A 72,089-nucleotide genomic window follows, 5' to 3' on the forward strand; every position below is an offset into this window, starting at 1 on the left:
AAAATACTAATGTCAAATGATTTGTAAAAGAGAATTAAACAGAAAATATTTCCCCAAGACTACACTGCCACAGTCACTTTTTTTCGTGCATGCAGAATATCTTTGTGTGTGTGTGTGTGTGTGAGTGAGTGAGTGAGGGAGAGAGTGTGTGTGTGTATGTGTGTATATAATTTTGACAATTATTATTTTGCAATTATTGTGAAATATGTAAAACCAATGCACTCCACTCGGCTTGTAGTAAGATGGTATCTCTGTGCCGTTATGATTAACTGTAGGCTTTATTAAAAGTGCTGTAAGACCGTCATAAATAACCATCAAAGGCCCTGATGTCAGCGCAGCTCCGTGAAACATGAACTGGGTCTCGTCAAAGGCCCCGAACAAAACCAGACTGATGTAAATGCAATGGGCTTTATTGTCTGAGATCACAGAGAAAGCAAGAGAACAAGGCAACGAAAGCCGCAGGAGGGATGGACACAAGTTGACATTAGTCTTTGTTAAAAAATATGTTTTCAGACACAAAAAAGTAATTTTGTCTGTGATATATTTAAGGATCCTGTGACATTCAGACATTATATCTCGCTCGCTAAAGAAACACAAGTACTGTCTACAAATGAACACACCCTGCCAGACTTGCAACAAAATCATTGTAGAAAATCTTTTTGAGCATCTCTCCTAAAAGGACCAACTGCGTGTGCTACGGTGCCGCTTGCAGAACACAACTGAGTGGTCTAGTGCCAGGACTTGCCATGCTTGTCATCAGTGGAGGTTCCTGTGTGCTGTGGCCTAGGTTGCTTACAGTACTCTGGCTGTTTCACATGACGGATGTGAAGCCTCTTTACAGAACATACCTCTGAGATAACCTTGGGGCTGCCTTCTCTGCCTTTTATACGCCGTTTCCTGTGAGGTTAAATGAAACAATACTACTGCATTTTGCATAAGTGGCTTGGAGGAAAAAGAATCCTAAAGAAACACTGTGATCATTTGCTGGCACACTTGGATTGTGTTTCCCTTTCGTGTGAACGCCTGTAAGTCTCTAAAGATGTCTGCTATGGACGCGTTGAATTGCAAATGTGAAATGATCTACCCTGCTGGCTCCTTCGTGTTGTCCAGGGGGATGTGCCCATGGGTGGAGTGCCCTGCTCTCTTACCCACACAGGCCTTGGGTCCACTCACCATGGACAGGACGGGCCCCCGCACAGCGCCTGTATGGGGGGAGAGAGAGAGACAGAGAGAGAGAGGAAAGAGGGCGTCTGGAGACTGGGAATGATATACCTGCACAGATCTCCTTGGCCCGGGGAGGGTCAGGTCATGTCACATCTCTGGAGCTTGCAGCCTAAAAATATCAGGCCTAGAGATAAGAGTCATTTGGAGGTGGTGGGAGCCCAGTGTCTTTTATACAACTGTTTAGGAGTCCTGGGGTGACCAAATTATAGAGCAAACTGCATCACCTGATGGACATATATTTATAGCCTGTTCTCTTGTCCTTATATTTATGCACTCTCATTCGACTGGTAATGATGTTTGCTGTAGATAAAGTGTCATCCTTGCTCATAAATCAATGTGGGCACTTCTTGAGCTGGGTTGCAATGAGTTTCAAATTTAGTTGTGGTGCATTTACTTTAGGTTGGTCAAGATGCACAATACACACCCTGTTAATCTGATTATGTTTAAAAGAGCAGAGTGCCAGCGCGACAGCACTGGCAGACAGCAACCTCTGCGGCCCATGGCCAGTCGACTCAATGCAGTCCGCAGGCCAAGGCGCACACGTTGCATGCCAATTTGTCTGCTCCCCTTGGTCGAGTTTTAAACCACCGGCAAGCAAAAGAGGACGGTTCGAGTTGCTTTTCAGGTAAAAGTTCATTTACGTTCACGGAAATAGAAGAGGAGGAGGAAGAAACCTAGAAAGCCTCCTTTGAACTCACGTACCCTAATTTGGCGATCACTGATTTAGGACAATTGCTTTTTAAAATGCGTTGCTTTGTCTGCTCTTCGTATAGGCTACTTCCACTTATCAGCTGCCTGCTTGTAACCTCAACATGTGGTTGGTTAACACTGGACACTTAAAGTGGAATGCAGTCAAAGCATTTAGCTACGCAGTGACCTTATTGGCAAAAACTCTGTTGTGCCTTCCTGTCAAATTAAATAAAACGTTAATTTTAAGAGGTACGTGGGCAGTCTATAACATTACACTTTGTTAGGAGTTAGAAGACCACAACAATTTGTGTAAAGACATGCTCATAATATAAACCACGTAAACCAGTGCAGCAAACTTCCTTCATCGTCGGTTTTCTTAGCCTACATGCTGGCAGAAGAGGGTTATTTGTGTGCAAGTTAGGTTAGGCTTTTTTTATAATTAGATGATGTCATGTGAGGATGTTATGGAAACGGTGTAGCCTACTGTAAATTAAGTTAAACTTTAAAAATGTTTAAACCTCGTATAATTTCATATCACGTCACATAAAATTCAATGTTCTTGTTGCGCGGATTGCACCGTGAACTTTGGATCACACTCAACAGGTCGACACAGCAAAAATAAACAAGAGTCTGGCTATAGTGTGACGTTCAAACCAGACAAGTGGATGCATTTTGCTGGATTTGAACGGATGAGAATCATGCTTGATGTATTTGGTGACAGCACAAACCGCTGCTTGCTTAAATTGTTGATTAAGACGAATTACCAAACACACAAACTCTGTCGCCTAAAATAATTTGTTAATATCACAAACTCCAAACTGCAGACCCTCTGTGGCCATTCAGATAAATCATTTGTTGACTAAGCTATATACCCGAAAGCACAGTCATAAACATTTCCCCTAAATTACCATGTCAACAATCCGCTTTGAAGTGAAACTATACCTTAGTATAGACGATCTTAAAATTGTGTTGACCAGATGAACTGTCAATACCCACCAAAGACTAAACTGAATGTTATTTTTGTGTTATTTGTGTCTATATTATTAGACATACAATGGAGCTGATGTCTGGTTTCAGTTCGCTTTTACATACGCATCTTGCAGCGGTGATGCAAGCGTGTCAATTAGCTCATGAATGGACTCGATTAGATCATCTTATCTCCCGGAACACCGCGAGCACCTGTGTGCGCGCGGTCACATCATGCTCATCAGCGTGAGCTCTGTGTGCAGAAGATCTGATGATGGTATGGGTAGCCTACCTACCCACTAAAATCATGTCATTTTAACAGCTTAACATCAAATCAATGCAAGGAAAACAATGCATTCGTGACCTGCAAGTGGTGGAAAGGTGCCCTTCTGAAAGCCGTGGGGGAAAACAGCTAAAAAAACATAACGCATCAAAAAGCAACGAACATTTAAAATTCTTTTATATTATTTTTCCTATCGATTAATAGGCTATATGAAAATGGTATCGTGTGAAACTGTACCCCGTTGATTAGGCTAATCTACCTGCGTATTATAAGGTTAATTGTTATTTATAGACTGATTATTATATTATGATTATTGCATATCCCAGCATCGCTGAGAAAAAGAAAAAAAGTTCCCTGGTTGTTTAATAATATCTGAATTTAAGTTTCATCTACAGTGGCTCCAGAGGGTCTTTTGCGAATGTTTCCTTATAAGCCTATCAATGTGGGATTATCAAAGTGGTCCATTTCATTTCAATAGACCGAAGCAGTGATAGAGGCTTGGGCCACTCGCATACATTATACTGTGTTGTAAGATTAAAGCCCAACTAACTTTTTAAGTGAGTAGTGACTATTAGCAGTTTGTAGATTGAACGATTATTTGTTCAATTTAGATAAAGGACGAATTGCCCCAAATTAGCCGCTGCAGAATTTGCATATAGCCTAATGTGTAGGCCTGTCATTTGTTTTCCCAAACTCCACTCCATGTTTCTTCCTTTCTCTTGGCCTACATATTTTCATTAGGCTTAATAGCAAGGCAGGTCTGTCGACCACTTGTTGCCCTTTTTTTTTGTCCGTTAGCTTTTTTCCGGTCGATTTTTAAAAAAAGTATTAGCGTCTTGATTTGGGAGAGGTGATGGGGTCAGCAATCGGATTAATAATACATTCGTTTCAATCATACATTCACTTCTGGCGGTTTATCAGTTGTCTATATTAAACCTAATTCATATAAATCACAGCGGCATTAAAAGCCACCATGTTGCTTCCTTAATAATTCGAAGCAAATCTCTTCGAGAGAAAGTGATGTAGGCATCCTGTACTGCAGCCAGCAGAGTCCTCTCGGTTGAGCACTGCCGAAAACCCCCGGAGGTTAGCACGGGGGAAGGTGGAGTTTGCCCGGGTCATGTGAAGTGTCACTGGACAAAAACAAACCCACCTGCTGCAACACAGCGCACCGCACGGAAAGGCTTCCAGATCAAAAGCGCCCCAAGCACTCCGGGTGGACAGGCAATTGCTTTGTCCCTATAGTTGTGAGCTACACGCCTCACCTTCCGCTTCAACCTAAATGAGATCATTAATTTGCGTATTCATTTAGCCTGTTGATGAAAAGGTATCTTAATATTTTGTTTGCTTTGTTTACAGATTTCAGCTTCTATTATCCTAGCCTGCTTGATGGGTCCTCAGGCTCAAATGTTTCCACAGACTTTATCAGTATTGGCTGAGTTGTGTATGTTATAGGCTAGGCGAAACGCACCCTATCCCCATGCCCAGTGTAATGTAAAACCTGTTACACTGAAAGTTTAAAGTCAACATTAAATCATTGCTACTCCGTTTTTAAGTAACCGAGGTTGATGGTCTAGGCCACTCATTAGAAAGGACAATTCTACAAAATCTACAATTGTCTTAAAAACAGAGGTCTTGTGAACACAAATGAAACAGCAATAGGCTCATGTTGAAACAACGTCAGCTATGTATAAATGTTTTCAAGTACACACACACACACACACACACACACACACACACACACACACACACACACACACACACACGCACTGCGTATTGTGCCTATATGACCTGCAGAAAAATAGATAAGCACAGGAAAACGGAGCAAGGTCTCCTTTATTCCCTGGGGTAATTTAGCGCCCCCACCTGTTACCTGCGGAAGGTGTCCTATAGACTGGCTTCTAGCCTATTTATCTTTGGAACCTTGGAAATTGCCATAGTGTGTCTGTTTAATCGATGTTTGAAACAAGTGCATGGTTACTTCAGCAGTGGCATAGTTTGGACTATGTCTTCCTATCGAGGACCATCGATTTAGGCCTCATTTAAGTTAATATTGGACATCAGATCAACACGAAATGTGCATTCTGTACTGATTCAGATATTTTCAAATATCTTATTATTTTTCTGCATTGTTTTTGTATTTAGGTGTTTGTTTTTTTTACTACAAATAACTAGTTATTACATTTGTCAAGTAGACTATTTCTTTCCAACCCGGCTTATCTAGGCGCATAGGTGTTTATTGTGTATGTTTGCTAAGTTTGTGGGTATTTTCTGCCCTGTTCACACAAACAGTACAAGTAGACTGTATTGGGTGTCGAAAGAGTTTGGAGTAGGCTAGTGAACAAATTCCAGTGTTCAGCTGCCCTTTTCGTGTATGCGGTTGCCATTAACGGATTCTTTGGAGCGCATAAAAATGGGTGCTTGGCGGAGACATGTTTTAGACTTTGGAGCTGCCTGTATGAATTGTTATTTTTTCACCAATCAGTCGCAATTTGAGCAAGTGGATGGGACAGGGCACCGGTAGCCCCGCTGACTCGGGTCAATGAGACAAAGTGGGCTGGGAGAAGAGCAAATTACATGCGTTCGCAAACAGAGTGGAAGATGAAATGCAATCTTTTAATGAGAATAAAGAAATGTAAAGAAACATTAACAGGGTGTGCGTGAATGGACAAATCCAGAATGAAAGAAAGATGGTGAGAAGGAGGTGGAGGGAGAAAGGGAGAGGGAGGGAGAGAGGGAAGGAGGAAGGGAGAGGGGGCTGGTAGCTAGCGGAGGCGCTGGGTATACATGTGACAAGGGGAAATATGAGGGACTTTGACAGGTCTTAAACGGTCTGGCGCCAAGGCCTCAGTCTACTGGCTAAATATAGCAGGAGAGATGATGCAGAGAGATGGGACGAGATGATGAAAAGATGAAAAGAAGGAGCAACGATGTTAAAGCAGAAAAAAAGAACAATAGCCATTTAATGACCAATGCGCCTTACAGCGTCCTCTTATTCCATATCATATGTGCAAAGTATTGACAAGTCTCCAAACTATCTTCATAGCAACATATTCATTTCCTCGCCGTCCAAAAAATGTAATACAATTAGAGAAGTTATCCTCAGCAGAAATTTCAAGGACGCAAGGTCTAACAGCAGTGTATGGGGCATATTGCGTGACATGGGTTTATGTGGAGTTGCGTCTTAGTAGTCTACTCTATAAAAGCTGCATACATACAAGACTACTTCCATGTAAGCAACACCGAAGAGATGCAGTAGGCTACGCGGAATGTCTCGGTGCACCAGCCACTTGTTAAATGCACTCGCATTAGAGATGTGTTGCGTGTCGTCTTTGTAGAGCCTGCGCTGAACAGTAGCAGTGCCTGGAAAAAAACTTTCCAGCACCAATGACTTTGAAGTCATCTGTGATAATACCACAACACTTGATTACATTCTTGTCGGTTTCAGTGTGTACAACGAGGAAGCAAAGAAAAAATAAATTAAGCGTAATTGCAGGAACTGTGTTGATGTGATTAGTTCCTTAAGTATAAACACAGAAAACCATTACCAGTCTCATCTGTTGTTCATCTATTTCCATTCAAAACGCTCATGTCAAACTTAAAGCCCCAAAATCAGCATAGCCTACTGTTTAACATTTATTTCTCAGTTCGTTTTTGATCCGGTTCATATAAATTATTAACGGTTAATAAAAAGCTTCTACGCATTATTATTTCCTTAGCAAGTTCACAATACTCAGCAAACAATAACTGCTATGAATTGAAAGCAAAATAGTGTTTAAAGACATTGATGCATTGGTGTTCATTACAGACAGAGCCTGGAATTAACTTTGGTAATTTAGGTAGGCCTATTATCATAACGTCCTGTTCTTGAACTTTTCTTATTAGACTTATAGGCTACAATACAATACCACACTCTTTAAAATGTTGATAGACCATCATTGTAGTAGACATGGTTATTTGTAAAAAATACCTGAGGGAAGTGGACACGGGTCTATAGGACTAAAGTATGTGTTACAGTTTGTGAAAGAGGAGCGCTGTGTCCTATGATTAGTTCACTAACCACGATCAACAAAAACACCTTGCAGCTATACATCCGATCTGAGTTGTACCTGTTTGACCAACTGAATCCACAATCATTGCTCATTATTAATAATTCTGAAAGCAAACTTCAACTTTTTGTTAATAGTTCACAAATCAACTTTATAAAATATTATTTATCAAATGTTTGTTGTGATGGTGTAACTGCATGAAGCTGGGATGGGCTATCCTTCTAAGATAGGCCCATTTTCAGACAATGTATCGGAGGTTTGCACAGCTGTACTCCTGATTTATGGTCTACTGTGTAGTTTGTATTTTTTTCACTGCACCCCTTTTAGCAACAAGTGTGTAAACCCACTTCTGAGTTTGACTGGCTAGCTGATATTTTAAACATACCTGAACACTTGAAAAAGCACAATTCATGTGGTCCTTATTTAGTGTTGGGACATTTTCAAATAGAAATCTGATTCTAGGTCTTGACTTCCAAATAGCTTTTTTCCCATTTGCAAGGTAAACAGTTTTGCAGCTCAATACATCTATCATTTTCATTATCAAGAGGAGCGCCTTTTTATTTCTCCTTCTCGAACGCCTCCCAGCCATCACTGGAATAGATATTGCATCGTAATTAGCGTTCAGGCAGTTTCACTGGTTTTGAAGAAGTCAGTTGTTCTTTGCAAACAGACGAAATGGCATAAGCCGATCATAAATCCACCATCAAAACACTAAAATGTTATGACGGTGAACTATGGGCATATTAAGGGTTAATAAAAATGTTGTTGTTTTTTACTGTGCGTTGTTTGTTTTTTTCTTATATCATGCAAAACAACATTTCTTATGTCATGCAAAACAAAATGTCTTTTCTGCCACGGGACCGAATTGTTATTGTTGAATTTTGAATAGCCGTCAATATGCCATCTTCAAAAAGACGACTAAAATGAATCGGGCAAACTAATTGGGTCTATTCATCAATTTTTTGCCGGTTTTAAAAGCTAAGCATAGAGTCGGCTCAAGTGAATTTGTAGCCTAAAGTCTCAACTATAAGCCGAAGGTTTTGCGTGAAAGGGTTAGGGATTGGAGTGCACTGTTGGAGGATTGCAGGGTAAATATGAAGTGACAAGAGACGGTTCTTATTGTGGTACGGCAGCCGACTGGCGCCAAGCGGCTCTTTAACAAACTGGATCCAAGTTAATCAAGGGTCCACCGAAGGGTTTCTTAAAGGCACACACTACAGTCTCAACTCGCTCTAGGAACCACACCAGGTTAGGATGGTGAAAACTTCACAATGTGGTTTGACACACGCACGCAATTCACCTCACCCCCCAGTAAGGTGCAGCTATGCATATTACGCCAATTTTTGTATGCCTTTTAATCATCAATTTCACCGTTTGTCTCGGGACAAACAATCACATAGTGACGTGGAAAAAAGATGCTATCTTGAATAAACAATAGCCTAACTACTCATACATGAATTTAGTGTATGCTAGTTTAGTTTCGGAAACGGTAACCTATATAGCCTATATAGGCTACCCTGTACTGGTGTAGATTTTGTTCTCTAGAATGCCAGTTTGATCACACATTAAATGTGTTAGGCACGGACTCTACAACATACATCGCCGAAAAAAATCACATGGACATTAAGTTGACATAGAATATGGATTCGCACTCACCCTGTCTCCTCGCTTGATTTTAGGCTTAAGAATCTTTCAACCCGTTTTTCCTCTTGCTTGAATGCGGCATCTGTGTCTGCGCTTTTTCGAATGGCCCGGGGCTGCCGTTAAAGTGGCAATGTCCGGTTTATTTGCTGCTGTCGTTCCCATGTAGTCTCTCGCAAAGCTGCAGCGAGTCGCGGAAATGGTCATTGTTGGGATAAATGTTCAATATCGTCCTATGGCAATCTTACGCCCTTCACGCTCCCCTTCCGCAAAATCAGCCATTCATAAGTTAATAAATCTCCAACAGTGCGATCTTAGCCAACCAGACAGCCTATTGGCGAATGCAAATTATTATTGGTTGTTGGGAGGTCAAAACTCATACAAAAATATCGTGCTTTAAATAGATCACTAAAGCTTTCCCTGCTTGTTTTGATTATGTATTTTCTTTCGTTGCAGTTGCATTTGTAGGCTATGCTCTATGTTTATTTTGTTGAGTCCGAGGTTTGTAGGCTATTTTTTTAAAAATATATATGACTGTAATAACAACGGCAAAATATAATAAGAATTAATCGCAATTTGACAGTGTTTCAGTGCGTAGCTTTTGTGCCCCTGGACAAGGTGAGCAGGACCTCATCGTAATTATAAAGCGCAAGCCGATCGGAGTGCTGTCTCCACCGGCTAAGAATTGAGGGCTGACCCGGTGCTTGGCTTGGAGATGGGGGTGGGATTTCCCGATCTTTTCTGTCATTGGTTAATATTTTATTCTGTTGACATGTTTTCTTACTGCTAATGCTTCCGACACCTTCTTGTCCACCCCCTCTTCTCGAGCCTGGCCGGAGCTGTCAAAACCACGCCTATAGAGGCCCACAATTGGTCCAGGAAGCGTAAAATCAGCAATCAAGGGGGCTTGGTTCATTAGTGCTGAGATCGGAGCAGGAAGGACATGTGAGATACTCACAGTTCTACAGTGGACAGAGTAAGACCTAACCATTTCAACTCCGCGTCTGGCTGGAATGATCGCGCTTGGATGGACATCCGCATCGAAAGAGTAATCTTATTTTTCTGAAAGCGACTGTTGGAGAACAGCGGAGCACAAACCTTCATCCAAAGTGTCGTTGCGCTCACTTGGACTGATATTATTACAGGACTTCGTGGAATCATTCGCTCCGGGAGTTAAAGTGGTAGTTCCCCATCCAAGCTTGCCTTTTGCTCTCCGCGATACCTCCAGCGACCGTGTTGAGATCATTCTTTGCAGTGGTTTATTTTTTCTGAGGTTATTCCGTATATCCACTGGTTCAAAAGTAGATTTCTCTGGATACGCGCGGGTTTTGTGGAACCTAAATACCAAGCTCTATCAAAATTTCACTTCGATTTTTGGATGCACCGATGAGAGATCCAGTTTTCACAGGGACTGCCATGGCTTATCACCCCTTCCACGCTCATCGGGCAACTGACTTCCCCATGTCAGCTTTCCTAGCGGCTGCTCAACCCTCATTCTTCCCCGCGCTGACGCTGCCTCCCGGGGCTCTCACCAAGCCCATTCCGGATCATACCCTTGCCGGAGCCGCAGAGGCAGGTCTTCATCCGGCTCTGAGTCACCACCACCAGGCAGCTCATCTGCGTAGCCTGAAGAGCCTGGAGCCGGAGGAAGAAGTCGAGGACGACCCAAAAGTGACATTGGAGGCCAAGGATCTGTGGGACCAGTTCCATAAACTAGGAACCGAAATGGTTATTACGAAATCTGGCAGGTGAGGAAGCGTCTGAATTACTGACATTGCGCCCCAGCCATTGTGCTGTTTGTCACGATCATGCCTTTAGCTTTATTTTTTGTTAACCTACATTTAAATAATCTGTAAAGTGACATTTGACTGCTATAATTCTACATTGATTTCTGAGAGCTCATTTGATAGGACTGATGTTTTTTATAACATTTGTCATTTGTCACTTCACGTTAAATTCATAATTATAGGTCAACAAAAGTAAATAATAGCAACAATCATTGTATATCTATTATAGACTAGGCTACTGCAAATTCTCACGCTATTTTATAATTTAACCATCCATTTTGTTCAAGGAAAGCAATTCTGACCTATGTGTAGCCTATGTATGATTGTTTGTTAGAGTAGACTACATGCTGAAAATATCACTGATATAGCCTGATCACAATAGAACTTAAGAACTTCCCCCCTTACAATATCGCCGTTTGCATCCAAAAATAAAATTGCGATGGCAAAGCCGAACAAACTAAACCAGAGTTCAAACTGCATTCTGTAATGGCAGTTGAGCTTCTGGATTTTGTAAACAGGCTGTCACTTACGAAGAATTGTGATTTAGGGCATGGTGCCCCAACATAAATTTACCTCACAATTGAACACTAGTCTGAACACCAGTTTTTGAAGATGTCCTTGTCTGACTAAAGCTTTAGCCTACTCATGATTTGCCATGTATTCCACAACTATACCTGACAAATACACTGCTAGTGCGAGTTTTTTTCTTTCAAATAATGTAACACAGACAATAGGATATGATATGAAAATGCGGAGAGCCGATGCAATAATTTTCTAAAACTGAATGTGTGGTAGCTTATATATCTGTGTGCGTGTGTGTGTGTGTGTGTGTGTGTGTGTGTTTGGGGTAGACCTACATAGCCTACTCTGCATTTGTGAATAGAGTTTTGTTCATACATTAATATCGCATGTTTGGATTTTACAGGAGGATGTTCCCACCTTTTAAAGTCCGAATAAATGGTCTTGATAAAAAGGCCAAATATATATTACTAATGGATATAGTCGCTGCCGACGACTGCCGCTACAAATTCCATAATTCTCGCTGGATGGTTGCGGGAAAGGCCGACCCGGAGATGCCCAAGCGAATGTACATCCACCCGGACAGTCCAGCCACCGGAGAGCAGTGGATGGCCAAGCCTGTTGCTTTTCATAAACTCAAGCTGACCAACAATATATCGGACAAGCATGGATTTGTAAGTAATAGCTTACTATCCGCTGTAAGTCTTTTTTTCATATATGTCTAGCTTGCTGTTTTGTGGATGAAGTTGTTGAATTTAAAATATTAAGGTCCTCGAAATAGTGTTTCATTTAAAAGTATACTTTTAAATTAGAAACATGTTAGCTTTAACTTAACATAACATATATTATAAGACTTTTGGATTGGTGTGCATTTGATGCATTAACTTTAATATGGTGGCCAATTCAAAAGCAAGGTCTAGTCTATTGCTTTAGTCAGTAAATTAACAGGCACGCAGCTATTACGTGCTTCTGTTGCTGTTGATAAACTGGAAATCAGCTTAACGTTAATATTTTGAATTCAAGAGCTTGGCTTATTTATGCAATACTGGCAATTGTTTTCATGCTGTGTTTTGATAAACGTTTAATGCACGCTGTGCGTGTTTATTTATACATGTTAGATATATATCTCATGCATTTTTGTGACTAGTTTTGTAGAGCTAAATCAGGTTACAGACAAAAATCAGGTCAGACAGAGCGGACTCGGTACACGGCTGCGATAGACAGAGCCTCCTGTTGGCTAGTCTAGTTTGATATCTTCATTTGGGCATAGGAAGCCTTGGCAGTGAAAAGCAGCCTGTGTTCGTACACTAGGCCTCTACGTATTTCACCGCCAGCCCCCTCAAGCCCACTCTGGCTTTACGTAGCATAAACACACAGAGAGTGAGTGCAATATTCAATTATACATGTGCGGGTATGTTTTTAAAGATTGAGCCCAAACTACAGTGGGCTTCTCGAGGCAACAGAACAAACTGACTAAACAAATAGCAAATCTGCATGCCATGCAGACACAACTATTTGCATTCTGATGCGGTCAAGTGGGCTTGTTTATTAGACAATGGCCGGGTACAGTGTATTAGAAATACGTGCTCTGCTTCACCTGGTACTTTTTTATTTGACTGCACTATATTTTAGCCCTGCATTATAATCGCTTTGAAATAATTAAGTAGACTACATCAACTGTGACATCCGGGATTTTGTTGCCCAGGTCATGTGACCTTTTCTATTAGGTACAGTTTCTGCAGTCACTAACAGTAATCTATTACGTTAGCCTATTTGGGTAAAATAAATAAGTGAATACGTAAACACATAAGTACATTAAGGCCTGCTGCGGCTGATATTATTTAGGAGAGAAAGGTCACAGCCTTTATGCGTTCATTTGACCAAGGGATATTGTTACATGGGTACGAGAGTATTTTATTATAACAGGCATTCTTTTCTCCCACAGACTATTTTGAATTCAATGCATAAATACCAGCCAAGGTTTCATATTGTGAGAGCCAACGACATTCTGAAGCTGCCCTACAGTACTTTCAGAACATACGTGTTCCCCGAAACAGAATTCATTGCTGTCACTGCCTATCAGAATGACAAGGTATGATGTGTTGATGTGATTTTTCTTTGGTCCTTTTGTGTCTCATGTTCAATTTATATTTTATGCGGGGTTTATAAGAGTTATTCAATAGGAAGTTCCGTTTGCGTCCAAACTTTTTCTGCGTCCATACTGCAAAAACTAGGTGGATTAGGTTGTCACCTCACTGACAGTTTGTGCCCGTCCTTTGGTAGGATATTTCAAGATGGGATTAAGAACATTAATAATGTTCTCACACCCATGTTGGTTATAGGCCTACGCGCATTGCTGTTGATCCAGATTCGCATTCGCGTTCCTTCATGGTGGTGAAACCATTTGGAAAAAAATATTAGTGATAGCTGACACTTTACTTAGTTTCGCAGATGTATCCGTAAGACGTAGTAAAAGATTTAGTGACTATATTTATTTTTGTTCCACTCTAATTCCTTTCCCTATGGCCGACCTCCCCTCGCTGCCGATTTTAATTGGCATCCGTGTCCGAGGGGCCTGGTGGGCTTGTTGGTATCGTAAAGTTTATGGCAAAGAGTCACAATCGATTAGCAGGCACTTAGACTCGCTAGTATGTGTCCGGGAGCTACACACTCCGTATAGCAGTGCGATCAAAGCAGGGCACAAGGCAAAGAGATCCACGGCCCTCTGATTGGCTCATTCATGAATTCCTCAAGAGGTCCATAGAAGGCAAGGAGGAAAACGGACCTCTTCTATGCACAGCCGAAACGTACAGGGCCTGATGGTAGACTATCTACCTAGACTTTGCATGGATGACCTGGAGGGGAAAGAAACAAGGCAAATATCGCAAGAGCAAGGTTTTACAAACGACTATATACTATAATATCATATCATATCATATATTAGTATATACGGGTACCTCACTCTCCATGGAGTTAAGATACATCTATGGAAAAATGAAACAACTTAATTGTAAGACAGGACGTACCCCCCTCTCACGGGGGTCGTGGAGGCAACTCTCGATCATTACACACGCATCAATAATGCAAGCCTTCCGTGCCATCATTGTAATGAAGGAGACAGCGTGTTTAACTGAAAGTAAATGATTAGAAGAGCACGTCACACCCACTGATAAACTAATACTTTGAAAATTGTCCCCATCATATCCGTGGTAATGGCAGTGTCGATTGTATTGTAACGGCAACATCAATGGGGATATAATGGGCAAATTAATCATTATTATCACTCTAACTTTCTCTCTAATTTCTTTTCTGTCTCAGATAACACAACTGAAGATTGATAATAATCCTTTTGCCAAAGGATTTAGAGACACGGGAAATGGAAGAAGAGAAAAGAGGTAAGTTGGTGGTCATGACACAATTTTTTTTATTTTTTTTTGAAAATCACATGCCTGGTTCAATGGTTCAAGTAGTTTTTTCGTGTTTTCCAAGATTGTTGATAATTAACCAATCCTGCATTTTTTTAGAAAACAGTTAACGCTTCCATCACTACGTATATACGAGGATCAATGCAAAGCAGACCGAGATGGCGGTGATTCCGATGCGTCCTCCAGTGAGCCTACCGGAGGCAGAGACGGTGGTCATTCCCCAATCAGACCGGCGTCTAGTCCCTTGAGGTTCAGCCGAAGCAGTCGGGGTAAATAGCATTCTGCATTAATGCGTAATTACGAATAATCCTTAATTGGGCATGGGCGCTTCTCTGTCACTGGTTCATTTCATAGGAACTAGTGCAGGCCCTGAGGTCAGCGTAGTCCTATACAACTACATAGTGAGAGTGAATACCAGAAACTATTACAATAATATTTAAAATGTATAAATACCAATGCATATTTTTAAAGAGGTTGTGTATCTATTCACCATGACGAAAAGTAGGCTAACCCAAGGTATTCAGGTCAAATTTTGAAACAAGTAGCCCACACACACACACACACACACACACACACACACACACACGCTCAAGCATACTATGAATTTGGTAATTAGGAAATATACCTATAAAACTATAATGTACCTTATAGTAATACATCGAGTGCCGACATAATCTCTATTGTCTTTGCCCAGTTTCCAGAAATGGTTTGATGTCAGGTGTGAAAAATAATTACAAGAATACTGCAAATGTTACATTGGGGTGTCGTGGACAGCTTGATCTAAACCCACACATCATCTCCATCTTAAATAAATGCAATTCGATAATAACCACATTTAATATAAGTGTAGACAGTTCTAAAGCACACCCATAATACTCTTCAGAAGTGATGCTTTCTAAATAGAGCTATTACACTCCTACATCTAGGAAGGAAATGGTTTGACAAGGCATGTTAACACTAAATCATGACTCCAGTTTTAAAATAATTTAGTTATGCTACTTAATATGTTTCTCAGTTTTCCAAACCACGATTTTATGAGTTTTGAAACATGCAACATTACACACCGTTACACTCCGTGTTTACAGGTGAGGTAATATATTTCATTGTGTGATTTGTGAAAAACTAGATCTACGTTGGGTAGGCCAGCCTAACGTTGCCAGTCCTGTAGCCCCAGACAAAACTCTGTCCATTAAATTCAAAATGTTTTGTTTTGCTGTTTGTTGACAGATGAGAAAACTTGCTCTGACAGTGAGCAGGAACTTGACCAACCTGATGAGCGTGGTGCACCATCAACCAGCCCTGGACCTGAGCCCCGATCGCCATTTAGTCCGAGATGTGATGACCGGGTCAAAGACAGGCCCAGTGCGGAGAAGAAAGACGATTATCAAGACAGCAAAAAACCAAGCGATTCGATCTTCAGTATCCGAAACTTGGAGAAAGACAAGACTGAGAACAGACACAGGAAGGAAACAGACACTTCTAAAAAAGACGTGGATAATGCCGGCTTGAGCGGGAAAGAGGGCTTTTCCCCGTTGATGGTTCAGACGGAGAGCCCCTCTCACTTTGGCGCCAGCCATTTACAAAGCCTAGCCCTTTCAGGCCTTCATAGTCAACAGTTCTTTAACCCACTGAACACCGGACAACCTTTACTTTTCCACCCAGGACAGTTTGCTATGGCCCCTGGCGCTTTTTCAGCCATGGGCATGGGGCATCTATTGGCCTCGGTTTCCGGAGCAAGTGGCTTGGAAAACGGAAGTCTTTCAGGCCAAAGCACTGGGAATACGCCGAGCACCTTTTCACCATTTCACCTGTCGCAACACATGCTCGCCTCTCAGGTAAGCACGTATCAACATCTGGTTGTTGCTTTTAACAGCTTAGATTTTTGTCACACCTTTTTGCCATGTTTTTAGCACACGCGTAATCTTTTTAAGGTCCAAAAAGTGTACTTTAAAAAGAACTTAGGCCTATGTAAAACGTCGTAATAAGAAAGTAACTGTAGTTGTGGGCATTGACTACATTTGATACCACATTTTATAGCCTGTAATTAACTGAAGGCAACACTTGAGGTCTTATAACTGTCCCAGCCATTCTTTTGTACACAGGCCTACGTTTGATCATATGGTCTTGTTTAATTGCACTGTTGGTAAACATTTGGGTTTTAAGGTTGTTTGATGTCATTATGGTATGATTTATAAGTTGACTGACTTAGTTTAGTCGTTAACATAATTTCTTCCTAAGACGGTCTGTCTTTGTAGTCTTTTTTGAATACACATGGTTGAATTATATTTAGGGGGGGGGGGTAGAAATCCATTTTTAATACATGAGAAATGTATTTTTCTAAAAAAATACATCTTTCAGAAGATTTGAAAAGGCTTCATAAAGCCAAACCGTTATGGCTGTTTTAAAGAGAATGAGAGAGGGATCGTGCACCATACCCTGCTGTGCAAACAGCTTGGAATCTGCCCTTTCACTCTTACTGTAAAGCAAGTGCAGGGGAACATGCTTTGCGTGTTGCTGCGTGTTCTGTTTGCTAAATGTTTTCTCTGAATCTTTCTGATTGCAGGGTATTCCGATGCCAACCTTTGGGGGCCTATTCCCATACCCGTACACATACATGGCTGCAGCGGCGGCTGCGGCCTCTGCTCTCCCCACGAGCAGCACGGCCTCCTCACTCTCGAGGAATCCCTTCCTTACCAGCGCCTCCCGGCCTCGCCTGCGATTCAGCCCTTATCAGCTCCCTGTGTCCATTCCTCAGAGCACAAACCTGCTGACCACCGGATTGCCCAGTGGCCTGAACCCATCGTCTGAATCGTCTAAATCCGGCAGCAGGGAAGCGAGCCCTGCACCTGAGCATAACCACAAAGCTGCAGCTAGTCAGAGGAACGGATCGCCCAAATCATCCATGAAGGAATCTATCAATGAACTCCAGAATATTCAGAGACTGGTCAGTGGCCTGGAAAGTCAGAGGGAGGCATCTCCGACTCGGGATTCTCCCAAGTGACCTAGCGAGATCCCTGCAACTTTCCATTACATCACCTGACATTATTGGGGAGGTTAGATATGGTTATTTCTAGGTGAACATGCCCCTACCTATAAGGACGGATTGACACAATGTTCTGTGCCCATAAAATAAAGTAAAAAATCACATTACAGTCATATGTACAACCAAAAGAATATATCAGTCCAGAATAGGAGAAAACTTGATGTTCTAGTGGTGAAAACTTGACCAGGTTTAGGGAATGCTGCGAAGACAATCTACAACTAATAATATATTTCATGTAGAGCATGTTGATAAGGCCTCGGCATCATTCGAAGGAGGTCGACAATTTACGAGGAGATGGACAGAGTACAAGTCACTAGTACTTGTGGAGAAAGATATGCTTTCGTTTGTGTAAGAGCATGTCGGCGATGTCTACTGGACCTCAAATTATTGCTTTTGGCAGAGGAGTAGCGGTTCAACATCAAGAAGGACCATGGACTCAAAACAAAACAAGCTATGTCCAAATAATGAAATATATTTCAAAAGGGATGGGAAGGACACTGCAAGACAAGAAAATTAGTTTCACCCGTTTTCAATATACTAGCTGACGGACAATTGTATCTTAACTATTTATGTAATTAAAAATAATTCTGTACATAAGCTATAAGGATCCACGAATATGCAAATTGGTATTAATTTATTCAAAGCTGTACATTGGCGTGTATATAATATTTAGAATTTAACTCGTTACATTTTTTTTTTCATTTTACATTGAACGTATATGTAAATGAAAGCTATTTAGCGCTTGTTGGTTTGAAACAGAAACAATGTTTCTATCTGTGACTCGTTGCTGTTTAATCTGCCTGTGACACGTGAAGGAAAACGTGTGCCATCATTGCATAGTAGCAATTGCTGAAATAAAAAAATAAAAAACTGAAACACACTTATCACTGGGGAATGAGTTCCCCAACTTTGATACCGGATTGTTGTTAAGGTAGAAAACCTCAGGTTCATTCACTCCAACACAGAGGAGACTATTACATTCCTCTTCAAGAACTGGGTATATACGCATATATCCCCTTCGCTGATTGTCCGGGAATTTTTTTTTTATTCTCTCACAATTTCAATAATAAAAAAACAATGTGTTGAAAGTAGCCTATTGATCATTTATTGTTTGTACTTGTCGCTAATCAGTTAGTTAACTTAGATTGACACATACACTATTAGGCTTATGTTTTTCATTCTTTCATTCTCTTTCATTTAGAATTATTGCTGAGACATATTTATGCACAACCCTGAGACCCAAGGCCTATACTGTAAATAGGCTACAACAGGCCATTGTTCATCAAGTGTCTTTTTATTGGAAGACAAAGGTTTCAAACTCCCAATGTGATGTCAACAATATATTCTCAAAAGTGGTGTCGCGTTCTCTAAATCATTACCACCCTGTGAAGGCGATTTTCACGGTCAGCCTCATGCAAACTAATGTACACTGCACAGTGAAAAACTGAGCTCTTCTGAAATTGGTTGAGGAATGTTTTCCACTCTTTAGGTGTATAGCGCCCTCTGTTGTTCCTTCCCATGTGCGATTTCTCATACAACAGTGTTTAGATTATATATAAAACATGTTTAACTAAAGTAGGTTACAGTTTGTGAAATTATTTTCTTATTTTCTCTAAATTTCTTTATTTTTTTGTTAGAAACAGCATACTAGATTCTGAATAGGCTGTCAGACATTAGACGTAGGCTATTTAGCAGCAGGCTGCTTGTGAATTTATGCGAGTTCTATTATTATTTCTGAATTATAATAACCAGTATTAGGCGACGCTTGATATTAAATGGCACAATTTAATATCATTCATAAACATTGTTGTGTGTTCTATAGGAAATTCTAAACTCAAGAAGTCTACTGTGAAAAAACACATCAGTGTTATGATGAGAATCAGATTTATTTTTGTCTTTTCCGGTCTAAATTCTTCTGCTATTGTGCAGTATTGTGTGGTATTTATAGTAAGAGAATAGTAATGTAAGTGTATTTATAGGCATTCTCCACACGGAAACGAACCCCCCTTTTCATAACACACAGCCTTTTCAATGACCCACTTCCTCTGCTCTTCCGTTGACCTTTGAGACTTCAGAATTTCAACCACGGAGATGCAGATCTCTTTGAATTGAGGAAATATGATATGAGGGGGCATCTTTACATCTCATTATAAACAGAGTTTTGGGATGGGCCAGGGATTGAAATGTAGGCCAATTGCGCTTCCATAGGTACAAATCATTATGGTCCTAGTCATTATGATAACAGCTTATGTGTAATACAAGATTTTGTTTGTCGCTCGCAGTTGTTTTAGGGCAACCATTGTGGGGGTGCCTCGATCAACAGCCAAATGATGTTGATAAATCCCATGTAAATCATGATAACGTTTATATGCAAAATATTGTATGTGTTAACCGCTCTGCAAATTCAAGTGTGTGTGCGCGCGCGCCTGTGTGTGTGTGTGTGTGTGTGTGTGTGCGCGCGCGCGCGCAAGTACATAGCCTACGTGCGTGCGTGCGTGCATGTGTGTGTGTGGTGTGTGTGTGTGGCGTGTGTGTGTGTGTGTAACAGAAAGGGACACATAGGGATAGAAAGAGAGACCTTCACAAGGAACAGGCCCATATCATGGTGAAAGGGTTAAGCGCCTCGGCAGGGAAGTTGGGAAGGATGGGAGCTTGGACGCCTAACCACTTTGGCAGCAGACAGTCCTTTGTCCGGCAACCGGCGCCTGTCGCCTGCCTGCCGGCCACACAGCCTCCCCACACCCGCTCACAAAGGCTGAGGCACATCCCGAGAGCTGCAGCTCCTAATTAGAGATTCTCTCCCGTTTCTTTTCTTCTCTTTTCATTCTCTCGCCATAATCACAAGCTTCCATTTTATTAAGGGACCATTGTTACACTCTGTTATCTCCAATTAACAGAGCGAGCTGCTCGACCTTGCACCGTTTGTCCAAAGGAATCAGTCATTGACAAATCAATAGACTGCAATGACTGTTAATTATTGGTGATGGTAGTGGATAAAAAGGCCAAGTCTGTTTACGTTTTTCGTCGATGATCAGAATGTGCAGTTATTTTTCTATTGTTGCTTAAACATTAACCAGTGTCAAACACAATGTCCCTCGCATGTATTTTCTGGTGTGTGGCAGTCGAAGGGGAGCAGTTTTATACATTTGTCAGTCGTGAATAAAAAGACTTTCATAACTTTAATAATAACTGTCTGCTAAGGCATAAAGTCTGTATTAGGCTACTACAATTAGACAAAGTGTTGTATATTGATAAATAAAACCATGAACCATCAACAACCACATACACACACTTACATCCACAGAGGGAAAAACAACTATTTTACAAAACAACTTTATTCTAAAAGCTAAAGCTTTTTTGCTGTCATTTTTCTATTGTAACTGAGATTTTGCCTGGCAAACAAACACTATTTAAGAATATTCCATAGCAACACTTCACTGTTACCCATCCCAGACCAGTAGGATACGTCCTACTGTAATTCAGTGTGTTACTATATGGCCTTGACTGCACCGCTTTTGAACTCCCAGTCTGTGTATGCATGCAGGCTATTTGCACAGTGCTTTTCTGAACATATGCAACTAGTGAAAAAGAACAGCTGCACTGCCCTCTTTGGGAACATATGAACAGTGCTCCAGAAACATAATTCAGGAGGAATCTTAAAGTCAGTGGTATTCATATATAAATATTTTTTGTTAAATGAGTGTTGTAATAACATATAGGATGTAATAACATTCTATATAGCATCTAATAACATCTAATAGCATCTTTAACAAATTTGTTTCTTTATTCCAGTTGATTAGTTCAGTACTTTATAAACCTGGTGGCATAGAGCCGTTTTTTAGACAAATGTATTTTGGCATATATGTCTCCAGTGTGGGCATATCAGTCTCCTTATTGATGTGGATACAAACACTATCTGATGCTAAGACAAAGGTGGTGCACCTGTGTCTGTGCATGGACAGTAACACGACGCAAAGACCAGCCAACTCCACTGGTGAATGCTCTCCTCTCACAGACAACCACACAAAGCATGTCCTTGTCTGTAAGCAGGGGAGATGTCCCACAGCACGTTGCAATGCAGGAGCATCCAAAATATCCAACAATATTTCCTTAAAAAAGCTCAGATGTGGAAGGTGGAACAGGCCATATGTCTGAGTCTTACTGTAGGTCTCAGCTCACCTGCAGACGTCTGTTCCAGAAAAAGTAATTCCACTTTTGCTCCCAGGAAGGTATTTTACTGTCGGCATATATCAGGCTGGATTATGGTGCTTTAATTGTCAGTGTCCTGAGTCCAGAATCTCTTGATCTAATACCTTCAGGAATGTCTGCTCTGAGAGTCATTGCCACCTCCTGGACACAGGAACAGCTGTAGTCATCATGAGGACACACAGATGAATGCTGTCAGAAGATTCAGTCAAATCAGGTCCCCCGTCACGCTGTTAGGATAGACAAGGATTGATTATTCACTTTTGACATTTGCAGGGTTCACTGGAAACCTGTCACTGTGCTTTTCAACCTGTATCACTGCCTGAAATGCCAACCTGGGAGTGCTGCCAAAATAGACTAAGGTGGGAACGCAGCTTCACTTTGTATTGTCACCAAATGGTAAAGTACTTCTAGTCATAGTAATCTTGAGGTCAAATGCGGAATGACCTTTTTAAGTAATGTTTCTGCTATCTGTAACAGCAAGGAAAAATATTTTTGCAGTACAAATAATGACCACTAGATGTCGCAGTGAGTCTCTTTTCTTACACAACTCTAATACTTTTGTATATTATTGGAATACTTATTTTTGGAAATCTTTTGATTCATGAATATCATAAACATCAAATAATTGCAGTCTTGGGAAAATACATAGCTTCCAAGATTCTTAACATAACTCATCATTTGGTAAGACATGTAATACAAATTCTAGTTTAATTTAATTAAAAAATTACTCTAAAGTGGACTAGAACTAATATTTTACTAAATAAACATGATCATGATGTATAAAGCAAATGCCCTCTGAATGGTTATAAGAAAATATCACTTGTGTGGTCAGGCATAAAGGACCATCTCAAGGCGTATAATGAAAAGCTGTTGACATTAAATTGTTGTATGCCCTTGTTATATTTTCTATTTTGTTGTGAGAATGCAGTGGTTGTGCCAGTTAGTTTGAGTTATGGAACTCTTAGCTATTTTTGACAGACTCACATTTCGAGAAGAAGCAAGTCGGAGTATTCTCCACACCCTCGGCCTCAGCCTGACAGTTCTGCGATGGGCCACACAATTCATCAGCGCAGATCAAAGGTGATGCTCGGAGTGCGAATGCCACTCTTCAGACAGCCCCACAATCAACAAAGAAAAGCAAAAAAAAAAAAAAAAAACACCCCCTTGGTCCCCACGTTTTCAACACAAGCTGTTCACTGCGCCGCATACGAAAATACTGTCAAATAAATCTGGCTAAATCAAACAAAGTCATGATAAAAATGAGGTTTTCGTGACAAGTCATTTGGGGAAGCTTCAGCAACACATCTTCAGAAGGCAAAATGAGTCAGTGTCACGTGATGTGGACCATTTGTGTGTTTTGTTCTTTTCCTCTTTCAATCAGTCTGAGAGAGTAGCATTCTTACGCACATCTTTGGTGTTTCCTCACGTACGGAACACAATATAAAGTCATACAGAGGTACATTAAAGTAAAACGAGACTCTTTAAGAAGGTACCAGCTCAGTAAGAGGACAGGGGAAAAGATGGAGTGCCGTGTCTGACCCTTGAGAAATTGTTTGACCCCTCCTCACCCTGCCCACCTCCTCAGCCTCCTCCACCACAGCCTGGCCTGACACAGCTGATCCCCGGGTCAGCGAGATGAACGCTGGAGATTACCAAAGACTAACAATCTCTGTCATGATGGACGAAGCGTTGTAGGGCCAGGGTGGGTTGGAGACTAAACTCACCGAGTCTTCTGAAAACACACTGGCCATCACACATCCTCACGCCTGGAGCCGAGTCTGACACGAAAGAGTCTGAGACACACAAACACACACACACACACACACACACACAGGAATATGCACATTGGCACACACTCGCACAGTAACATATGGAGAGATACGAAGAAGCAAAGAGAGTGTCTTGCTGCTCAAGCTTCTACATAACCCAACGTCATGCAACAAAGCAAAGGCATCTAGAAGCAAATTTTTCTATATGAAGATCCTTGTCAACTCCAAAGTTATCAGTCATTTAAAATAAAGCAGCTCACAGAAATGCACCCCTATATCCGTGAATACTTCACACAGAATGCAAACACCAAACACAATGTTTAAATGATGACTTTTATGTAAATAAATGTAAATGATACATTTGCTTTCGGCATCTAAAAATGTTGAGATTCCCCTCAGTATTTATGACGATTCTCTTTGCTTAGAGATCCCCTTCCAACATTCTCTGTCATTTCCAATCAGGCCCGGATCTAGGCTGCTCAGATTGGGGGGGCAAATAAAAATTTGGGGTGGGCACAATGAATACCCCCCCCCCCCCCCACACACACACACAACATTTACACTAAGCAACAAAACCGCTCAGTTTCACCTACAAATGCCTTACTTTTCACCTTAAAAACCCTTATTTAATAGCAAACATGACATATTACATAGAACTGTTAATCATAGAACTGATTTTAATACAGATATCTAGGCTATATTTAACATTTATTTTCTATGTGGCCTTTCATGTATTGAACATTTTAAGCACAGTTCAGCTTTAAGAAACTCAAATAGTCTACATGCATGCTTAGCATTTTGTGATCATTAAGGCTACTTTGACAAACTCTTAGTCAGCTGATTTTAATATTTACAGATATCTAGGCGATATTTGTAACATTTATTTTGTATTTGGCCTGTCATGTATTGAACAATTTAAACACACTGTGAAACCTGAAGCCCAAAGTTGGAGACATGCATTGACTATTATGACATAGACATTGCTGCAAATGTAAAACCGGATTACTCTGGAATGGCTAACTGTACAGGGGAATGCTTTACACCTTTGTATTCGGTCTGCTGTTTCTTCTGATATATGGTTTGTCATGTGTTCGGGAAAAATTCGTGAAGTATTCCACCGAGATGAATGGGTAGGGAGATGGGCGCAGAATGTAACATGAATAAATTAAAGTTACTTTTCTCGCGAACCGTTTACCACAACAACTTGCGGCTAACATAGTTTAAAAGCTGAGAAAAAAACTCTTGTGTGATGTGATACATGTAATATCTGTGTGAAGAGTAGGCTATCGGGAGTAGGCTAGTTCAGCAAAGAATGGGTGAATTTGGACACACTTTCTTTCTTGCCGTGCACTGTCACACAATTAATTTGCGTTGTGAATGCTAAGCTTAATTTGACAGGCCATAGGCTAAATAAAAATCGCTAGTCGGATGCAAAGCAGAATATAGAAAGAAAGGGGCACCAAGGCCCCAGTGGCCTGTGAACCTCTGATTTTCAAAGGGACATAACGGCCAACGCAAGGGGCAACCGTAAAATTCCCACCCTGCTTATAACACAGTTAAGGAATGACCAATGTTAACAAACTAACTGGCTAGATCACCTTAGAAAGCTTGCACATTAGCTAAAAAACAAACCTTATTCAAAACAAGAATAATTCAAACACTAACACTACAGTTAAAGGTCTTTATTTAAACCAGCAACAATAATCTATATTACATCTAGTAGCCTATAACCTTTATGGAAATATAGCTAAGCCCTCTCTACTAAAGTATGAAACAGCAAGTGATGCACACAGTGTGGAGGGGAACGCTGCTGCTCCGGTATATATACCATCCAACCAGCAAATCAGCATCCTCGAAATTCAGACAGGACGAATTAGACAAGTGTGATTGGCAGATTCAATAGCTGTCAATTAAAATTGACCAATTAGGTGGGGCAGAAGAAATATTTGGGGGGGCATTGCCCCTCCCAGCCCTATTCTAGATCCGGCCATGTTTCCAATTCATTGTAAATAACATGAGATTTAACATGAGTCAATTGCAGTAATATCTTCAATCCTGAGTGAGCAAGAAACATTGGGATTTTAGGGGACGTCTGCAATCTGAAACAAATGGTGTTTGAAAACGTTTCCAAGAAAAGGTAGAAAACATTCACAGTATGGGATTCTGCAGAAAGTTATTTGATATTAAACGTTATTTGATAATAGTTTGAATACAGTCCTATACTCTCACAAGCCAAATGAGTTTAGGTCCATCGCCACAGAATTACCAATTTGCCAAATTGCCAAGGGCCATTAGTTTTAGCCGAGTGAATAGATGCTTAATTGATTTTTTTCCCTTGCACAGCATTGTTTGATGTAATTAAGTACTTTACTAATTTAATTGCTATAGGTAAAAATAGACATCTGAGACCTGTCATATTTTACACACACGTTAAGGAGCTTTTAACACAGACAGACAGAAAGAAACTGCTTAGAATACAAGTTTTGTAAATGTTTTGAAATAAACTACATATTTATAATTGCATCAATAATATCAAAATATCGGAAGAATAAACAATGTCAAACATCAATCTTAATGTCAGCATTATAGGGAACAGTATACATTTTGCTATCATCTTAAAGAAGAAAAACATTTGTGTTTCATTGGTAACGACATGACTGAATAAGGACATTTGCGTTTCATAAAGGTATGAACTGAATAAGGACAGAGTACCCTCACACTGACCTCTTTTTATATTATTTATTCAAGACTGATGTTTCAGCAAACAGCCTTTATCAACGTAATCAACATGCACTGGTTTTAAACAGCCCTATACCTGTTGCATTCTAAATATGGATACTTGATTTATAGAAAAGATTGTCAAACTATTTATGAACTATTGTTACTTTTGTTGAAACTATCAGTAACCTAAACAAACATGTGAGATTATAGTTTACTTGAGGATCTTAGAACTGTTATATAAATCACAAGTTATAACTGATGCCTACAAAAACAGAGATTAATCATAATGAACCAAAGAAAGCATAGAAAACACCTCTGTAGAGTCTGGAGAATTATACAAATTTACAGACATTTTTGTGAAATATGACAGCTGTTGTTATAGAGATATCACATTAAAGTTCTAAAAGTAAATAATATCGTCCAACATTTAACCATTAACAGTCTTTTATGATGTTTTTTTAAATTCAAAACCCACATTTTTTTTTGATGAAGGCTTTTACGCCAAAGGATAATGGTTTCTTTGTATGACTGTACAGTGAAAAACAGAGGAAAAAAAGATGAGGCCCCTCTCAAAACCAACCTACCCATTTGAGCACGAGCCAAAAAGTTTATGATGCCTTTTAAACCAGACTGGCAAGGCTTGCCTCCACTTAAAGGTTTAAGGTTTTTCTAAATGATAAGCAATTCACCCTTTTCCCCTCTTCCCAAAGCGGACATGAGTGGAATATAATGTCTAAGGATTTAAAAAGAGACAAAAAACCCTCCTGGGAGGTCTGGGGCCCAAACCATGCAAAACGTGCGGACCACATTTATGAGCTTCTGATGTGCGGCTCAACTGTGTCCCATGTCGTATGTCACATGTTGGGGGATCAGGGTGCCATGGCGGAGACATTTGCAAGTGCCGCCATTTGGACTGACCGCCCTCTGAACCACAAGGCACATGATGGCTAATAGCCTGCGCTAAGACACTAAATATGTCTAAAACAGCAATTAACTCGACACTGACGATAAATACTACCACTGAACGGCAAGCGAACAATGGAGTGTATGGTCACCACTAAATCGAGGGTTATGATCCCGCGGTTTCAGTTCTCTGAGAAAAATAGTCACACACTGCCAGTGGATGGAGCAGAGTCACACACAACTTCGAAATGGGTCAGCGAGGTTTTCAATTGAGTCAGACGATTAGATGTCTGACACTCATATACTAGAACCAATCTTTATCCTTTCAGTCACTATTTCAGTGACAAAGTCTCCCATTGAAAATGTACATATCAATGGCTCTGGACTAGTCTGACTGATGTGTGTGAACCGATCCTTTCCCATCATAAACTGCTAGCCAAAACCACATTTAGATGAGCTGGGTGTATCTGTGTGAAACTCAAGGTATGGATGATTTCTTGTCATCACCATGGATGCTACAGACAACTTGTCTAGATATGGCATGGATTAAGTGGTTGTCAGACTTTTTATGCCATCCCAGTATCATGATTTACAACAGAGATAAGTTCAAAAGTGAATCAAATTGTGAATCCAATATATGGGGTGGCTCATCAGTTATTTTATAGGATAATGGCAGGGTTGCCATCAATTCCTTGCCATAGATGATGACTAATGTTCAATGATGTCGTAGTGGCTGCCAATATCACCTCTGATAAGATAGCACAGCAAATGCTTTTTGACCATACTTCATCTATGTTTAATGTAATACACTATACTCAGCATAACCAAACCAAGGTACGTGGGATCCAGCCATCAAGCAATTTGGCTGCCTGAGTTGAAGTATCATTTACTTTTGTGACCATTTTTGTTTTAAACGTTCTCCGAGATAAACAAAAGAAAAGAGAGATGGTGGCAAAAAGTTATGCTTTTTGCAAAGTTGTTATATAAGGGCAGGGCCAAACCACACATGGCTGAACTGACTCAACCCCTCAGCTTAGGGCTTTGAGCCTCTCTGCAGGCAAGAGCCACTCTGCTCTCTGGTGAATTATAATTGGGCTGCCTAAATATGTACAAAAGCTAGCCTGTGGGATGGACTGGGTGTGTTAGTTTTACGCTTGCAAAATTTGAAGCTAGCTCCTCTCATCGAAGAAATATTTGTGAAAAACAAATGTGTAGTGTACATGATGGTACATTTTTTTACATTGTGTCTTGAGGAGCAAGATGTATGAGTATGAGTATTGATTGCTAATTGCTAATTTATAGTGTTTCTGTAAGTACATTACTTTACTTTGACTGTAAAGGTACATATGATAAGAAATATAAAGGCTTCATCAGCTGTGGGACTAGAGAGATAAAACACTTAATTTGATTATTGGTGTAATAGCCATGATTTCATGCATGATTAGTGGGCCATCAAATGTCACTTATTTGTCTCCATAACCTCCATAGATACCAGCTGGATAAATGTAATTACTAACTCAAACAACAGCTGGCATTTTGTGCAACCATGCCTATCACACATGATTATGATTTTAAAGTCAGTTTATTGAAATAATTTGTTATGAGTTTCTGTTATTCTTCCAGGGAAAATATTGAATTCCTGTTTAATAACAAACAAAAAGCAAGCATTTCATTATGCTTCAAAGAAAAACACCAATTTACCAGTTCAAATGTAAGGTCGCTCCAAACATGCCTATAGAAGTTGGCACCGTGTACTCCTAAAAGGCAATGTCATTATCAGACATCAGCTGTGTGCGTCAGGCAGAGGGTGATGGGAAATGAGCAGGAAAGCAGCCTTCATTTGGAGCACTGTTGTTGTTGCTGTTGGTGGTAGTGTTGCTCAATAACAGATGCCTCCCTCAACTGATGGCTATTGTTGCACGAATGTGTTTATTCAGGTTCCTGGGTTGCACAAAGAGAGAGAGAGTGGGAGAGACGTGAGATATGGTGAGTAGTGTTCTTTCTCTCTCTCTCTCTCTCTCTCTCTGTCTCTCTTGAGCAGATCTGTCTCTCTCTCTCTCCTCTCTCTCTTTCTTGCGTGTAGTCACTCCCCTGCTTACATCAGAGCCATGGCTGCTGTTCGTCCGACGCCACTCAGGGTGTCACCTCTCCCCTCTTCTCCTCTTCTCCCATGCATGGGAACACAGACCACAGAGTTGCATGCAGGACTGCTGGCAGTCGCTACCCATAATGCACCAGTCCAGAGGCACAAGGGGTGTGTGTGTACGTGGGTGGAGGTGCTGCTGCAGTGTGCTTTAGCATTACAAGCTGCAGCTATGGTGTGAATTGCCGTTTCGTTCGTGCTTCGGTACACCTACTCTAACTGTAGGACGCACACACGACAGAGCGTCTGTGACACAGGGGGCAAGAGGCTTTCTGAGGACGTCAGGAGGGAATGCTGGGATATGAATCAGATAGACTCAGGGCTGGATGTGAGAAAAGCCAGCAGCACAAGTTCAGAGAACACACAGCCCTCTGCCATGCAGCCTTCAAATGAGCATAGTCTCTGAGGCATGTTTTTACTGAGAAGGGAAAAGAAAGAAGCAAGGGAGAGAGAGGGAGAAAGACAGAAGGAGAGTGAGAGAGAGAAAGAGAGAGAGAGAGAGAGACCATGACACCCATCCTTCTCTCTTTGTTGTTTATCAGCCAAGAGCACCCCTTGTCCACCGACCAATTATACAGGCAAAATGTTTTTTCAGGGAAAGAAAAACCCTCTCTCCTTGGTGTAAATCACCAGTGAATGATTTAGCTGAGGCGATGACCTAAGGTCAAGCACCACCAGTTTATCTATCGCTGGTCAGTTTGTACCACTTTCAGGAAAGTTATCCCTTAAAATTGGGCAAGAGCATAGAAACACAGCATGCTCTGAACTTGACTTTGAGATTGCATTGTTACATTTAATTAAATAATTTTTATTTTTAAAAATGAAAAAAAAAAAAAAAATCCCTTCAAAAGTTTTTTTTAGTTCAATCTGTTCTATTCAGTGTTAGGAAGAAAAACAAGTTGATCAAGATCTTATAATCCTATACAATACAGGTTGCTTACATTGGTTTTTACCTTCTACACAGGTTGTACAACATTTTCTGTTTTTTAAGCAGGTAATAGTAGCACTATAATTCCACCAAAATTAACTAATCATTATTAGTTCACAATCATTATTATTTGGTGAAACAATGTACATTGAGACCATAATAATAGGTCATGTTAATTAGTGTATAGGCCTATAAATAGTGCAATACCTTGTACATGAGAAATTTTTTTATCAGATTGGTTTGCTCTCATTTTTTATCTACATGCTTCATAAACAAACGTCTGGTAAATACGGAATGAGCTGTGCGGTGAAGTTCATCTTAATACATTGATTGTTTCTTCACCATGTGTCGCATTTATCCTGAAGACCGTTATGCTGCAGTGTAAATAAGCTACTGCATATTAAATACTCTAAAACGTCAAGTATCACATCTTTGACAACTTCTAAAGTTTCCGTCCGTTTGAGTGAAATGGTCAGTAAGATCATATATATCCCCAGCGCTATCATATCACACTAGAATCTGCCTGAACTGTCCGAACATCTACAATATTTTCAAATTCATTGGTGAGGCCAAGGAATAGCCTAATATGCAAAAGCCGAATTAATTCACCAATCATATATTTATTTTCTGTTTAAATTTCCACTGACCTTTCACATTTGATGTCAAAATATATACAGATGGATACTACAGCTAATTAACGAACGAAATGTGTGCGTAAATGCCAAAAAGGTAAATACGTTGTCGTGTTATTATATGTTTAATGAAAGCTCAGCGTGTCCTAGCTCTATTGGGCAACACCCATGCCTGCTAGAGTCACAGCAAGTGAACCCTGCTCCTGTTCCTAATTTCAGTACCACGTGATGGTGGGAGTGAGTGAAGTTTAAATTCCCTTTCAGAAACCCAGCTCAATTCAGCCCCTATAAAAAAATCATCCCTTTTATAGCAGCATCTTCTATACCACTGTAAGGTATAACGTATCTGCTTGTGAATCCCTAAGAGAGGTGCCTGTATTTTAGGAAGTGCAGAGGCCGAGAGAGCGGGTATCACCACGTCAATAAAGCTGAGGTAAGGCCGACTATTTTAATCATGTGTGATTACCCAAGCATGCAAAGGATAGAGGATAGAGGCTCCGCTCAACGATATAAATACGATTAACACATCGAGTTGTTTAAGTTTATATGTGTGGGCGAGACGTGTATAGAGAGAGTCGATTCGTTATTTTCATACATTCATGGCCTTGTGCGTAAACTGGTGAGGATAGCCTACCTTGGGGTAAATCCTTTCACGTCATTGGCAACCAAGCCGAGGAGAGCAAGAATGCCTATGAAATGGTAGACTTATTACTTGCAACAAAATGAGTATAAAAGCTGTAGGCTATGAAATGTGTACAGCTTTCAGTGAATGTACAGTTAACTTCAGTGAAACTGCTACCAATTTTCATCTCTCACTTATTGGTTTGTCCAGATAGTCTATAGCGTGAGTTTGACGATACCACCGACAGCATATTTTACTGTTTGGTAATAGTAGTACTACTAACTCCCTTAAGTCTATTTCGACTGATTAATTTCAGATAAATAACCTGTTGTTAGATAGACAGTTTTATAGGCCTCGCTTAGTCACGAGACCTGCCGCTTTATTTTTTGGCGCCAATGATTATTTTTGGTAATGGACAGCAACATTCCGAGCATTCAATAAGTAATTCAAATAGATAATAATAATAATAATAATAATAATAATAATAATGTCTACTAAATTCGTTTAGTGTTTCAAAGGATATCCTACATCAAATGCCAAACTACATGAGAAGTAGCCTAGTCTAGTCTTCTATGTAGTTACATAAAAACACAAAACACTCTTAACTCATAACTAATACATACAACATAGAGATTCAAAAGTATAAATAAAGTGTGTTTGTTATGTCAACTTCTCGTGGGACAAGTTTATATTGATTCTGATATTCTTAAATCTGCCGACATATGCTGAAAGTGTCAACAGTTCGAACCCAAAACCTGTCTGTCACCCTTAAAATCGGTAATATCACAAACACGCTGTCGTGATGCACTGGGTAGGCCACTACTGTCAGGCCAGTTAATGCTCCGAGGCCTGTTGTAATGGATGGCCTTCCATCACACCCCGGAGTATCCCGATTAGGTGCCAGAAAACATGTAACAAATATGATTGAGAAATGGCTGCAAAAACACCTTGGATGACAAACGGTTACTAAAAAGACGTTTAGGCTGTTACCGTTCATTTGGTCATGTCACCAGCAGATATAAGTCAAAGCCCCACCGGCCCTCCAAATTCTTCAGGTGATTTATAGGTCTTTCAGCCTCACGCTTCGACCCATTTACTGCAAAACCACAACCATATTTCAGGGAAAATTTAGAGGAGTTTAAACACAATTCCGCTTGACCCCTCAAAAACAACCACATGCTATACACACAAGGAAGACTCATATGGCCATGCAACTGACGGAAATAAGAAATGGGGGAATTGTCACATTATTCCATAGGACTCAACGCAGATGGTGAAGACGACACCATTTTCATAAGAGGTAAATACAATGATGAAACATGAGTTGAGAAATCAAAACGTAAAAATGGAAATATATCAAATATTGTATAATTGTTCACATCTTAGAGAGAACTGGAACAATTCCATATCTAATCTACTCAGAAACACAAAATAGCCTACATTAATTTACTGACAAGCACTTTCTGATACACTGCGGGTTCGAGATGTAGCTTCTGCCACGAGGTATTTGGCCGAGGGAGCACATGGGATCGAATGTGTGTCATACGTTGCGCTACTATTAATATTAGCTCCCCATACGAGATGAGAATCTCTTGTTGGTATTGGGGCTGGTAGAAGGTCGTCTGTGCATCGAACTGTGTAGGTGTTTTGCTCGAGAGCAACGTCAGCAAGAAGATGAGAAAGGAAAGGAAGGAGGGCGCTTGGTGGAATGAGCCAAGTAATGCGTACTGGTGTTTGAACAAATCAAGGGGTTGAACAGATTCTCTCTTTTTTGCGTTTCTTAGAAAACATTACGCTGTGTGTTTCCTCGGCTCACACTGAGGAGGACCCAGCAGAGTATTGTTCTCCCTCGTCATCAGATCTACGCCAGGGTTAACACGACAGTTCATGCGTAAAGGAGTTCATGCGTAACCGGAGATCGCCGAAGTACCGTTATAGTGCACAGATAAACAAATCTATCATCAGAAGATGCAGAGCAAACCAACAGCGCCCTAGCGACGTACGACGCACTGGAACGTAACTTCCTGCCCTAACCTGGGTAAGGATAGAATATTGTCGTTGGGAAAGATATGGAGGATTTCCGCACATAATATTTCATGAGGTAACTTTAAAACTATACTCTTCGCCTTGAATGGAATTGGACTGCTTTTTAGGTCTAAACGAGGTCACGCGTATTCGGTGCGTAAGATAACAAGCTGTGTGTTAATGCGATTAAGGGGAAAGTTTATCTTATCACTCTCAATTTAATTAACGTATTAGTAGAAGCCTAGGTCAGAGCTATATTCACTTTAACATCAGCCATCCTGTTAACAACTAGTGTTTGACGTAGAATATTCTTTAGGTTGCTAAAAGTGATGTATCGATATAGAGTTTCTGTGTATACGTCCAGCGTGCTTTCAACAAACCACTTTGAAAGGTCACGGTCAATGAGCTAATGCAGTTGGTTTGAACCTCTGTATTTTTTTCGTTGCTGTCTGAATTATGTTGTTTAAAACTGTCATTTCTTTTCTATGCATAAACACAACACGCTGTTTAGCCTTATTAAATGCCAAATGTATATTCAATTCAAACATAGTTCAATGGATTCAATCTGGCAATGTTATTTATTTTCATGTGTATTTTTTATGTCTATTTCACCTTTATTTAAAACATTATGTTGCATTTTTAGCTATTTGAAGAACCAAAGAAATATAGAATCATTCTATGGTAAATAACCTAAAAAATAGTCTACTAATGTTATACAATTTTGAAAGTTGAGATTGTTTTTTCGAACTTCATAGCCTTATTGAGGTTGCAATATGAAGTAGTAGCAATATTCGTTGATAATGAGATAATATGAACAGCCATACTGTTTTTTTCTAATCTAAAGATGTAAGACAGGTCTCTGGCAAATGCACATAGAGTTCATTAATGAAATAGTCATATTCCAAAAACTAAGCATTTCCCAAATAGGCCTAATTAATAATGCAGGCCCATTCCACCGATTCAAAACATACCATCTGTTCTTAGAGACTGAATAGCAAGAGACGCAGGTAGCTTTTTAAGACATAATCGGGTGTAAGGGGTATAATACTAGACTAAAATTCCCTAAAGTATTTTGATGTGTACAAGACTAGCATGTAATGCGGATTAATGAACCAGGGAAAGCACCATTTAGGGATTCATTTGTTGCTGTTTTGTAAAGGAAATGAAACATGGCTAGTCCAGTGTTTGTGTCTTAATGTAATACATTATTCCTGAAAGTCATCGTAGAGTAGGGGATTTAGACTAGCTTAGAGAGAGCGGATGGCCTTGTGCAGTTCTAAAGGCACACAGTAATGGCCGCAGCGAAGACCTAATAGCAAAGTTTCCTTTACTCACTTCAGAGGTGAAGCCTGACATTCAGTCTGGTTGGACATCCGGGGCCTCCGTTTCTGCAACAGCATCACATGCATAACCAGACGCCACACAAAATGGCCGATCAGGGTGAAATTTATGATAGCTGTCTCAATAACATGCATCATACCTGCACATTTTAGCCAGCGAAAGCCCAAATGGGAGAAGAGAGGAGAGGACTGAAATGTATCCATTGTCCCTGTCAATTACTAGCCAGCCGTGTGCTCCAGCTTCCTGAAAGTAAACACACTATAGGCTGTGTGTCTTCCATGTTGAGTTTCAGGGCCATGCCCACTGTTATCTTTACCCAAATCATTATTTAATCATCTTCGAGAACTCTGTCTCTGTATGGTCATCTTTTGGCATCTGAGGACATAGGCATAGACTATAGTACCCCCCCCACCCCAAGAGCAGTGTGCAAAGACTAGTGTCTGCCATGCATAGTTTAGCGGATTATATGTCCAGAGTGACATAGATATAAACACAGCACTCGCTCACTGTGCTTAGTTAAACAGAGTAAGTGAAAGGCACATTTTCGACTGGAGAAGCCCATGGCTGATCTGCAACAGCCTCACTGTAGCTGTCAGCTCTTATCTTTATTAGGCTTTTGCAAATGTCTGCGTGAGTTTACATGGAATGCCGCGCGCCGCCTTTTATCTCAAGAGTGTGCACTCACGTTGTTTACGCGCCACGAGATTAGGACATAACTGGGCACATGCTGGAAAATACAGTCAGCTCTAGTTATACGTGGGAGTCCACCACAGTGTTGTTTTGTGGGTGTCTGAGGCAGCACAACATGCAGACCGAGGTCTCTCTGGCCTTGGCCTCCCGCACCTTTTTCATGCGATGAGAAAGAGAGAGAGAGTGAGACAGAGAGAGAGAGAGAGAGAGAGAGAGAAGGGAAGGGAGAGGGCTAGAACAAGAGAGGCAAGGAGAACCGTGAGAGAGGGGCTTCAGTGGTGACCTCGCTTAATGGAAGCCCCACTGTTTAGCCTTGTTACATAAAACCGGGGTGCAGTAATGTTGGTAGTCTAAATATTTAATGAAACAATTCGTTCAAACAAATGGATGGGAATCCCTTGAATTTGGAGGTCATGGTATGTTTACGATCCATGAGCTTTACTTCAAAAAATGTTTACCTCATGTAATAATTCTTATCTGTCTGAGAAATATGAGAAAGGGTAACAATTATAAAACCTAAAGTGGCCCTCACTTCTGCATAACCATCACCATCAAGACAGGCAACTGATATAAACTTCCAAGACTTTTTAAAAACAGCCTATATTTTGTAAAAAAAGAAGACGCAATTTGGCAGTGGTAAAGATTTAGCCTCGGTTTTGTCTGTATAGCAAAAACTTGGCGAAATTTTGTACTATGCAGGGTTGTAAACAATATTATAGGTCACATTAAATGTGCTTGTTGGCAACTCATTATTTGTATATTTATGGATTTTATGTGCAGAGAGTGGTTGCCTCAGTCCTCCACACCTAGAGGAATTTAAATATAAATCTCAATTCAATAGTCCCCTCTGTCATATCAGCCGTATTTCGCTTCCAACATATGTGCACCACATGGGACATCTTTTAATCGAGAAAACATGCAAATACACACATTTATCATGACATCCTCATAGGCCAAAGTCTTTCCTGTTTGGTAACATCCCTCTAATGCTATTGTTAGGGAAAGTCTCTGGTATTTGTAAACAATTTATAAAAGCTAGTATATAACACCAAAAGAAAAACGGCTAATGACACTGAGATTTTATTTAAAAAATGATCACATTATGCTATGTCCAAAAATGTATTTTTAAAACAACAAATACACAGCATGATAAAGGATAACGACAGGCATGTTTTAGCATATTTTTTGGAAATACTTGTGCTGTGATTTCTTGGAAGTACTAGAGTATCGATTTGAATAATATTGATTAATATTTTGCAAAGCTTTCAACATTGTATAGCATATGTGAAGTAGGAGAAATTCACAAAGATCAGTTCACATTTTCTTATTTATTATATCTTATGGATGATTTTAAATAAGTATCGAATAATTGTTTGACTTTTAATAATCATACACAACCATAGTCATTCTTAATTTTCTGAAATGCTCTCCTGATACGAACCAGAACAAAATTCTCTTTAGAGAGCTGTCCTCTTTGAGAGATACTCATACTATGTGTTTTCAGGACTCAGTGTTATTTTGAAATGAATAGCATGATGCTAATCTGACCCTATTTGCTATGCTTGTACTTAACAATTAATAGAATGATGTGATTTGTTATTATTAACTTTTTTCCCAAGTAATATTTCAGAGCACCTGTATGTTTCAGTCATACTCTGGAGACAATGTTAAATTCCTTGTGCCTTTGGTTGGGGACTGCCCTCATAATATACACACATAATTCTTCTGTTGTATATAGATTTTTTTAAATAGATGATAATGTTCCTTCTTTTCAACACATTGGGTGAACAGCTATAGACATTATAAAATAACTGATTTTAAGAGCTTAAATAGATTTGCTGATAAGATTATTGAAATAATTCAATCCCTTGCAACACATGATTTAGAAGACGTACAAGAGTTAACAGTAGACCACTATGGCAGTGAATCAGTACAATAAGTCTGTGCTGTTTTTTTTAACAATTAAATTCTTCATTTGCATATTTTGATTGTCAGATCTGCTCAGATTTGACGTAGGTAGATGTGTGTGAGCTCGTAATGTCTGTGTGTAATGTCTCTATGTAATGCTCCTGTGTGTAATGTCTCTAATGCTCCTGTGTGTAATGTCTCTATGTAATGCTCCTGTGTGTAATGTCTCTATGTAATGCTCCTGTAGGTAATGTCTCTATGTAATGCTCCTGTGTGTAATGTCTCTATGTAATGCTCCTGTGTGTAATGTCTTTATGTAATGCTCCTATAGACCCTTTTAACAATGAAAACAAAAACAATGCTTGAACATTCTATTTGGTTCCCAATCTACTTTCTCTGCATTAAGATAACATATGGAATATTTAAACGGAAGCCTTGTGGGGCCAACTATGATGCTGATAATGGAACTCTCTTGAAAGGGTCTATAGGTCATGTCTCTATGTAATGCTCATGCTGAATGCTGTAATGTTTGCAGAGATGCTCCAGGAGAAGGCCTCAGCTGTGACGGATGAGGCTGTGAATGCAGCTCAGCCAAGTGGGCTTTCGGAGCTCACCACTGACTCCTCACACATGGGTCTGCCTACAACTCCCAGCATCCCCAGCAACAGTGAGCCTGATCAGGTAACAAACACAGCATGTGTCCCAAGGCTGCTAGAAGCCTTAAATAATACATTATGAAAATGTTACCTTGCACTATAGCAGTGTAATTCATAGATGAAACAGTATGTAAAATGGGCATTATAGTATTGTATTATGTTGCTTTGTCCTACATAGATTTAAGATTCAATAAATAAAATGTTTGGGTATCCTTGTAATGCCTTGTTTTACCTTATATTTAAAGCGTTATACTTTTATGTTATAACATTTATTTTTGACCTATGAATATTCAGTTGTGACAGTTATGAAGACATACGTCAAATATAGTATGTTATTAACATGTTATAAAGCGTTATGAGCACATTTATAAAATGTATTTGTAAGCACCAGCTTTAAGTAAACTGCTATTGACATATTGTCAGAACCAACGCCATTGCTCAGCGAAATAAACAAAACTTTGAGTTCCCTCTTAGAATTGTTGGCACTAGTTTCCAGTCTGGATGATATGATGAAATAACAAATGCAATTCATCTATGTCTGTCATCTGCTTCTGTCTTAGCCAGGGAAAAGTACTGAAAAAAAATGGCTGAAACAGATGACTAAAACCTACTATGCTGTTCAAAAATTCACAACTTTTTGTTTTTCTGTCACTGTGCTACCAGAGCATAGAGAACATCAAGGTGGTCCTCCATGAAAGAGAACTGTGGAAACGGTTCCACGAGGCAGGAACCGAGATGATCATAACTAAAGCTGGGAGGTGAGTCAGGCCAAAGTGTGTCTTGTGTGGCAGAGCGTGTGCTTTCCGGCAGCGCCTCATGTGAAACTCACACCATCGCAAGCAGTAGCACAGAATTTCCAGCCATGGCCATTTGTGTCGAATATATCCATCACCACCAGTAGTTTCTCTCAGCAAGCCCATCAGCGGTAGCACTGACAGCAATTATAATATCTGCTTTAGACTTATTGCTACATTGTTAGTAATATGCCTGATGTAGTCTGTCCTCCTGCGCACTGACGAGTGGGGTTTGAATTCCTGCCGCGATGAATATTTAATTGGAAACACAAACGGCTGCCCGGTGTGTGAGATTTAATGCGGCCCGCAGATTAGGACCGGGACCCCTGGACATTAAACAGAAGATGAGTCAGTCCATTCTGCCAGCCTGGGCTCACCCGTTCTCTAAGCTCTCCCTCCCTGCGCACAATGTAAAAAGGTCACTGCCATTTTTCTTCTAACGCCGCAGCGCCGTGAGAGATGGGTTCTTCTCCCTGTCGGACTGATAAAGTGCGTCGAGGCATCTCTCGTGCCTTTGAAGCGCCAACGGAAAGCGCTCTGCTGCACAGCTGCACAGGGAAAAGGGGAGATTGCGCTTAGCTGCTTCTAAGCAGTAGAACAGGCCACTTCCTCGGCATACGTTAGCCATGTTTCAGACCGCTGTGCCATGTTTCCGTTTTTTTAAGTTGCTCATGTCAATCTGAACTGTGGAACGCCCCCCTCCCCCCTTAAAAAAAGATCTCTTTCCAAAGTATTTTGCATGACATAAGTATGGATATTAATATGCGGTCCATCCAGCTATCAATTTGTCAAAAACTCAGCGGGTTGCCATCATGGCCGCTCCTATGAAAATGGAAGATGATGTATTCGTCAGAGCTCAGCTCCATGGAGTCAGGTTTCCATGCTGACTGCACCATGTCTGCACCGTGTATATAACGTGGGCCTTATTGGCGGCCGTTCGTTATTCTCTTCCCAGCGGCAAGCAGAAGTGGGACTGTTTTTGGAGTTTAAGGATTTACCAGAGCAGAAAACATGCACGATCAACAGTAACTGGAACAGTAAATAATAAAATAGAGATTTATTTTTTTATGAGAATAAAAACAAAATTGGTAATTGATAATATTTCCTTGTAAATTTGTTTTTATATATGCAAGCTTGCTTGTAAAAACCAATGTCTGGTTTGTAAAATCACGTGTAGAAAAAAAAAACGTAAGAATAATATGGAAAAGCAAGTTGATAGAACATGTCCTTGGGCGGTGAGTTACCATGTAAGGTTCTGTGTTTTTCGGCGCAGGCTGACTGTAGAGGGGAAAAATGGGTCACGCTGTGTAGAACAGAAATGTGTCAGTCACAGGTTCAGAGAGAGTGCACGCCGTACCTCTAGGGTGGCACGTTGGAATGGAGGGTGCTGGGGGAGGGTGTGTGGTGGTGGGGGTGAGTGGAGTGGACTGTGTGTGTGTGTGTGTGTATGTATGTGTGTTATGATGGAGGCTGACTGCCTTGTTTACGATATATATGGGAGGCTGTGGGGACTCCCTCCGTTGCCCTGCTGCCTCCTCTCTGGTCCTCTGATCCTGGTGCTTCTTCTTCTTTTTGTCCGTGGCCGGGGCAGGCAGGCGGGCGGGCGGTGAGGCCTGGCCTCAGCGGTGGCGTTCGTGACGAGTGCAGCATGGCGCCTGGCATTGGCGGCGTCTCCCAGGCTCCTGGAGCTCCATCATCCGGCCGCGGCCGTTTGATCTGCCCGGCGCTGGGCTGGGGGGGCTCCGCTCCGCTCGGACAGGATGAATCACAGGGGCGATGGGGGGAGAACTAAGAGAAACAGCTGGTGCTGTGTGTGTGTGTACTCCAACAGTGATATGACGTTCCTATTTCTCATTCTCCAGTCTATCCCCTCTGTTTGCTGATGTGAACGAAAACTGACACACACCGCCACCCGTGGATTCATTGATTTATACTAAGAAAAAAGTCCTTGAGTGAAGAGAGTAAAAAATAAATAATAAAACAAGATAGCAGCACAGCCACATACTTTCTAAATATGATATTTCAATCTGAAAAATGGTATCTCTCTATAGGTCTTTATTGTAAACCAAATAGAAGTGGCTTGACTGTGCAGGGAAGAAAAGTCTTCCAGGCTGCTGCTTTGGCTGCTTCCTGAGCGAGCTACCTACGAGTGGAAGCGTCAGGATGGCGGAGCCACTAAGAGACCCTATTAGACATGCCATGTGATCTAGTAGGGATAGCACTAAGTGCAGTGGCGGACTTCGCATGGAAAATAGGCATTCCTTCGTGCCTCTTCCTCTGTGTAGTTGTCATCGTCATTATTTTTTATTTATTTAAACAAAGCTCTGCGGTAGATAGATAGGTCTTTATTGTCCCAAGGGAAAATATTTTTTTCACATATTAGGACATGCTCCATTGCAAAAAGATAAGGTAGGCACAACATCACATCACATACAACACGTTCCCGATGTGCACAAGAACATACACGTCACATGATGTATATAATATACAGATAGTCACAACACAGCCCGTAACATTAGATTAGATGCAACTTTATTGTCATTTAGCAGAGTACAGGTACAGAGCCAATGAAATGCAGTTGACATCCAACCAGAAGCATTAAATACCAAGTGCAGGTAGAGTAATGTTGTGTATAAAATATAGATTAATAATGTACAGTGTATAGTTGGATAAACATACTGAACATAAGAGACACAGGTGATACTGGGTCTCTACATCAATTTGATGAGTGCAGCAATGGCAGAGGGGACAAAAACTCTTTTAAAAAGAGTTAGTGTCTCAAAGTCTGTTTGGGCCTCCACTAAAGCGAGAATGTTAAATAAGAATTCTGAAGAGCATGTGGGACATTTTGGTCGTATCCAACAGTGATATAATAGCTCAAGTGTTTTGTATTTCAACGAACCAGCTTGGCCTTCATTTAATGAGCTTAGAATGTAACAGTAATGCAGCTCCAGCATTCATCATGTAGACATTGTTCCATTTTAAACGGGAAGATTCATCATCAGATTTATACATACTTGAGCAAGTTACCCATATCATTCTGAAATAATCTTTTTTGAAAAGTAAATAAATGTGTATGATACAACTTTTTTCTGCAGAAGTACAACCCCAAATCAGAAAAAGTTGGGACATTGTGTAAAATTCAAATAAAAACAGAATGTAATAATCTGCAAATTTCGTAAACTCATATTTAGTTGCCAAAAGGACACAGACAACATATCAAATGTTTAAAATGACATATTTGACTATTTCATGGAAAATGTATGTTCATTTTGAATTTGATACCAACACGTTTCAAAAAAAGTTGGGATGGGGGTAACAAAATGCTGAAAAAGTTGTGCAATGAAAACAAAATGAGGAATGTTTCACAACTAATAAAAAGGGGTATGAAAAAAAAAGCATCCCAGAGAGGCAGTCTCTTAGAAGTATAGGGGTATTCATCACTCTGTAAACCTGTGTGGACAAATGATGAAACAGTGTCATTTTAATGCTTCTTCACATGAAATTGTGAAGTATTTGGGGAGTTGATCATCTACAGTACATATTGATGGCACTGCATTTTTTCCTATTTCTGTAAAGAAAATCATTGTATGCAAGGATTAAAGTTCTCCGTCATAGGACGGATTTCCGTCAATTTGATTTTAGAAATGTCATATTTGAGATCGATGCAGATCCGATGAGAAAATAAATAGGAGGGGGGGGAGGGGACTATCACCTTTGCTTTTCCAAAGAACACGTATGGAGGACTATAACGGTCTAAAAGTTGGATTATAGTGAGATGGATTACATTAGAGACAGCTGATTAGGTTGGCCAATCCGTTTAACTTTTTTGGATATGATATTGTGAGCTCTAGGCTATGTGCGAATTCGGAGAAGAAGCGTAGGCTGTGTTCTTTCCGTGCATCAATGTAGACAATTTCTTACTATCGCGAACTCTTGTCAGGGGAGGTCATTCATTTTGGGTGTCACCTATGACTTGAACAGATAGCCTTCTATGCCACCCGATGTAGGCTACTATTATTGTTACAGTTTTTAATCAATGCAACTAACATTATGTGTAAAGCGACGCAATATAAACCGTAGCCTATGCAATTTATTATCCCGTCTGTTATGACATGTACAACAATGTTTTTCACAATTTGCGACGGAAGGTTTTGACTGAGCGTGTTAGCATAAAAAAAAAAATATCACTGTCATCATCGCGAACTGTTGAAAGGGGGTCAGTCTGTTTGTGACGCACAGACAGCCTTGTAGCCTATTTTGCTTAGGCCTCACTTTTAACGACAGTAGGTTGTTAGTGTATGTTGACAAAAAATAACCATACAATTAAAATAGTCAACTTAAAACTTTGCTATAAAATACTATTAATTTGTAGCACAAAACCATAAACAGTAGGCCTACCAGAACCTCGCATATTAGCGTCATGATTTGTGTGCGTCTATTTGGCAAGGCCATGGCTGTCATGGGTGCGTTGTTGCTAAAGGAAGACAGGTGTCAAAAGTTAAAAAATAAATGGAGATGGGCAGTTGTTGGAAACGGGGGAGAATGGAAACATGGTGTAAAGAAGTTAAAGTGCCAGGGGTTTGCTTTTGCGCGGTTCGCTGCAAGAAAATTGTTTATGGATGCAATAGGAAAACGTTTTAGCACGCCACCAATCAGAAGACCGCCATAAGGTTAACGTTCGTGCACTTCAGGACATCTTCCCTACCTGGTGCAACTAGCCACCACGACAGAGGTAGGCTACGTTAATCTATGGCTGACCGTTTTTAGAAAGTAGGCTACATGTTCTTTCATAGCGCAACACGACCTGTCCCTCACCATATCGCAACCTCTTGTCAACCAATCTGTTGCTGAAGACAAAAGCACCGTCTCCAGATTGTCGATATCAAATGCGCAGACCTCCTGCATGAGCACACACAGTATTGCTGCTCATTGGAAAACTGAGTTGTCTGTAAAACTCAAAATTACCATGTTTTCATTAAATGCAGATGAGGCAACAAATGGAAATATGAACAATATCTAGAATGTTCTGATTCGTTACTTTGATGAGGAAATGGGAAGTCTTGCAAACTTGATTTTATAGATTTTACTTGGTGTTGAATTGCATATTAACAAGAACAAAATCTCCCCTTTAAACACTTTTGGCCTGAAGGTGTGTTAAAGCCTTTCTACAATATTGCTGCAGTAGAAAAGAACAGCAATGGCTAATCAGCAATGGTCAGGGATGGTACTAAAATATATTTTTGTTCATCAGGAAAACTCAATCTCAATCAAGAACACTCTCAATTCGCCTTATTCACCTGGCGGCCATTGGCGGCTAAAACGAGGCTACAGGGTACACAAACCATAGGATTGTTATGTTCTATGCATTCACCTGTAGGTGGCATTAATTATATAGTAAGTGTACCCTGTAGCCTCGTTTTGGTTTAAACAATGGCCGCCGTGTGAATAAGGCTAATACTCCATTTACTTTGCTGTTTGCATCTTTTTGTACATTTAAAACCAATAGGTCGCGACCGCAAAAGGGGTGCTATCTCTATAGGTAGATATGAACAACGTATGACTTATGGCCTGAAAAAAGTTCAGTCAAACGATTTTTTTTCACTTTAATCCCTGTGTATGGGCTCAGGAAAACCTCTGATAACCATTGTCTATAAGAAATGCCAGTGTAAACTTTACCAAGCAACAAGCAAAATTGTATTTAGACATGATACAGAAATACCATCGTCTTCATCTGGGCCTGAGCTTGTTTAAAATGGACTGAGGGAATGTGGAAAAAGGTCCTGTGGTTAGACCAACCAACGTTTGCAATTCTTTTTGGAAATCATGGACTTATCTGGGCTAAAGAGGAGAGGGCCTATCCAAGTATCCAACCTATCCAACTTGTTTTAGTGCTCAGTTCGAAACCCAACCTCTATGACAGTGTGGAGGTACATTAAGTCAAGTCAACTTTATTTCTATAGCACATTTAAAAACAACTGATTTGAACCAAAGTGCTTACAAATAAACATAAAACAACGACAATGGTACAACAACAATAATAATATAACATGGGGCAGAAAAAATAAATAATTAAAATAATAAACAAATTATTAAAAAATAAAATAAAGAATAAAGAGTGTGTGTGTGTGTGGGGGTATTAAGGTAGATTAAAAGCTTAAAGAAAATGAAAGTCTTTAAGTTAGACTTAAAGCAGTCAATGGTTGGAGAGGACTTAATATGTACAGGTAGACTATTCCAGAGTTGGGGGGCAACAACAGAGAAGGCTCTATCACCCTTGGTTTTAAGGCGTGTTTTGGCGATACAGAGAAGATTCTGAGATGAAGACCTAAGTGATCTCGGAGCGCTGTACGGAATTAGTAGGTCACCTATATAACTAGGTGGCAAACCACTGAGGGCTTTGAAGACAAAAAGAAAATTTTTAAAATGAACTCTGTGCAGGTAACCAGTGCAGCTTAGCCAACACAGGAGTTATATGCTCACGTTTCTTAGAGCCACTTAATAATCTAGCTGCTGCATTTTGAACTAACATTTTGAATGTTATACATTAGTGCTTACAGCATGGGCATCTTGAATTCTTAATGATGTATACAGGTTTTGAGCAACATACTGCCATCCAGGCAATGCTTTTTCCCCCAGGGAAGACCTTGAATATTTCAGAAAAACAATGCCAAAATGAATTAAGTATTTCTCCATAGAGGAAGAGTCCAGATGCTAAAATGGCCTGTCTGCAGTCAGACCTGTCAAATTAGGTACATCATGGAATGAAAAACATGATTAAGAATACCTCATACTGTTAAGCAACTGAAATCCTATATAGAATTTTGTTAAATGAAGAGGTGAAGCAGCACAGTGGTAAACATTCCCTGTCCCAACATTTTTTGAAACATGTTGCTGGAATTAAATTCAAAATGACCATATATTTTCCATGAAATAGTCATCATTTTCAACATTTGATATGTTCATGTCCTTTTTGCTGCTAAATATGGGTTTACAAGGCTTGTATATTATCAAATTGTGTTTTTATTTGCATTTTACACAACATCCCAACTTTTTCTGATTTGGGGTGTATGTATGATATTAGATGTTGAGTTTCCAGTCTTTTTCTCCAGCTGACCACCGTCCAAATCCAGGGATTTAACATACATACTTTATTTTAACAATCTGGCTTTTCCGAATGCAACAAATGGAGAATGCAGCTGTGGATACTGTATCCCGACCGCTGTCATGTAAGATCTGAGGAGGTAGCTGTTGTCACGCTAACAGTGTGCTAGCGTCAGGCTGAGCGGCGAGGCCTGTTTCCTGTGCTCTCTGCAGATTATAGTGTGTCTGTGTGAGCATCGTCGCACCATGATTGTATTTCAGACGTTGGACAGACATAGAGATTACCTTCCCCTTTGGCAATCCCCAATCTCTCACAGCATTAGGTGTAACTTACCTCGGGTGCCCTTCGCATGCCTATTTCCTAACAAAATCCCTTTGAAGATGGGCACTTTCAAATACAGTCATGGTTGATCATCAACCTTGTATATCCTTTGTCTACAGCTATATTCTGTAAATACAGCCCATTGGCAAAGGCACCAGCAGATAAAGCAGTGTGCTGTAATGGAATGCCCCAGGAGACTATGATGAGTTGGCTGTATAAATCGTTATGCATTCTTTCTGCCATTAAAAAGCACTTACAGTTTATTAGGGCAGGTTCGCTTTGCAACTTACTTTGACGCAGATGGGACGAAAAAAGAAGAGTAGAGCCGCTTTCGGGAAGAGGTTACCGAAGGTAGCCCCATTGATGTATTTTACGAGCGTGTCTGCTATATTAGCATACTATGTCTGTCATCCTAGGCTTTCTTGCAGAGGAGCAAAAATCGGCATTCCCACATTTTACAGAGCCGAGTCTATCCCTAAAAATATATGCCTGCCTACAAGCAAATTAGTACCAGGCAAGAAGCAGTACTCCACACTGTACATGGGGTTGCTTGAGAAGACAGTGGATACAGCCTGCTTTTCATTTATATATTTATCGTTCGGTTGAAGTATAATTTTTGTTTCGGTCTTACAAAGCAGGATCTCATCTACAGTGATGTTTAGGAGTACAGTAGAACCCTGTGCCAGTAGTCCTCTGGAATAACTCATGTCCTTGGGGGATTCGGACCTGGAGATTCCATGATGTGACCTGTGCTGTGTCTTCAAGAGGCTTATCTGTGTACGAGGACAGGTTGAGCTGCTATCTCACCGCTAATCGCAGGCTCATCTGCTTGCAGAAAACACTTCCTGCAATGTCTGTACACTTCAGACCTGCTAAAACCTCTAGTAAGACCTTTAAAGAAGGTCTTATCCTGTCTTAATGGCATTGTCCAAGCTGTTGACTGGACACCTCAACCTAGAAGTCTGATCTTCATTACTTAGTTTGAGGATGACACATTATGGACATTAGTTTTAATGCACTTGTTAAGTTGTAAAAAAAAAGAAGCGTTCGTCATATGTCAAGAACATGTCAACAACAAAAATAAAGCATTTACTGATGTCACTGGAAGTTAAATTGGTTTATCATAAAGAAAGAAATGTGCACACTAAAAGGTTCGGTTAGAAGAAATCACATTGACTCTTATATGGAGACAGCTCCAAGTTCTTGACATATGGTCGTACAGTATTAACGCTACTTTATGTCCCTTAGGAGGATGTTCCCCAGCTACAAGGTGAAGGTCACTGGCATGAACCCAAAAACAAAGTACATCCTCCTTGCTGACATTGTTCCCGCAGATGACCACCGCTACAAATTCTGCGATAACAAATGGTAAGTATGGGACATTTTTTTTTTTTTTTTATAAACACCAAGTGGCAACATTACTCATTTTAGGGAAACACCTGCCATCATCTTGTAGGTGTGATGGGTTGGAGTAGAGCCTCAAACTCTAGATTGAGGCTCCATTTGTGTGACAGAGCCCTACCTCTCTATAATAGTTTCTGGCTGTAGTGAGTGATGTGTGTGTGGAATTTGTGGAGTGAGAGGTGTGGGGGAACAGTCATAAAAAAAGAGTTGCGTGGAATGCAACTTAAGCATGCATTGCTGTTTGTAATGGCTTGTATTTGTCCACATTTCTACTTGTTGTTTAAGGTATGTATGATGTACATAAGCATACCAACACATACCTGTAAGAAAAGTAATGATTTTACCCTGTGCACTGTACAACATGCACGTGAGGGTTGTAAGTCCTACGCTGCTCCATCACATTAACAGTAACATATGAAAGTGATGATCTATGTTTGGGATGACTAAGTCTCTGCAGTGCAATCGAGAAGGACATTTATCGCTCACAGCTAGTTTTTGCTTGAGCTGGCTGGGGACTGGCGGCACGGCTAATGCTAGGCTGGCTCCATCAGTGGTGATGCTGGCCCGTCCCTGTAGGCACATGGCCTCACAATTTGCTATGGCTGTCTCTCTCTCACACACACAGAGTGAGAGAGAGCGATAGAGAGAGAGAGAGAGACTGTGACTTCATTATGTTTGTGCAGTGTTTTTACCCTGTGCATTGTAATGTGATGTCGTGTAAGTTTATTCATTCTCACGCACAGCCATTCCCATTCCCACAGCTATTCACTGTCAGTGGTAGGAGCATAGGCATAAGTCTCCACTAATTTGCTCTTTGTTATTCAACATTGGGGACTGGTTGCTGTCAAATCCAGACAACTAAGAATGAAAAAAAAAAAACAGTATAGATAACTCAAAGTGAAAAGTGGAATAAATCACTGTAAAGTACTGGGAAAAAGATGAATATATCATTTTCTGAGTGCCAGAGTTGGGAAAACTGTCTTTCAGCCCAGGCTTGTCTAATCAATGAAGCTTTTCTCTTCGTGTTTATTAGCCCAGCTTCTCTCCTCCCACGACAGCCACAAAACAACCCTTTGCTATGCTAGCTGTGGATTGTCATTAGCACACAGTTAATTACTCACGGATACTGGCAAGCGGCCTGTCAAAACCAATGGGCTTACAACAGCTGGGTGATCCGCGTTGTCCTCTCCGTGACCGTTCACCGCAAGCTACATCACGCGAGACGGGCACTGTGTGCGCCGATGCTGCGCGGGCAGTCAGTGAAAAAAAAACAAAAAACCTGAAGAGGCATACTTTTTCCAGTGCAGACTACAAAACAAAACAAAAATGTGATGCCAACAAAATCCTCAGTTAAATGAAAATAATCCCTTCATTTCTTATAGTAGACTGGTATTTTATGGCCATTTTTTCTCCCCCAAGATCTGTGGGATGGCGTGGAATTTTTGCCATTGCCAGCAAGGGGCCTGGAGTTTCTCAGCAACACCTTGGAGGCACATAATTAGCCGTGATGTTACGTTCAAAGCAGCCACAGCCCCTTCGCCACAGAAGGAGCTATTCTTATAGTGCGACTGGAAAAAAATGTACACAATCTGTATATGCCATCAGTATCCATATGATGTGTATAGAAAACCACCCTCTCAAGCAGAGAAATTGATGGTTGTTGCGTGACCATGAGAAGTAGTACTTGGTTCGGACATGACGTGGCAGTGGTCGACATTGATTCCCTTGGCCCTGAATCCGACAGCCTCCGCCATGGTGTCTTGAGCGGTTGTTGTTGGAGCTACGCTGTGCTTAAGTCACCAGGACTCTCACCTCCTCTTTCTCTCTCTCTCTCTCTCTGTCCTTTTTTCCAGGATGGTGGCAGGAAAAGCTGAGCCGGCCATGCCTGGACGGCTGTACGTCCACCCGGACTCCCCGGCCACTGGCACTCACTGGATGCGACAGCTGGTTTCCTTCCAGAAGATGAAACTCACCAACAACCACCTGGACCCTTTTGGCCACGTGAGTGACTACACAAGCCATTCATCTGCTCCAGTGAATGTGGACGGATGAGTGGTTTGAGATGCATTCTGGACGTTATTCTGCTGTGCATGCTTTGGGAGGGAGTGTGCATATTCACATTCCCCATACTTGATTTCCAATGGCAGACATGTTTGCCAGTCAAGTCTCAGAGGCGCTCAGGTGAAATGAGTTCAAATCTATTAGCTTATTTTGAATCATTTATCTTTAGAAACAAAACTACATTTCGCAATAATGTTCAATAATCTTCTATGTAAATGTAACTTTTGTGATAATAAAAATCAGTTGCCATTTTCAAAGTCTTGTCAACTTGTTGCAGAGAGCACAAGGTGCTGTCGCACAGCCAACTGGCTTTGTTCAAAAATACTTTTGAATAATGGGCAAAAAGGTTTTGTTGTAAAATACTTTTATTGAGAGATTAAACGCTTAATGACTTCTAAGTGGTTTGCTGGCATGCATGTCTGTTCACAAGCCTTGACCCCCTGGATGTTGCCCTGTGTGTGTGGCGTTGGGAATATGAATCCACAGCTTTACGGAATGCCCATATCCGTATGTTATAGCGCCTTGCGTGGTTAGAAACAATGGCTGCACTCAACCTTAGCAAGATTTCAAGAGGCAGTCAAGAGGATAACTTGAATGGCAAGTGAAAATGGGTGCTAACAAGTTGAAATCCATTTCAGCCACTTTTTTACTACAAAACAAGTATGAGGCTTTTTCTTTGAAATATTTTTTATAGATCATGTTAATATCAGATTAACAGATATTTACTAGTAGTTTTCAAATACAGGCACATTGTATTGATCTGACTTGATGTGTATTGAAATGGAATATACAGTCTATTTAACCACAGACATACCGGTACATGGAATATATATACTGAGATAGTCCCTTCCAAGAAATTACAAAGTATTTTAAAGACACTCTGGAACAGCAAGCTGGGAAGAAGAGGGAGAGACAGCAGAGGGAGAAAGAGAGGGAGCACTCGGTTAACAGAGGTGAAGAGTGCGACCGTGGCAGTGCCGCCCAGAGGGACTCTGGGATTGCTTGTCTGAAGTCATCCCGTCAGGGGGAGCTCATTAGGTTCATAACCTGTCGGATCAGCGCGGGGTCCGCCTGTCAGGATCAGTCGAGCGCCTGCGACGTGATAAGGGCGAGTAATGAGGCCGGAGCGGGGCCGGCTAAGCCAGGCTGACGCCCACACCAGCAGGGGCGCCAGGGCCTCCGCCGGGTGCTCCACACCACGGCACCAAGGCCACCACGGCAAAGCCTTTACAGCCAACACCAGCCGCACAGTGGGCCCACTGGTGGGGGCAGCTAAAGCACAGGCACATGCATGTGAACACGCAGCATGCTGACCAGAGCCAACAGTGCAGTCAGAGTTCCACTAGTGTCTTACTTTTAGAGGTCTTATGCAGAGGCTGTAGTTTTGGCAGTTTGGCATTTTCCAATCAAAAGTTTCATTCAAGTTCATTTTAATGAAAAACCAACTTGTCACATTTCTTTGTGTGGAACATTTGAATAATATTTGTTATGACTTTTTAATTGGTATTATTGTGTTTTAATTGCACATACAAAAATAAATATTTTAAACTATAGCCAACTTTTTTTCAATAAACAAGCCTAAAAATAAACTGTATCTAAATGCCTCAAACCACGTGCAGTTTGAAGAGGGTGACGTCAAGCCCTTTTAATTCCAGGCATCCAGACTGGCCCTCTGCACATCGTCAGCAGTAAAAATATTATCTCTGATCTCAGCCTCCTTTGCTACTGTTGGCCTGATGACAGCACTGATACTCCACACCCTCAACTTCTCCTTTATGAGCTTAATGTGGGGCTGAGTAGGGCTGGTCTGTCCCACACGCAGGATGGGCAGATAAGGGTGAATTAGTGCAAGTGGGGGTGGTGCCTTGTTGTTTAATGAAGCCGCTGGTGCTGATCTCAGATCAGAGCAAAATTGAAGAATCAAGCGTGCCAAAGAACGAAAGCAGATCAAAGGCAGCGTCTGTGTTACCTCCTTGTCGTCCAGAAGCTTCCTGATCAATACAATTAGTCTGTCTGCTTTGGTATCACCTGCCCCATAAATATTACCTCAAAGATGCCAGACAAGCAGACAAAAGGTCACATGTGTGTCTCCAGCCCAGCCCGCCTAGCTGACCCAGACCCTCTCAAAACCCCCACCTCCCTCCCCGCCCTGGCTTCTGTCTGCCCCTGACGTAGCGCTGGGCTGGCCTGCCCTCTGTGTTAACCTGCCCGTGCCCTCTGTGCCTTGTCACTCCTGACTCCTCTGAGGGGGAGAGTGCACTCTCCAGGCCGAAGAGCCGGCTCCATGTGGATGGGAAGGGGGGCGGAGAGGGGCTCTATCAAGGAGAGGAGAGGGGAGGGGGGCCTGATGTTCATTGCCCCTGACAGAACTGTGCTGGGGATGACCCTGGCCTAACGCTCCAGTGAGCTGCAAACACAAGGCAGCTCCGAGCACCCTGAAGACCTAGTAGTGCACCAAACATAAACTACTCCATGTATTATAGATATGTCATTTAATTTAAATCAATGTACTCTTTACATTTAAAATAAGAGGACTCTCCATCTGTTTAAAGACTCATCCACGTACAAAACACAGGTCTACCAGATCCAGATATAGAGACTATTCTGCAGTGTGTTTCATACACTTGAACAGTATGGATTGTGACATTTAGCAAACAAGGAATTGATTCAATACGCCATACAGATTTACTACATTTGGCCAAGAATTGTAGGCTTTAGAGTCATAACTTGTTATGGTAAAATACCTACACCGTAATATGTGGAAAAACTGACCACTAGGTTTACACTGTGGGGCTATTCAAACCCAGGCAGTGACAACATTTGGCAACAGAATCTGGGGGTCAACGTGATGGATTAAAAAAAGACTGAGCACAAACACGTTAGCACAGGCTCTCTTTCACAGTGAGGTGTAGAAGGTGTCTTTGGGCTCCGGCTGAATGCGTCTGGTCCTGTTTGCCCACAGATCATTCTCAACTCCATGCACAAGTACCAGCCCAGGTTGCACATCGTCAAGGCGGACGAAAACAACGCCTTCGGCTCCAAGAACACGGCGTACTGCACTCACGTCTTCCACGAGACCTCCTTCATCTCCGTGACATCCTACCAGAACCACAAGGTATTCTGGTCAATTTTTAGGCCATGGGTCCCCATCGGTAATGTTGCAAATGGTCACTGATGATTCATATGTGGCACAAAAAAAAAATCCAACTTCCTGTCTTAATGAGTTCTGGCATACTGATCTTAAACCGCAAGAGATGGCGTGCCAGTACTGCACGAAATGCAAAGCCTTACTTACGACACATGCCGAATGTGCTGCATGCTTTCAATTATGGAAACCCAAATATGGGCGTGATATGTTCAATTTACTGGACTGAATCCCTTTAGCGGTTCAGACATCACATGCTTGATTCTCTTGACAGATTACCCAGCTGAAGATCGAAAACAACCCGTTCGCCAAGGGCTTTCGAGGCAGCGATGAGGGGGATCTGCGTGTGTCCAGATTGCAGGGGTAAGTGGCCAACACCATGTTCTTCCCACCAAGCAGAGTCTTGGCCAGGCCCAAATAAACAAACTGCTCATGTTTGGCCTTAATCGTCTCCCACTTCCAATCGCCCCCTTTCCCCCTTGCCAGGAAGGACTACCCAGTGATTTCCAAGAGCATGGTGCGCCAGAGACTCATATCCTCACACGGTCACCTCACGGGGAAACTGGGTGCGGGGATGCTAGGAGGCCATCCACAGGTCCTGTCCCACTACCAGTATGAGGGCGGTGTCCCTCTGTCCAGTGCCGATGCCCAAGAGCCCCTTGGCAACCACTTCCCCTCCAGCCGGGAACCCAGTCTGCTCTACCACTGCTTCAAGCACAGAGGTAAAGAGCAAACCAGCTAGCAGGCCTTAGGTTTCTTATATTCGGGTCTTAGTTTTGGTTAACCAATTGGAAGATATACTAATAATAATATGATAATAATACGTTTATTTTATATAGCGCCTTTCTCAAACCCAAGGTCGCTTTACATAGGAAGGATAGATACATACGTAGGAAGGCAGGGAAACACAATAACAAACAAACAAACAATACAACAGAGACAAAGGCAGGGAAATACAATAACAAACAAACAAAACAATACAACAAAGACAAGTTATCTGTAGGAACTATGTGTTGGGTGTGGAGGAGAAGTGATCATTAAACAGAAAGGTCTTGAGATGTGCTTTGAAGAAAGGAAGAGAAGGACAGGCACGAAGCGGTTGCATTTATTGGGCTACTGCACTTTTGCAGCATAAATGAAGCATAGAATATGGAGCAGAAAATCAAACTTAGTGGTTGTTACATAAATTATTCTCATATTATTCACAGACTGCACTTTAAACCATAAAAACACATTCTGAACATGTTGGACTAGAGGAACATGAAGATGACTTGTAACCACAAAAAATAAAATAATTACCCCTGATGAAATTTCAAAGGAGCATCTCAATATTGTTTTTATTTTCCAGAGCAACAAGTATTTTGAATTTGAATACATCATAACCAGCTTTCAGAATCACATCAAAAGGCTTCGTTGTAGCTTCTGATGAATAGAAATTATGGTTATGGTTATGTATTATGCAGATTGTTTGACAAAGAGTTTTATGTTCTTGGTCATAAAGATGGCTTTTACTTCACAGGGCATCTGCCTGTAAAGGTTTTTATTATGCAAGTCCAAATAAGGCATTCTCTTCTTAATTGTCTAGTTTGTGGCCATATTTCCTGAAGCACATACCATAATATCCATACCAAATACAAGCTCAGTGGTAATATTCTAAATACAGATATTTTGACATCACAAAATAAACACAGAACAATGCTGGAAGAATCAGGTCTGGACACTGTCCAGAGTTGCCCTTCCACACATAGCACACAATAAGAGATTCCCACCTTCTGGAAATACTTCGTGTGGTTTACCCTACGTTGAATTGGACAACACAGACCCTTGTATTGGTGCGACTGGCTTGTGGCTACCGGGTTACAGAGCTAAATAAGTATGCTATACATTAGTTAGTTTGTGGGAAGCTGGTTTTAAGCCAACTGCAAAGACTGACAAAGTGTAGCTTGGGCAACTACCAGTAGTCAGTTAGCCATTGCTTAACACATAACTCGTAAGAAAATCTGTCCATAAGTGGAACATTTAGTATTGTCCAACACAGATTGTTTTGGCTCAGTTAGCTCTCTTTTGGTAACATGATTTCCATTTATCACAGATAACAGCGGCAGGCACCTGGACCTGGGCTGCAAGCGGCCTTATCTGGAGACCACACCCCAGGGGGTATCGGAGGAGCACTACTTCCGGCCCTCCTCGTCCTACGAGCCGCCCCTGCTGTCACATCCCTACTGCGGGGAGGCGCTGAGCTCCAGAGAGGCCTGTATGTATGGGGGAGTGGAGGGAGAGGCGGGCCCAGGGCCTGGATCGGCAGGTGGGGAGGACTTGCCACCGCCTTCGCTAAACTGCAACATGTGGGCATCGGTGCAGCCGTACCCACGCTACAGTGTGCAGACGGTGGACGCCGTGCCCTACCAGCCCTTCGCGGCCCACTTCACCAGCACGGCCCCAGTGGTGCCGCACCATTCGCCCTCCATGCAGCGCCCGCAACCCGCGCCCCCCGACCTGGTCTTTGGTCCACAGCGTGCTCTGCCCCCGGGGCCTTCCTACTCATCCTCTTCCTCCTCCCCGCCTGGGACGAGCTCTCGAGATCGGGTGGGCCACGCTTCCCTGTACCACCACCGGAAACCGGACTCACCCCTCCGGACCCACAGGGATTTTTCTGGCTTCGCAGCCCAAAGCCCCTCCACACGTGACTCGGCCTATCAATATCAAATGGGACTGACTGGGGTAGGAGCTCACTGGACTGAAAGCTAAAGAGGCACCTGTGCGCACAGAGGGACAATTCAGCACATGGTCGCCTTACCTATCAGATGTGTGGGTGTACCTCTGTGTCCTACCTTGGTGCTGCCCCTAGAAGCATTTGCAATTGAGATTACGATCTTAGACAGCCATAGCGCCGGTGCTGAATTGCACACTGAAGCCATATTTAGTGAGTGGGAGTCATCCAATCCATGCAGTGTTTGCTTGGTCTGTGGTTTGTGCGAATGAAATATTTATTTCAGCAGGTTTATGACACTAACAATATTTTATGAAGAGAATAAGGACATTGTGCAAATCGTGCAAAGCACGATATCTTCAAAATAAGCAGTGTAAGGTTCATGGCCTTTTTGCCAACTCAGAAAAAAAAACAAAAAAACACAAGCACAACATGTACAAATTATGCTCTTGACATGCTGGGATTGAAAACGTCTACAGTCTGAAACATATCCATTTGTCTGGCCTATATTATATACACGTGAATTTATATTTTATGTATGTGAAATATTGATTGAAGGATTTGAGTGGACTAAATAAGCTGGTTGGTTTATGCAGGTGCAAACATAAGTGCCATTTTAGGTAACAGTGGTGTCCTAGTGGTGAGACTAGGATTTGATGTCCTGGCTCAACTGTAAAATTTGATACTTGATTTGAAGTTTTCCTTATGCAGTACCTTATGTTGCACTAAAAGAAATAACAAAATTATTTACAAGCAGATAATCATTATGAAAGATTCATCAGCAATTCATAAATAATTGTAATATTATTAGATAATAGTTTTAGATTATATAAGCAACCCTCAATGTATAGGGATTCAAGGTTACAGAGACTGTTTTGTGTCAAGTTAATTTTCACAGCTTCTCTGGACTTATGTTGACTTCAAGGCCTCACCAACAGTGTATTTATGCAAAATCTGTGCTTTAAGATTAGATTTTTCTTTGACCTAGAAAGAATCCAGCTACTAAAGTGACCTGTGTAGTTTTTGTAAGAATAACCCAGTGGAAAGACTGGAAGCAAACTGTAGTTATTTGTGGCTTAGACTGTAAGCAGGAACTTAAAGGAGAAACTGAACTGGGTCTGTTCTGGCAAAGGTTGGCACTAACTAAAAACAGTCTGCAGTCATTCTCCTGGAATGTCCGAAGTGGACCGTAGGTGTCTCCTCTCTTTCTCTCTCTCACTCTTTTCGGAGTTGGATGAAGCTGGAGTGGACCCATCTGATCTGCATCCTGGGCTCACTCTGACGCAGTCCAGAGCTGTGGGCTTCAGAGCAAGGGACATCAGAGAAACCCTTTTCAACCAGATGGGGGCATAGGGGCCACTCTTAAGCCACAAGGAGAGCCGAACAGAACTGAGCAGAACAGAACAAAACAGAGAGCTCTGCTCAAATCCCTGATCCAAACGACTGAGTTGGATCAGATCCAGCCAGCAGAAAGCCACAAAGCAAGTCCTGAGAGTGTAGCAGACAAAATGAAGTAAAGTCTGCACTAGCCTTGAAAACATTAAGGATTTTGGGGAGAAGAAAGAAAAAGAAATACATGGCAGTCTTTTGACCCAATGTGTATGGGATTACTTTCTTTGAATATTTCAGTGTTTTTTTGCACACATTTGTTGAATAAATTGTATTTTTGGCCTCCCAGTTCTCAGTTCTCCTGGATGGGGTTTTGTCTTTAAAGGGTATGCTGGACAAAGTCTGTAGGGAACAGGGGGAAATCATTAGGGTTCATTAGTACCCTTGTGAAGCTGCTCAGTCTCAGGCCTGGGTGTTGGCTGAACTTCACATACATCGCTGATCTATCATTTGGAAATCTGCTTAGGACAGATTTCTTTCTTTCTTTCTCACTTTCTGGCTCTCTATGGATGTGTTTATGTGTATGCATGACTCTACTTAACCTCACTGCAGGTGTTGTTTAGCAATCTAACAACACCTGTGTCATCTGTCACAACACAAAATGGTACCTAAATATCTGTATTAACAGTATAAAAAAATGTCCACGTTTGTCAAGACCATTTAAATCCTTAAGCGGGTTTTTGGATTAACAGTAAATCTGATACTTTGGCTGGGAAGCCATTGCAAATTAACAGAATATGTTGGAAGTAGTAATTCAAAAAGATGCATGGTTTAAATCAGAAAGAGCAATCATGCGACTGTGGTCAGGACACTAGCACTGGCTAGCATGGGAACGAACAGTTGGTGGAGGTCTAGAGATCTGGGGGAGGTGGGGTAATATAGTTGGTGGGGGTCCAGAGATCCTGAGGAGGTGGGAGGCCCAGACACGTCTTTTGTGGGTGATTTATGTGGAGCTGCATCTCAAATGGCTAATTCTCCTGAGAGTTTCTTCCAGCCTCGGCAAGCGTGACTTTTAAAAAGTGTAGGGTGCGATGATGTCTTGAGGAGCAGGGTTTTCCCTCTTCTCGCCGACCTACAGACCACAGTCATTAGGGCAATGAGTTACGGCCGCCTGCCTGTCGTGGATCTTGTCGGCACTCCTGCCTCTCCATTAAGCCATTCGAGGGACTGGGGTCTCTGTAGTGTAGGAAGTGCCTACTGCTCTAGCAAATCAACGGGAACTTTGGGGAGCTTGAGCCGGCAGATGAGCTGGCGAGGAGTTGAAGCAGATGGCTCTGTGCACAGGCCCCTAGAAACTCCAATCCCCTTGACAGATTACGGTGGAGAGGCCCTTAGTTTGATAGGAGCACAAATACTTTCATTACATTACTATATTTATTTATATCCAGTGGGGAGACCTCTAAAGTTAAAGAAGAGTGCAATTTGCTTTCATTTTGTTCTGATGCTACCATGGGCAATTTTTGACTTTGAAGTAACACTTCTGTAGCCTTTTCATATAGAGGTAAATGTTACCATGACACCATAAACAGCAATGAAGACAATGGCAGGCATTAATGAGAATCATGTGCTCTTTAGAATTGTTTTGTCTTAACTGATTTACCTTAGCAGCGTACATATGGACATTAGGTGCTCAGTGTGCTCGTGTAAGTGGAGTCAGACTAGATCCGACTATAAAACAAATCTCTACCCGATTACTTTCACATGTGGGGGGTTCACATTTGCTAAAAACAAACATATTTACACGCAAGTTGTGCACACACACACACACAAACACACAACCACATGTACACATGACCAAGAATTCCAAAGCTCTGATTTGAAACATAAACATAGAACAGTGCGTAGTGTTACTAGTTAGGCCGCTCTGGGCTGAGGCTGTTAAGGCGATGAGATTCCTGGGTCCAGGCCTGCACTCCTCGTCTCAAACGGCGGCCTCTCTTAAGCTCAGCATCCTGGAGCAGAACCTGATGGCAGCTGGGACCAGCCACATCTAAGGGGGAGCATGACAACAATACCACATGTCAGCTGGCAGAGATTTTTAGAACGGTGGCAAAATAAAAGATCTATGAAAATATACAAGGCGGCCAGTAGGCATTCCACTGTCCTGCTCTACTTTGAATGTGAATTTAGGCGAGGCATTTAGGTGAGGCCCTGATGATAATGATATCGCACTCTGGACATATATGGCTAGGGTAGCCAAAGGTTGCATTTCTGTGGGAGGTTGAGAGGGTCAAAGGAAATATCACGTGGGTCTTTAATCTGTCTTTTAAAAACGACATCTTCTGTATCTCAGATCCATTTCCGATGCTTTTTAAGCCTCAAAAAGAAAAAAAAGAGCTTGGTTTCATTTGATCAAAACTTGACTGACCTTTCTTCAGCTGAAGCTTTAGTAGCGTATAAAGCAAAAGACAGAGCGGACAACTTGAAATTTACGCGATTCAACTTTCCACATAAAAAGCAGTCTATCTCTATTAAAGGGAAGCCAGGTCTAAGCCCCTTGTAGCACACTATAGCCCAGAGTATCTCTTGGAGAGAGGCTGGGGCCGTGGGGCATCTGGAACTCATTGCAGCAGATCTCCCCGTGCCTCTCTCCTGCTCCGCAACTTGCCCTCCTTGAGCTGCTTCCCACTGTCGTCCCTAAATTCCGTCTGAGAGCTACCTTGGCTGGGCACACTTTGACCCAAGAGCTTTAATTCGCTCCTCCTTGTAAAAAAAAGAGAGGCAAAAGCAAGTCTTGCAGGAGCACTCAGAAACACACTTTAAATACTTTAGAAGGATTTAATATAAAGTCCATTACGGCCTTTCTGGTGCCTAGTAAATAGTCAATTAGCGGATAATTCTGATTTGATCCACATGTAGCTTGATCTTGCAGAGGTCGCTACTTGGTGTTTGCATGACTCCAGGGCTGGCCAAGCGGTGACATGTGGTGGCCTTGGCTCCAAGGAAGAGGAGGACGAAGGGTGTTGTTTGTGGGTAAGTGGCTTTCTCACATTTCACTCTCTCACCTAGCCTCCCGCCCTTCTGTCCTCACAGTTACAATTATACCTACTCAGAACATCCTCTGAGGACCAGGAATAGCATCAGGACTAAAGAAGAGGGACAAAATGGCACTGACTGCGACTACTGAAGAAGACTGATGGGGCAATGTGGGTACATTCTTGGCGTAAGATCAGGCGCTGGTCTTTGCGGGAACGGGATCCTTCAGGCTAGGGAGTTCAGCCCTCCAGTGGAGGGACACTTAACAGCGGCCGTGTCCCTTGATCAAAGGCTACATCTGGTTGGCTCCATTAAGACGTAAGCCCCATCGCATAAAGCTGGGGTCCAGCTACACTGAGTGGCGCTGGATGAAAGCGTCAATAAAAAAATTAATAATTATACTGTGAGGGCTGCTTGGATTAGGGTTTGCTAAGGAAATGGTTGGGCGGATTAACTTTTTATCCATAAGATTAAATGCATGCCCAGAAGATTGATGTACATTGTGCAGTAATGGCCGTGGGACATTGACCAACAAACAAGTCTTAACTTGAGGAATAAAGCGGCATTTGAGCAGTGTTTCTTTAATTGGCTTTGGGACCAATCAGCACACAGTTCTTTAATGTGAAAAAAGTAGATCCTTGTCCAACATCGTACCTCATCGAACTATGCACATGTTTGGGGGAAAAACAGGATATCGTTACAAGAGCTTTTGTGGTGTACTTTGATGACCGCAGAGGCATAGTCGGCATGTGAGTTCACTGTTGCATCACGCCGATTGCGGTTATTAAATCCAGCTATTGGCTGTGCGTGAATCTTTGTGCCTGTGCACGCATCTGTGAAATAAGAGTAGCCATGTTTATACACTAATCACATTTTTGTGTCCCGTCTCCCTCTATCTACTTCCTGGAGGCTCCGCTACTGGTTCTCTGGTTCCTCTCTGTTCCACCTGCAGCCAATAAGGGGCAAGCTCTTACATCAGTCAGCCTCTCTCCGTCACAACAGAGCCTCCCACTATGACAGCCTTGGAGACCTGCACACCAGCACTGTGGCTGGCTGAACGACAAGGACACCACAAGCTTTGCTTCGCTCCTCAAATCTCTCTGGACTCTCTACTCAGCCTCCGCATATTATGACAAGCACCACCACATATCATGCCCTCTTTACCAGGTGTCCACAATTCTACTCAACCTAAACAACTACTTAGCCCAAAGCCAAGTCACACTAAGCCCCCCCCGGTCCTCCATTCTCTTCTTCATCTCTCTCTCTCTCTCTCTTTCTCTCTCTGCATGGGTGCTGGTGATGGGTAAAGAATGCAGGGCCAGATTCTTTGCCAGTACTGTAAAAGGCACCACTCATGCAAGCGTGTGGAAAAACAATTTATTTCAGATCAAGGCTCTGGTGGTTATGCTTTTGTTATAAAGACAGTACTCTTGACAAGAGTCTTGGTGCAGTTTATTTAATGAAATAACAAATGAGCTTTTGGCCCGGGAGAAAGTCTGTACGGATAAGAAAAAAATAAAACAAGAGAGACAGTGTAGGGAGTCTGTGACATAGATCTGTAGTGAGAGTGGAAGTGAACCATGCCAGACCTCAGGTTTCAGGAGTTGGAGTGTGAAACCCCTCTACTGGCCAAACATGGGTACTGCTTACACACTGCCTTGCATGAGCTGAGCGCTACTGTTTTTCCTTAAGGGTTTGCAATCCTTTACGGTAAAGTTAGAACTTCTATGACACTCGGATATAAGCGTGATCGTCAGTACAGATAATCCTTAGACCTACATTGTGGTAAACCGCTTAATTATATAAGTACAGTGGCGAAGATACACACGACCATCTGTACCTTCTCCCTTTACACTGACTGTTGGCAGTAATGGTGTTGGACCCTTCTGTGCCCTGGCAACACTGTGGGTGAGACTTACTGTTGCCAAAGCGGGTCATATGCCAGCATGGCACACCTGTGCTGGCTTGTCATCTAGGGCAGTCATATCATTTAACAACCACAATTTGTCTTTTGCTATGGTTTCCCATGTACAGACACACATGATTTACTTTGGACCGCAAAGTAATCATAAAGCCTTGACTGGAGGGGGCTGCTAGGTTTGCCCTTCCAAACACCCTTACTGTGCCAGTACAGCCTTTTCGGCACCACCACCTGCCACTAAAGTCCGTCTCAGCTGCCCTAAGTTAATTTCCTTGGTGCTTCTCGGGCCCACTGCGGTGCCCAAGGGATAAGGGGAGGGCAACCACCTCTTAAGATTAGCTCTGAAAAAGTGACTGCAAATCTCTACCTAATATGTTTGTCCTCTTTAAATCTCTAGTTGAGGCTCTGATCTGGCTCCCGAGACTTCACCCAAGGCTGATGCCCCTTTCAGATCAAGTGTTTCCTTTGACAAATACGGCTTACAGGGAGGATCAGCGCACCGGTGACTGACAGTTAAAAGGGGTCAGACCGTCTACGGGTGATTACCTGACTAAAGAGGGACCAGGATGTGATCTGGAGAACCTTGTTTGTCACTTTGCACGCTCAGTCAAGCAGAGCCCCCGTCGCTTATTGGTCAGATCCAGTGAGCAAATAAAAATAAAACAAAAGAAGATTGAATAAAGCTGTTTAACTGCCACGTCCACTTGTGAGATTAGTAGGATAGGTCTAAGTTAAGGGATAACGCAAGTCACTGACCCCATACTCTGTTGTTGTGAAAGCGAAGTTAGCGGCTCAGAACATAACAATCCTCAGCTGAGAAGAGTAGGGGAAATAAAGTTTACCCAACCACACTCAGGGCTCCTATGGTGCTCACTGTCAGACATCCTATTGTCATGCACAGCTTGCTAGCAAGCAAGATGTCAAGTTTGAAATAGTTCAATTGTGTTCAGCCATGTCTCACCTAAAAAACATGGTGATTAAGAGGGGCTTTTGGAGATGGGCATTCTTACTCAATGTCAGTCCGAATGATTCACTAATAAATAACATATATTGGCTCCACATTTAGCTAGCTCAGTCGGTATTGTACGATTGTGAGAACGATCCACTGAGTGAGGTTTCATTTTGGCTCACCGACCAAAGTACTCTAAACCCAAACCACAACCAAATGTTTTGATTGTTTTTTTGTTCTTTTTCTTTTTTGTGTGTGCACAAAACATCTCTTTTAAAAACACACCACTGACTGAACTTACCACAAACTGAAATCCCAACTAAAGCAAAACGTGTCTAATTTTTGCTCTAGCTGTGCCAAGCCAGGGGAGTTGAGACATTTCATTGCTCACTCAATCAAGCCCTTGCGTAAATTTCACAGCAGAACACAGCAGAAAAGGTTTCCAAAAACGAGTCCTACTTCCACTGTTAATATATGCATGGGGGTTGGTGCATGGGGACTGAGCAGAGCCCACGCCAGCTTGCGAAGGAGAGGATTCGCCCTCTAAGCTCGTAAGAGTGTCAGCAATCTCACGCTGGATCACCTGTGGTGGCACCGTAGTAGAGAGGCTTTCTCAGAACCCAAAGCCTCCATGTCATGTCAGCCTGCCGCACACTAAGTGCCCTAAGCTCGGGAAGGAGGGCAAACTGCAGGATTTGGACTCTCAGTTCAGGTACTAAAGGCTCTTAAGCAGGCGATCTTCAGCTCATCCCCTTTGCTGGCTTAGGTAAAGCCTTCCGTAACCGGCATGGCCTCTCGGTCAGTCCAGGTGTTTGTTTCACCACTCCGAATGGTAATGAATTCATGAAAGGGCTTTTCCAGTAACCTGGGGCGTTTTCTTAAGAGCCTGAAGTAGCAAGCCCAGAATAGAGACTTGCCAGATTCAATGTGTTATGGTCCCCTTTTGCACAACTATCATAACAGGGTATGATTAAGTGAAATATGGAAGAGACACACGATAGCTAGTCCACCATGACACAAGTGCTCCCTCCTCTGGCAGCACAAACATCTGTACTTGTACAACCGTGCATTCTTTTCGTCGTGCCACTAGATTGTTGTTTTGTCTACTTGGCAGCATGCTCTGAGCAGACAGGCGGATATCGCTGGTAAGGGGGGAATGAGAAGGCGTGAGACACTTGCCACTTCTCAGCACTCACGCGACAGAGCGGGACGGACAAGAGATAGGTAGCAAGGGGCAAGACTTCCAGGACAGGAGGAGCCTGATTGTTAAACGGCGTAGCAGAGGACGCACGTCAGGGCCCCCCTTATCTGCGTCGCGCTCGAACACCAGCGGGGCACGAGGGGAACGATAGTCATGCTGAGCAGGTATCATGACGGTTACAGTAGGTGGCAGGGAGGAGGATGTGATGTCAGCCCTCGGGCCAATGGCCTCAGGTGTCTCTTACATCACCCTCTCTGATAACACAGTTCGGAGTCAGTGGCTCTGAGAGGATTTGAGGGCACAGAGCACAGCTTTCCATATCCTGTCTGCATAATGCATTGAAATGTGTCAGTGTGAGTGTAGGTGGTAGGTGTGTTTGTGTGTACCATGGGCAGGTAATTCTTTTTGTACGAGTTTAGTAATTTATGTTTGTGTATCTATATGTTAACTGCTCTGAAAACTATGTGTGTGTGTACCTGTGACTATAATCTGTGGGATCACTGTATCAAGAGTTGCATACAGTAGGTCTATTTACTAGTACTAGAGGAGACCCAAGCAGCAGCTCTTGACCACCCTCACGTGTTTGAGAGACTCTCTTCTCCCCCTAATTTCACAGTAACAACATGTAGAGAAAAAGGTTGAAAGAGGAAGCGGAGATGAGGGGGAGAATAAGACAGCATTCCAAGCAAAAATAAATACAGACAGACAGACACACACACACCGCGAGGGCAGATGGTAATCAGAGCGAGAAGAGCAGGGTGTGCCTGGATGGCTGAGGCGATCTGTGGTGCAGCCTGTCTGTGCTGATGTGACAGTGCGACACCTCCCTTTCCTCCCTTCCCCAACACACACACAAACACACACACACCAAATACATGCTGCTCTGTACACAGACAGACCTAATGAGAACTATTACAGCTAATGGGCCAGATAGCATCACAAACACACACACAGACACACACACACACACAGACAGACACACACTGGAAGACTGGCAGGAAGAAAACATCCTGCCCACCTCAACACTTCCACCCACACAAATCAGACACAAATTAGTTAAAAAACACACACGCACGCACGCACGCAAGCGCACACACACGTCAAACACACACACACACACACACACACTCTTTGAGCATAATTATATAAAGCTTTATACACAAATTCATTTTAGAAGATAAATTCAGGGTTCAATTTAAATGTTGCGAAAGAGAAGCAAGCTGTTGATGAAACATGACTTGAATCCACCACAACAACAGTATCTGTACATCTGTTTCGCGGACATTTTAAAATACTGAACAAACACAGTAAAAGTAACAAAAAACCCCCCCCCAAAATGTTTCAAAACAAGCCCTGCTTACTGGAGCCTGCACAGTGTTGTGTGAAGGCCCTCTTTTCTTGTCAGCATGTGGGCAGCGCGACTCTAATCTGTCATCAGTGACAAGGCCATGACTGAGACGGGAGCGCTATCTTCAGCCCTCATCGCCCATAAACACACACAGACAATGGGCCGCAAATCTCTCAGATGGCACAAACAACCGCCTGATATAATTAAAGAATCAGGAAATTAGCAAGGCTACGTGTCTTGTCTGTGGAGGGGAGCGTGCTGGCGGGAAGGAGAGAAAGATAGATGAAAAAAAAGAGAGAGAGAGAGAGAAAGAAAGAGATTAACAGAGACAGAGGGGGGAGGAGAGGAAGGGGAATGTGGGCACTAAAGGGCAGTAGTGGAGGCCTGAGGTGCCAGGCTCCAGAGCTCTCTGTGATCACACTGATAGCACCGTCTGCCAGGCAGGGGTGATGGCCCTGGGGATAACCGAGCATGGCATACACGACAACTGTACTGTACTCACACACACACATACACACAGCCACACACACACACACACACACACACACACACATCACAAAGCCAAGCACAGACACAGCTACACACAGCCAAACACACACACACGCAGATTCTAAGCCTTTGCTTGCATGTTATTGTGGCTTTAAGCTTTTATTGTCATGGCCTTGCACCTGCTCGAAGGTCTATCTGAGTAGACATGGGCTAAACACAACCGAGCGCTTTGTTCAACCAGCTTTACCCCCAGCACAACCTCAGTAAACAAACAACACAAGTGATTATGGTCAATTCAAATCAGCACATTCTTCCTGGCCTCTTCTATTAAGCCACTGTCATGTTTGTATCTGGGAAAGACACTAGAACAAAGAGGGCGGCCAGAAACAATCCGGCTTCAAGTCAAGCTGTTTTCGAGAAAACACGCGATCCAATTACTGACATCCCAAGCCATTACTGAAGTAATGGATCAACATAGTGGGACTTGAGCAACTGCGGGAAGACTAATAATATTATCGAATCTAGTCAAGCATATGGCATAGAGTAGAGGAGTAGGGGAATAAAGGGACAGGTAATCTTTAGGAGACATCGAGTATGTCTACTGATCTCTCTCTCTCTCTGTCTGTCGCCGCTGTAGGACACTTGACATGCCCCCTGCTGCCCTGTTGTTTGGTGCTGGGCTGCTGCGGCTGTCTAGCTGGTGCTGATGCTTATCGGCGCTGCTGCCGCTCCAGTCCCACCAGGACCTCTAATCTCCTCCATCCCACCCCACTGTCTGCCCTCCCTCTCCCCACGGACCCACAGTCAGCTTGTGCTATCAGCGTCTCTCTCTCTCTCTCTCTCATTCACACACACACACACACACACACACACACACACACACACACACACACACACACACACACACACACACACACACGCATGCAGATGTACACACAACTAGATGTACCACAGAGCGGTACAAAATATGACCGCCGCCCAGTCCAGCACATTTTTTCCACAATAATAAATCACGCTGAAAGGCCTATATGATTCTAACTGTCTCACTAAATTGCATTATCCACACTCAATTCTCACTGGTATCTGCTAGACAACAAGTACCAAAACATGATTAGTTCATAGATTTCACATGTAAAATTCATTTTATACAACCCCACCCCCATCTTGCCTGTTCATAAATTCTTGAATTGTGTGCATGTGTGCGTGTACATGTTTATGTTTATGTGTGTGGGTGTGTGTGTGTGTGTGTGCTTGTGTGTTTGCCTGCGTATGTGTGTTTGTGCATGTGCATGCATGCGTACATATGTCTACTGTGTGAGTATGTGTCATACGTATGATTACTGTGAATGTATGTGTGTGCGTGTGTATGTGTTTATGCACATGTGTGCACATGGAATGGGTCAACATGACCCCTGGAGGCAAACATACGGAAAAAATTGGTCATCCTAGGCCCTACAGTTCTCAAGATATTCACAGAAAACTGTGTCTGCCCTACCCTCCTTTCTGGGGGTCCAGTACAGCGGGGGGGCTACAGATCAAAACAAAAAACGATGGTTCCATGCTATCCATGTGGGGTTACATGCCCACCAAGTTTCGTGTTGCCCGGTCTTTCAGTGTCCCGGAAATCCTTGTTGGTGTACGGTCACTAAATGTACACATAAATTATTTTATTGTAAGGCCCCCCATGAACGAAAGTTCACAAAACTTGGCATGCATTCGGAGGGTGTCATAATGATCCAACACTTTCAATTTCGTGCAGTTTTGACCATGTCAGCCAGAGATATTGTGACGAAAACACCTAATTTTTTGCTTTTTAATTTTTAACTAGGTGGCGCTATACATGAAATAAGTGGTAATGGGATGGGTTGACATGCCCCCTTAAGACCAACATACAAAAAAAAGGTGGACCTCCTAGGCCCTACGGTTCTCGAGACATTCACAGAAAACTGTCTCCGGCCACCTACAGGCCAGTTGGTGTATAGTAACATAAATTAATTTATTGTGTGGCCCCCCATGAACGGAATTCCACGAAACTTGGCGTGCATTCAGAGGGTGTCATAATGATCCTACACTTCCAATTTCGTGCAGTTACAAAAAAAAATGGTCCTCCTAAATCTTACGGTTCTCGAGATATTCACAGAAAACTGTGTCTGCCCTACCCTCCTTTCGGGGGGTGCAGTCCAGCGGGGGGGCTACAGATCAAAACGAAAAACGATGGTTCCATGCTATCCATATGGGGTTACATGCCCACCAAGTTTCGTCTACCCCGGTCTTTCAGTGTCCCGGGAATCCTTGACGGAAATTTGGACATGCGAAAAAGAAAAAAGAAAAAAAAAAAAAAAATCTGACTAAACCTATATGCCCAAGCGGCGGTCATAATTATACACAGTCATGTGTAATCATCCACACACATACACAAAAAATACAATCAAACACACACATGTGCAAATCACAGATTTGCATTTGCATCACAGATATGCATTCAGCTAAACACCTATCGCCCATTGTCATGAAGATGCAAAAGTTGTGGGTTTGATTCCCGGCTGTCACCATTGTGCCCTTAAGGAAGGCACTTAACCCTAAACTGTTAAAGAGAGACTGGTATCTGTAAGTCAGCTAAATACATACAAAATAATGCTAGGTTGGCCTCTGGACCCCTGTCCTGCGAGTAAAGTGAAGACCGTGACCGTGACCTTTCAGTTGCCCTCTTGCTCTTAATCAGCATCTTCATCATGCTCCCCTCCCTCTCGCCATGTTCTCTCTTCTAAGAGACGGAATCTGATGGGGCTGGAATGCAGCGATAAAGGGAGGGTGACAAAGTGTGGCAGGGCCACATGCCCAGCGGCCATGTGATCGCTGATCCCAAACGAACCTCTTCATTAGGAGCCCAGCACTGATCTTTAACTGTACCTTGATAACCGTGTACGTATGGAGAGGGACCCTGATATCCTACGGGTGGTGGTGTGAGCAGACTGCAGACTGTAAGAGCTTACCAAGAGGGGAGGCATGAGATAGATAGCTAGATGGAGGGGTGAGGGGGTGGGGGGTTAATCTACAGAGGAAGGAACTGTCCAAACTCAAACAATCCAACTATCTCAACTCAACCCAGCAACCTTAATAACACTCAGCAATTAAACAGTAAACACACACTCACACACAAACAGACAAACTAGACAAAAAGCAGCAACTGATTGACTACACCCACATCCTTACTCTTCATTCCAACACATACCGTCACACACAAACACACATACGCATACAGACACACACATACAGTATACAGACACACACAAAACACTTACACGCAAACCGACACACACCATAAGCATCGTCACATGTAGGAAACAGAAGAGTTGTGCAACCGCCTGGGGGGCGTGGACAGAAGGCCTTGATTAAATGAGCTTTGAGAGCCTGTGCTTCTCAGGTGAGCCTGTGTGTCCAAACGCAGGGCGCCTGTCTCTTCGCATTAGCCACCCCCAGCACTGGTCTGCTGCACATCCTCGTTTCGTGGGTGCAGGAGAGGACAGTAGGTCATCACTCCTGTCAGAGGTGAACGCGTGAACTCCAAAAACAACCTCTCGCATCTCCGTGGAGATGGCTCAGTTGACACGGTTACAGAGTCAGGACCTGTTCACCATCATACAGGATTAGACTTTAACTCTGGCCGATTAGAAAGCAGGCAGAAGCATCTTATTCATCAGACGAGACACCGATGTTAGCAATGCTGCCCTTTGTGAATACACACTCTTCCCAGCAACTCCAGTGTTGTTTTCAAGTGTATTTGCGTGCGGATGACAAAAACCAAAAAATAAACAGACGAAACAAGATCTATTAGATCAAGAATGAAAAATGACTCTCGGAGGACCATTGGTCTTGAGCGTGTGCCTAGGTTGTTTATCCCCTTGAGTGGGGCCGGTTTTCCCAGTGTACATTCCCAACTCTGAGTAATGTGCTGGGACAGCGCCTGAAGGACAGACAGTGACACCCGGAGGCAAACAAAAACACTGCACTCTCAGGAGCCCGGCGTGAAAAGAAAACACCATCACTGGCTTGCATAACATTGTGATAGCGATCAAACTATGACGCTTTATTACGAAACTAAGCTCTAGCTAATATAAATGTTGAATGTTTCAATAGTAACAGAAAATACAAAAAAAGAGAATACTGAGTAGCTCATCAATTTTGATGAAAACTACTGGTCTACCTTCAACTACTTGTGAAGGTACGCAAAAGAGGTATGCCGTTAAAAGCAACACAAATTCCCATCACTACTAACAGACAGTGACTTTTTAAAGTAATACTTAAACCAAATATGGCAAAACAAAAAAGAACATTTAGTCTAGACAATCTATTGATGGGGATACACATACCTAAGCACACAATCCAACAGTGAATACACACTAATGTACACTAATGTGCTTCAGACAGGACCTCACAACTCTGCATTGCAATAAAGGCTGGCTGCTCCACTCCCTTGTTTGCTCAACAGATTATTCTCATGGCTTCTGCCTGTATTTGTGTACATGTTGTGTATGAACGTGTGTGTGTGTGTGTGTGTGTGAGTGTGAGAAAGAGAGAGAGATGTATGAACAAGGCTCAGACCGCAGAACTCCTTTTGTTCAGGTGACATACACACGCCTGTTTGTGCGTGTGTGTGTGTGCGGCGGGAGAATCCCAAGGCTTTCACCCGGCACCGAGTTAACACCCATCCCGTGTTTGGCAGTTGGGGCGAGTTTGGCCGCTGCTGTATAAAACAATTCCCTTCAGCCGCCTAGGTGAGGAGTGGAGCTCAGATGTGGCTTAGGGTAAATATTGACCTGTGGTAATTGAACCATCAATACACACACGGATTACACGGAGACCAAAGGGAGCTTGGCAGTGGCCAACCAGAAGCCGAATAAGGGGAGTTAATGGCCGTGCCTTTGCGTGACTCGCCGTCATTTTTATCCCTTTGTCAGAGGCGGGCGAACAATGAGGGCCGCTCGATGAAAATCGCTAGAAAACAAGCAAACATGACTAAGTGTGTGAATGGGGGCACATTGCAACGTGTCACTAACGCCTCTGACCTAAATCCAAACCAAGCACTCATGCAGTATGACACCGGTAGTTGTTCGCCCGCTCCCGACGCCACCTTTCCTGAGTCACAGAAAAAAAAACTATTTTCCTCCCTGCCCAGACAAATGACAGGTTAAGGGTCAATAACGAACCTTGACCCTTCAGTTGTCCAGGCCATCTTTCTAGAGCACGCGTAGATCACTGGGTGCTGACTGGTTATTTGTTGGTTCTCAATCACCAGTTCTGTTGCCACTTCACCTCTAGGGACCCAGTCTTTTAGTGTCTGAGCGCTCTGTGAAAGTGGTGTATGTGGAGTCTATCTTTCTGTTATTGAGTGCAGAAGATTAACACTGCAAAATAGCAAACGTACAGCTCCACTGGGACGACCTGAGACACCCAGTCTGAGTAAACAGCACACTACTCCGGGGGACCGGGGGAGTAAAGGCGAGGACTTTCCAGAGACTGTATTTGCAGAGCTAATGGCTGTCTTAACAGTGCTGTGCTCAGCAGATCAAGACAGGCTCAACTTCCAACAAGAGCTGTTGCTTCACATTTTGTTGAAAAGCAAGCATTTAACCCCCCCCCCCCCAGTCAAAAATAAGTGCAAACAAAGGTAAGACAAAAGACTCAAGGGTTGTTTGTGAGCTAACGCCCACGCTGGCATTTGGTCTGGAGAATGGCGGGGGGGTGTGTTGGTCGACAGCGCCCTCTGTCTACGATGACGGCAGGCGCAGATCACGATGGGTCCGTGACTGGCGCCTGTGATACTCAACAGAGTGGACAGGGCTCGACGGGGCAGGATGAGCACGTCACCAACGCCTCGGCACCTCGTCGCCAACTAGCGAGGATGAGGGGGGGGGGGGGTAATTAGACACAGCACTTCAATCAGAGGACTCGGTCCTCGCCCATCCCCCCACCAAGGTTCTTGGCTCCAGTTGGTAATTGGACACATGACCAGGGGAGCACAACGGGGGAGCCCAGGCCTGAGTTGCTGGCCCCACAAAAAAAAGTGGGTCATGGACGAAAAGCCAATTAACCGACTATCGT

General features: G+C 42.3%; 3 protein-coding genes and 1 long non-coding RNA gene across 5 annotated transcripts in view; 3 read left to right on the top strand and 1 right to left on the bottom strand.

Annotated features, from left to right (window-relative positions):
- LOC143122269 (BCAS3 microtubule associated cell migration factor-like) overlaps positions 1-51 on the top strand; it is a 26,781-nt gene extending 26,730 nt beyond the window's left edge. The window contains exon 3 of the mRNA XM_076283123.1: positions 1-51. This exon is cut by the window's left edge and continues 2,655 nt beyond it. The gene's annotated coding sequence lies outside the window, so the exon portion shown is untranslated.
- Positions 52-394: 343 nt separating this feature from the next.
- Positions 395-9,482, bottom strand: LOC143121633 (uncharacterized). Its single transcript, XR_012986522.1, has 2 exons — positions 8,869-9,482; positions 395-1,202 (listed from the first exon to the last, which is right to left on the bottom strand). It is a non-coding gene; the product is annotated as an uncharacterized LOC143121633 (long non-coding RNA).
- Positions 9,483-9,753: 271 nt separating this feature from the next.
- On the top strand, positions 9,754-18,715 carry tbx2b (T-box transcription factor 2b). Of its 2 annotated transcripts, none has more exons than XM_076282105.1 (7): positions 9,754-10,601; positions 11,566-11,857; positions 13,105-13,251; positions 14,478-14,554; positions 14,684-14,853; positions 15,812-16,419; positions 17,148-18,715. In XM_076282105.1, exons 1-7 carry the CDS (start codon positions 10,240-10,242, stop codon positions 17,583-17,585), a joined length of 2,094 nt encoding a protein of 697 aa, XP_076138220.1. In that variant the 5' UTR covers positions 9,754-10,239; the 3' UTR covers positions 17,586-18,715. The 2 variants fall into 2 exon arrangements, with proteins under 2 accessions (XP_076138220.1, XP_076138221.1); XM_076282106.1 differs by having other exon boundaries at positions 9,755-10,601; positions 11,566-11,833.
- Positions 18,716-33,582: 14,867 nt separating this feature from the next.
- tbx4 (T-box transcription factor 4) lies at positions 33,583-57,377 on the top strand. The gene is made up of 9 exons (XM_076281497.1): positions 33,583-33,655; positions 38,054-38,199; positions 38,838-38,932; positions 47,643-47,762; positions 49,652-49,799; positions 52,822-52,974; positions 53,279-53,367; positions 53,491-53,726; positions 55,097-57,377. The coding sequence occupies exons 2-9, from the start codon at positions 38,056-38,058 to the stop codon at positions 55,750-55,752; spliced, it is 1,641 nt and encodes a 546-aa protein (XP_076137612.1). The 5' UTR covers positions 33,583-33,655; positions 38,054-38,055; the 3' UTR covers positions 55,753-57,377.
- Positions 57,378-72,089: the final 14,712 nt, after the last annotated feature.

The sequence above is a fragment of the Alosa pseudoharengus genome, unplaced genomic scaffold (assembly GCF_046254945.1).
Source record: "Alosa pseudoharengus isolate Yale_2024_CS ecotype anadromous, Long Island Sound unplaced genomic scaffold, YU_APseudo_1.1 YU_APseudo_1.1_scf_13, whole genome shotgun sequence".
Taxonomy (NCBI): Eukaryota; Metazoa; Chordata; class Actinopteri; order Clupeiformes; family Clupeidae; genus Alosa; species Alosa pseudoharengus.

Excerpts from the sequence above, each read along its gene's own strand:
- tbx2b (XM_076282105.1), top strand. The coding sequence starts at position 10,240 with ATGAGAGATCCAGTTTTCACAGGGACTGCCATGGCTTATCACCCCTTC. Across the intron at positions 14,555-14,683 it reads AATGGAAGAAGAGAAAAGAG|AAAACAGTTAACGCTTCCAT; the intron begins GTAAGTTGGTGG and ends GCATTTTTTTAG. Across the intron at positions 14,854-15,811 it reads GTTCAGCCGAAGCAGTCGGG|ATGAGAAAACTTGCTCTGAC; the intron begins GTAAATAGCATT and ends GTTTGTTGACAG.
- tbx4 (XM_076281497.1), top strand. The coding sequence starts at position 38,056 with ATGCTCCAGGAGAAGGCCTCAGCTGTGACGGATGAGGCTGTGAATGCA. Across the intron at positions 38,933-47,642 it reads ATCATAACTAAAGCTGGGAG|GAGGATGTTCCCCAGCTACA; the intron begins GTGAGTCAGGCC and ends TATGTCCCTTAG. Across the intron at positions 53,368-53,490 it reads CGTGTGTCCAGATTGCAGGG|GAAGGACTACCCAGTGATTT; the intron begins GTAAGTGGCCAA and ends CCCCCTTGCCAG.